The following is a 72,089-nucleotide window of genomic DNA, read 5'->3' on the forward strand; positions in this document are numbered from 1 at the left end:
CAACATCCTTCTTGTTCATCTTGTTGTTTGTTGTGATCTTTACACTCTTTGTACTTCAAGAGCTTGCTCTGATACCAATTGTTATTCCCTTACAATATAACAAGAATTACAGAAGGGGGGTTGAATGTAATTCTTGCTACTTTTTTCAGATTTTAAAACAGTTTTAACTTGTTAAATTTAACAGTGTTTGATTAGCAGTTGTGAGGAATAAAAAGATGATAGAAATCAAAACACTAAGTAATAAAAACAAAAGTTTTTAAAACTTTCTGGTGGATTTGAAAGTATCCACCATATATATATATCAAATGAGAACCCTGTGAAGCTTGAATAGCTCACAACTGCTTACAAGTTTGAACAACTAAACTACAAAGAAATGCTTACAGGATATAGCTTGATATGTTTCTCTGAAAATGTATCTGCTTAGTTAATTGTTCTACTTGCTACACTTGGTTTATATATCACCAAGTTTACATGACAATAAGACAAGATAATAAAACAAAACATATCTAGTCTAACTTCATGCTGCTTCACTACTCTATTCCAGCATCTTTGAATATCTTCACAATTGCATGGAAATGGTAATGCTTCTTTGTTCTCAAATTCCTACTTAACAGGCTACCACATTCCTTTTGCAAACACCCGACGCATGTGACAGTGTTATCACTATCAACAACTATTTGAATTTGATCATCCGTCGGGTTTATGCTTGTCATCCGTCGGGAAGCTTTGTTGATCATCCGTCGGGAGTCTTGTAGATTATCCGTCGGGTGTCTATTTGTCACTTGACTCCATTTTACTTATACAGAATTATAAGACATCTCATATTTACAGTTAATCAACCTATTCTGCATATCAATCTAGTAGTCAACATGACTTACAGAACCCTAAGCAACCTACTTGACTAATACATGTTGTTTACAGAAATGTGCTATAGTTCTTATTATTACATAAGCTACTCACTCGATGGATGTTAATCTGTCATCCGTCGGGACTGTAAAGTTTATCCATCGGGACTATATTATTTCATCTGTCGAGTGCTATAAACTACACTAAGTTAAATCTACTAAGGTGATTTGTTTAACTTATCATCAAGTTCACAACATCTTCCTAACAATCTCCCCCAATTTATGTCTACTGGAATTGTAGCCATAAATTAAGAGAAACTTGATGATAACAAACCACCCTAAAGATACAGATTGAAAAGTATAAGATAAAACTGATAAGTGCTACAATATTTACTGAAAATTGAACAAAGCAAAGTGTACAAAGAGTTGCTGACAACCATTATGAAGGTGCTCTTCTAGTTTGAGCAGATAAATCTATTTCCTTGATTGTCTGAATTTATTTCCAAGCCTCCTGTTGTTCTCTTCCATTTGATTCTGGAGTTGTCTGTGGAATTCAAGTTCATCAGCTTCAGATAAATCCAACATTTCTTGCATTTCCAAAAGAGTCTTATTGCTAGAGATACTCAGTTGGTCATCCGGTCTGAAGAATCTTCTAACTCCCTTATCATCCATGAATTCCATCAGCCAATAAGGCCTCAAATGCACTCTCTTTCCTGTGAAGTGAATAGACAGAGTATTTGGAAGTGCATCTTTGGCTCTATTAATCCTTAGCTCCTCTATTTTCTTTAGGACTATTCTCCTTGCAGTCACATTAAATCCAAAGTTCTTCTTGAAGGATGAATAAACCTTTATCAGTACAGATTGGCTTTCTTGAAGAATCCTGTGAAGTGGCCATGTGATCTCTTTCCCTCCCTTGTAATTGAACACTAGCCTTTGAGGAAGATGTCTGTAAGCATCAATCCCTCTTAATTCTTCCAATTCTTCCAAGTAGAGGTTTATTTCAGAGAACTCCTTGATGTCACAGATGTATAAGAGATCTCCCTTGTTGACTGTGGGTTGAGATTTGGTTAGGGTCTTATATCTAAGAGTCACAGGCTTCAGTTTCTAGATTGCTCTAATCTTTATTTTCTTTGGCTTGTTGAAGATTGGAAAGTTAAGTTCAGGAATTGGCAAACTATCCCAGTCTACTAACTCATCCTTTGGAATTATGGGCTCACCATGAATATTCCTAGTTGGATCGACCACCTTGAATTCTTCAAATACCACTGAGGGTATTTATATAGAATGCCTCAGATATTGATATTTGTATTATGATGTAGAACTATTTATATAGTTACTTGCTGAGCTTATTTGCTCATTTATTTGCTTTAATCTAACCATGGCAGTTAAGCAAGAAGATGGTCAAACTTAGGCGTACCGCTTGCAAGAGCGTTCCTGGCAGTCCCTACCATGTTGTAGGTTTCCAGATGCCAGAGCAGGTAGCTGTGGTGTGTGTGAGCAAGCGTGTTAGTTGGAAGGGCTTTTCAAGTTGGTTCATATACAACGGGTTATCTGTCAGTTCCATGTCGGAATCGAATGAATTTGAATTTAATTATATTTTGGATTGTAATATATTTATTTTGGTTGGTAATTGTAATCTTGTCTCAAACTTAATCCTTTTTAGATCCTGTTATTATTTAATCGGGGTTTATTATATCTGTTGTTGTTATATTAATTTAATAGTGTGTGGGTCCTCATTTCCTAAATCCGAGATTGAGGGCGTCACAGCAATAGTCGACAAAGGTTGTAGATGTGAATTCACCGGCATTATCTAAATGAATTGACTTAATGCAATAATCTGGGAATTGTGCTCATAATTTGATTATTTGGGAAAATAATTTTGCAAAACCATCATTATGAGTTGAGAGAAGACAAATATGAGACCAACTAGTTGAGGCATCGATTAATACCATGAAGTACCTATATGGGTCAGATGATGGGTGTATAGGTCCACATATGTTGCCTTAGATCCTTTCTAGAAAAGTTGGACTTTCAAGCCGAACTTTAGTAGGAGATGGTCGAGTAATCAATTTTCCTAAAGAACATGCTGAACATGGAAGGTCATTTTTGTAAAAACTTTAAAATCTTTAAGAGGATGATTGGTAGAATTCTCTATAATACGATGCATCATAGAGACACCAGGATGACCTAATCTTTCATGCCTGAGTGTAAAAAATTTTGGATCTATGAGTTTGGAAGCAATGACATTGTGTGACTCAATAGTTCTAATTTTCATCACATATAATCCTGAGGAAAGTGAGTGAAACTTTTCTAAGATTTTCTTGTTGCAAGGATTAATAGAACTAATAAGAAGATATTCTCTTTCAGCCTCAGAGGTAGTTTCGATATGAAAATTGTTGAGTCGGATATCTTTAAAACTAAGAAGATTTCTAGTAGACTTACTAGAATATAATGCATTTAGAATGTGTATGTGGGTACCATTAGGTAGGACGACTTGAGCTTCGGTTTTGGTTATATGGGTAAAATATTTTCGGTTCTGTGGAATCGTATGAGTTGTACCACAATCAACAATGCATATATCTTCAGAATCCATTCTGTATATAATTAAGAAAAATAATTTATTTGATATGAACATAACAAACTATATAGTTCAAACAAAATAAAGCACACAATACACATTACTATAATAATTATATGAAACTAATCTCCAGCCTCCCATATGGGAGTTTCGTTAGGTTCATTCGGACCATTGATGCTTATTCCTCCAGTTGTGATTCTCAGGAAATCATCAATGTTATTGTTGGCGAAATTTGTTTCTAGCATTTTCTCTTTGATTTTTGAAAAGATTTGTATAACTTAACAAGATGATTTGGGGCATGAAAATTACATGTCCAGTGCCCATCAATGCCGTACCTATAGCAAACATATTTAGTTTTTCCTCCTCGTGGTGCCTTTCTTTTACTCTGTGATTCAGATTGCCACTTCCGGTGACCAGAGTTGTTATATGAACGAAAATGCCCGTGGCTCCGACCTCGTCCCCGGTACCGACCTTGGCTCCGTCCACCTCTATACCCTTTTCCACATACATTCTGTTGGAATGACATGTTATTTACTTCAGGTAATGGGGCAGATCCTGTTGGATAGGATTGACGATTCTTAATCACCAATGCATGATTATGTTTAGCAACGAGGAAAGTTGATAGAAGATCCCCGAACTTAGTAAATTTGTGCTCCCTGTACATCTCTGCTAAGTTGATATTGTTGGGGTGAAAATTTGTTAGTGTTTTATCATTTTTTCTTTTTCAGTAACTTTCTCACCACACATGATAAGCCTAGAACTTATTTTGAACAAAGCAGAGCTATATGCTCGGACACTCTTAAAATTCTGAAGTCTTAAATTAACCCAATTATCAATGTAAATATTACATAAAATCCTAGTTAATCGGGTACGCTAACAAATACGCAATAATCAATGTATATATCATTATTATCATTGATATTATAAATAGATCTATATATAAAATTACAAATGAATTTTCACCCGCCATACGGACGTCTGCGTTTGCAGGTTATCTCCGATAAATAATAAATTTATGTAAAAAATCCTGCATAAGTTAATTAGGATACAAAAGTTATTATCCGATAAGTATGCAATTTATAAATTAAGGTTCCCACTATACTTCGGTATTAATCAAAATTAAATGACACCGTAAAATAATTTTAATAGGCGGTACTCCGACTATATATATATATATTTAAATTATTAGTAGAGGATATAACCACGTCTACTCCGGTCATATATATATAAATTATATGTAGAGGGTCTCTAACCACGTCTACTCATATATATGCATATTTAAATTAAAATTATACCTTATCAGTTTCGGCAGATTTTCGTGCTGATAATGTGTTAAAACACTGTCTATAGTAACAATAAAGGAGCACAATAAAAGAGCTATTAAAAGAACTACTATATTTTATCGGAGAGAGTAATATGAGGAGGAGGAGAAAGAGTAGAGAAGATTCTCGGGTGCATTTTGCATAGCCAAAGGAGGGAACAAGTACATTAAATGAATTGCAAATTTTCTACTCCTACATATAGCTTACTATTTAAACTTTGAATATAACAATAAATTCATAACACTATATGACTTATAATATTATATGTATTATTTTTACTTCTTTTTTAATTGCAATCCTTATATTGATTTCAACTTAGTAATCCTATTTTTCATATGACTCAATAGTATATTTTAGTCAAATAATAAAATTTTTGAAATCGTATTGTAATTATAATTTTTTTATTTATTATAATTAATAACCTTTATTTATAAGTGAAACACTCTTTTAAGTGGTATTTTAGTTTCAGCTCTTTTTGATTTCATTAACTTTTGAATTTCATTATAACTCTAAGTGTATAATTTTTATTCTTCTTTTACTTCTATATGACTTATAATATTATATATATTATTTTATCGATCATTTTTTAATTACAATTCTTATATTGATTTCAACTTAGTAATCATATTTCTCATATGACTCAATAGTATATTATAATGAAATAATAAATTTTTTGAAATCGTATAATAACTATAATATTTTTATTATAATTATAGCACAAATATCGTACCTATAAGAGAAACCCCTTTTTTAAATGGTCCCAAAACTTATATCACCTCATTTTTGTTCAAGGCAAATGTGGGTTTCACACAATCCATCATATTTATGATAAAACTATATATTAATTTATTTTTAATGAAATATAACTAAATTGTTGAAATCGTATTGTAATTATTTATAATTTTATCTCAGCTCGATAATCGTATTTCTGATATGACACTATATAACTATATAATATTTTTTTAATAGAATAACAAAGTTGTTGAAATTATATTATTATAATCTTTTTTTTATTATAATTATAATGCAAATAATATATTTATCACATGTATATTACAATTTTTTTACTTTTCTTAAAATAATTGTAAATAAAAATAATATTAACAATAGTTGCAATCCCCAGTTTATTCTTACCTTTATTTCACCTCTACATTCATATATTTTGTACATTTCTAAATTAATTTTCAATAAATTAATATCTTTATTAGAATTATTTTATAATTTTAATTTTTTTTAATAATCAACTATACCGTTATAAATAATATATTTAGATAATAATGATGATGTATAATAAGAAAATACACAGACTAACCCACTTTTAAATCTGAATACCCGAAAATACATATCAACAACCTGGAATAGTGGTTAAAGTATGGGCCAACTTATTTGTACTAATATTTTGTTTGAACTTTCTTGTGCGGGCAATTAAAGTTTTGAGTTTGATGAATACTACAACATGCAGGAAAATTATAAAAATATGTATTTTTGATATGTTTATGCCTAGATATATACAAAATATACATTTTTGTGATGTATTACCCACATTCATGTTTAGTGGGTATCTTGGACAATATTTCTTACCTAGATAGTTTAAGTTGGGTAGTCTGAATAAAAATTTAAAATTTTAACATAACACCAATACTATTATGATTTTTTTAAAATTATTTAAATAAATTAATTCGGTCCATACTTCGCACGAATTAACAACTAGTAATAAATACATATAAATTTTATTTTGGAGGGAACACATATTTTCTGATACTCCTTATTAGATACTCCCCGTAATTTATCGAGGAACACATATTTTCTGATACTCCTTATTAGATACTCCCCGTAATTTATCGAGGAAATCGGTATATACGGCTTAGTTACCAATTTTTATAACATGTATTTTATGTTTTAAAATAATATATAAATGATTAGTTTTTTTGACAATATATTATATCCTATATATAACTGGAGTAAGATAGTTTTGGTGGTACAGTTTGGTTGCACGTGTTAAAGTGTAGGTACTGGTTTTTCATTTATTATAATTTACCATTATAACAGCTAATAATTTATATAACAAACAAAATAGATAACTAATTAACAAATTGAACTATAAAAATTTATTCTTAAATGATATAAAATAATAATAAAAGTATTATATTATATATAAATATCTAATACAAGCAACAATTATCTTAATAAAAATAAATATAAGTAATAATTAACAAATAATTTGTTAATCAAGTTTAAGTAGAATCATTTTTTATAAAAATTGAAATATGTTAGTTTGATTTAAAATATTTTTGAATAGATAATTTTATTTTTATCTTATAAAATAAGAAATACATTTAGATTATATTTAAGTATAAATATTACATGTGTTTTATTTGTTTAAAATTTTTTTAGAGTATATCAATCCAATAAAATATAAAAACAAGGAAGAAATACTATAATAATAATAATAATAATAATAATAATAATAATAATAATAATAATAATAATAATAAAACTCTTATAATTTCAAATTGAATGCAAATTTAATAAAATAAATTATATACTATATTTATTTAATTTATTATAATATTCCATTATAATACTTAATAATCTGTATAACAAACACGATAAGTAATTAATTAAAAAATTAAACTATAATTAGACATTCTTAAATGATATCAAATAATATTATATATAATACAAGTAACAATTGAAAATACACCTGGGGTGAATAGGTGATTATGGCTAACTAGGATTACTTTTAAATTATACCCGAAAATAGCTTACTGAGATTATACCAACTGAACTAAAATCTGACAAAGATAGTAAGCTGAGATGACTAAATGCAATGCAGAAAATAATGTGCAGAAAAGTATATAGAACACACAAGAATTTTAGCCAGGTTCGACCCCTAAGCCTCTATGTCTACGTCCTGGTCCCTTACCAACTTGGTAAGAGAATATATTATTGATCAATGAAAGTTACAACTACAAGATACAACAATATATCTCCCTTTATCCAAGCTGCTGATAATGGCTTGCTGAAACCCTGTTTAAGAACATGCTCTCTAAGTACTATACTAACCCGTAGTACAAACTCCTCTAGCAAGTACCACTAAACCCTTATTTCCCTTAGCCAACTTATCCAACAACTAATCAATACAATTTGAACAATACAAATCAGTGATAAAGTTTACAACTCAAACTATAGACTCTCTTCAATAAAATACGTGTATATAATTAGGAGCTCGAGAGTATTTTGAAATCAATAAAGATCAGGAGTTGTATGTGTCCTTGCTTGCAAAGTCGTTAGTCATAAAACTACAAGAAATCACATATATATAACCATACATTAGCGTTTGAAAATAGCCTCAACAAATTACAACGGCTAGAATCCAACTCTACCGTGTAAGTTCGTTGGGATGGTTTTCCAACGTTTATGTATACATTAGATAGAAGAGAAACATAGAAGTCCAACATTCAGAAAATATCTCTTCTATTTAGAGAGTATAAAATGATTTAATCAGAAGATAGAAAATAGAGTTTGAAAAAAAAACTCCTATTCTTTAGGAAAACAAATTGAATAAGTAAAAACATTTTATAATGAGCTCTCTATATATCATGCACGTATATTATATTAGAGAAGTTCTTACAATTGATATATATGAAGATCCTATAATATCTCCATGAAATTCGACTTCCTTGTTGAATCTGGACTGTGCATCTTAGCTTGCTGTTATTCTGAAAATCGTGATCATAGTTTGCTGAAATAGATCATTGTCTTATGACATCTTGCTGTCATGATACTTAAATACCAATGACATTAAGCTGTTATATCCTGCAAACATCCTCAAATAACAACATGATGGCTTGCTGTGTTGTGATCATCAAAACTAAGGAGTTACAATCTCCCCCTTTTTGATGATTACACACATTTAGGAGAATTATAAAACTCCCCCTAAATCTATGCATATCTCAAAATATAAATTAAAACTTAAGACATCACAATCAGCATAATAAACTTCAAAATGCAAAAACAACTTAACAGATTTCAAATACCAGTAACATCAGCATAAACAAGTCTTAAACCAAAACATTCATCAACAAGTTTTACCACACCAAATAAACAGATAAACATTAAATCAAGTACCAGATGCAACAAGTCTTAAAAAAAACACAGATACTTCAACAAAAACTAAATCAAGTTCTTCAGAAACTAAGTACTTAAAAGAAATTAAATTCTCCTAAGTTCTCCCCCTTATATCATCAAAAACAGATTAGTCTTCCTGAGCAGAATTGACAGCTCCATCCTCTTTTGGTGAAAGAAACTCATCTTACTTCTCCTGTTGTTCCAAGTCTTCAGCAGCATCCACAAGATCATCCAAGCCAGTGTCTAAATCTGCATTTGACTGAGAAGCTGAAGGTTTCTGAGCAGACATGAAGTTCAACAAAATATCCTTTAAACCCTTAACCTCTATCTTGAGCTGGTTGATTTGCTCAGTAGTGGCAGCAACATGACCAAACAACAAGGTATTATCATCTTGAATACCTTTTAGCAGCTGCATCATCTCAGCAGTTGGAGTAAAAGTTGAAGGCCCAGCTACAGCAGGAGACTCAGGAACAATGGTAGGCAAAATCCTAACTAACTCTCCATTGTCAATTTGTAAATTTGACTGAGCTAACACTTTAGCATCCAAAATTTCTTTAACACTCACCTTAACAGCACTCTTAAGTTCAATCTTAAAGAAATCAAATACCTTGGTAAGCATTAAACCATAAGGAAGTCCAATCTTTTTCTGATTAACAGCAACAATCATATTCTTTAAAACCAGATTTGACAGATCAAAGCCCTACCAGCTAGAAGCATAGAAACCAGAGTAACATCTTGACAACTAAAGGTTGATTTATTCCCACCCCTAGGACAAACATTAACCCTACAAATTTTAAACAACAAATGTGCCATAGGAGATACTTGAGTAGTGGAAGGGGGCTGAGGGTTTTCTTCAATATTATCAACAGATACTAATAACAACTTAAATTGATCCATCACAGAGAAATCAGGGAATGACACATATCCTTTTCCAGTAAAAATATCAATCTCAGAGGGATTCTCAAACTTGATAATAGAACTTAAAATGAGAGGGTTAAGCCTAATTTTCTTGTCATGCACAATGGTAATACAGTTCCCATACTTATGTTCAATCAAATTAGCATAAAATTCACGAATTAAATCAGGATAGTAGACCTTAGGCATTTCGACGATAAAAGAATCCATACCCAAATTCTGAAACAAAAGTAAGGCTCCGGAGTTTTGAAAAAGCTTACCAATAATCGGGATACCAGGGATAATAGGATGAACATCCAAAGCATTTTCAGTGAATCGTTGTTGGAGAACAGGAGAATCAAACGCCAAAGATTTCTTGAGTTTCTTCGAATCAGGGGTGTGAGAGACTTCTTCATCGCTCTCGTGACCCAAATTGACCACTTTAGTATCCATCTTCGAGGAAGTACGCTTGCCCAGAATACCAGAATTTCTAGCAGCACGAACCATTTTGAGTGGAACTGAACTGGTGATCTTGATTGATCGAAGCGGTGGTAGATAGAGAAAGCTGAGGCGCGGTGTGAAATAAAACCCTAACTCGTGCTCTTTTAATGATATTTAGGGGAGAGTTTAGGATAAAAAATTAAAAACAAATTATACATATCCTAAAATCTAACACTTATCATTAAAACAGTTTAAATCTATCTAAAACACCACATTTAGCATTTTTATCATTTAACAATTAAATCAGCAAATCATGCAAATATTTAAACATAATTAAACAGATAATGACATATATAAAAAATTAATCACAAAAATATCATTTAAATAACCAATCATAGTAAGCTAACATGAAAGATGATAGTAAGCCAACATTACCAAATTTCCAAAGATAGCTTGTCATTATACACTGCACATGCCAAGTTCCCTTCGAATGGTAGAAAATCTTGCTTCGCCAAGGGGTTTTGTAAAGATATCTGCCAATTGATATTCAGTAGGTACAAAAACTAATTCAATCTTACCTTTGGCAGTATTATCTTTCAAGAAATGGTGACGAACATCAATATGCTTTATTCTTGAGTGATTAACCGGATTCTTTGATATGTTGATGGTGCTAGTGTTGTCACAAGAGATTGGAACTTTTCCACACTTGATTCCAAAATCTCGTAGAGTCTGAATCATCCACAAAATTTGAGAAAAACAGCTACCAGCTGCCAAATACTCACCTTCTGCTGTGGATAATGCAATTGAAGTTTGTTTCTTACTTTGCCAAGATACGATACTTTGTCCAAAGTATGTACAAACACCACTTGTGCTCTTTCTATCAGTTTGACAACCTGCATAGTCAGCATCACTATACCCCACAAGATCAAATGTGCTTGTAGTAGGATAAAATAACCCAAGATTAATAGTCCCACTTAAATAACGAAATATTCTTTTAACTGCATTTAAGTGTGATTCCTTAGGTTTAGCTTGAAAACGAGCACAAACACATACACTATACATAATATCTGGCCGAGAAGTAGCAAGATATAAAAGACTACCAATCATACCTCTATACTTCTTGATATCAACATCTTTACCTTTTTCATTTGATGTCAGCTTGCTGTTTTGATTCATTGGAGTAGATTTAGGCTTGACATTGTCAAAACCAAATCTGGTCAGCAAATTCTTGACATATTTTGATTGATGCACATAAATTCCATCTTTAGATTGTTTGATTTGGAGCCCTAAGAAATAATTGAGCTCACCCATCATGCTCATGTCAAATTCACTGCTCATACACTTAGAAAACCACTCACACATAGAATCATTAGTGGATCCAAAGATTATATCATCTACATATATCTGGACAATCAAAATATCATTACCATTTTGCTTAGTAAATAAAGTAGGATCAATTTTACCTCGAATGAAGCCATTTTTGATCAAAAACTTACTAAGCCTCTTGTACCAAGCCCTTGGTGCTTGCTTTAAGCCATATAATGCATTCTTGAGCTTGTAAACATAGTCCGGATGTTGTTCATGTTCAAAACCAGGGGGTTGCTTGACATAAACTTACTCTTCCAGAAATCCATTAAGAAAAGCACTTTTGACGTCCATTTGATATAGCTTGATCTTCTTGTAGCATGCATAAGCAAGAAGCATCCTAATTGATTCCAATCTAGCTACTGGAGCATAAGTTTGATCAAAGTCAATGCCTTCTTGTTGGTTGTACCCTTGTGCCACGAGCCTTGCTTTATTTCGAGTAACAGTACCAAATTCATCCACTTTATTCTTAAAAATCCATTTTGTACCAATGATTGAAGCATCCTTTGGTGGTTTGACCAGTTCCCAAACATCACATCGTTCGAATTGATTGAGTTCTTCTTGCATAGCCGTGATCCAATTTTCGTCTTCAAGTGCTTCTTTGACATTCTTGGGTTCCTCTTGAGCTAAAAATGCAGCATAAGCACAAAAATTTGCAGTGACTTTTCTTGTCTTGAGACCATCAGAAATATCACCAATAACCTGTTCTGGAGGGTGATTCTTCACTGTTCGTGTAGCTTTTGGCAATGAATGCTTTGCAATATCTTCATGTGAGGTCTTCCTTCTCTTAGATGGAGGAGCTAAGTCTTCACCATCATAGATTGGCATTTTATCCTTTGCTCTATTTCCTCTAGGACCATCAAGAGTCATCTTTGTCATCTTTACAATTGCATCATCAACTGGAGTAGAAGTTTCTGCTTGCTGATTTCCTGAGGCAGTTTCAATTTCAGCTTGCTGTTTTCCAGAATCAGTCTCTGTTTCGGCTTGCTGTTTTGGAGTAGCCTTCTCTGTTTCAGCTTGATGTTGTCCAGCTTGACCTGCATCATCTTCCTCGTCTCTTGGAAGATCATTGTTAGGTTCTTGAAAAGTAACATCTATAGATTCCTCAACAATATGCTTAGACAAATTATAAACTCTATAGGTTTTACTATTCATAGAATAACCAAGAAAAATAGCTTCATAAGATTTAGCATCGAATTTACCATCATTACCAATTGTCTTGAGCACAAAACACTTTGAGCCAAAGATTCTGAAGTAACTGATGTTGGGCGTCTTTTTCTTGAGTAATTCATATGGAGTCTTGTCCAAAATAGGTCTTATCAATACTCTATTCAGAACATAACATGTTGTGTTGACTGCTTCTGCCCAAAAACTTCTAGGTAACTTGCTTTCTTGCAACAATGTCCTTGCTGTCTCTGTTGGATTTTTAACGCAGCGGGGGCATGGCAAAACACTTTTACACATATAAAATCCAAATAAAAGCATACAAATCGTGAATAAAAATTCGAGGGATCGAATCTAACCTTTTAAAATAATTCGAAGACAACGATCAGAGATCCTTAGCAGTTGCTCCTCAAGTGTGAAGCACTCCACCGGTATCCACCAAGAAAACGATGTTAAGGAGGAGGAAGAAGGTGGAGAGAATTGGGTTTTCCAAACTTTTTGGGTTTTCGGGTTAGAATAAAATTAGGGTCTATAATAGTGTATTTATAGGCAAAATTTTCAGCTGAAATTTTCCCATAAATATTATTATTATTATCCCATTTATTATTCTTATTAATAATTAAAACACCTTTTAATTATTAATCCTTTTTCTAAACACTTTAGAAATAATTCCCTCTCTTGATTTAATTTCCAAAAAATTAAATCCTTTAATTAATAATATTAAGAACTTTTCTTAATTAATTTATAATCAATTAAATCTCATTTAATCAATTATTAAATTTTCCAATTAAATATTTATTTCATAAATAAATAATTATCAGCCATTATTAATTAATTCCTCCACCATTAAATCATTCTCTTTTTATGGTGTGACCCTGTAGGTTCAATATTAAGCCGGTAGTAGAAATAAATAATAATAAAACTATTTTATCATTATTTATATAAATTCTCTAATTTATTAAATATGATTAATTAATTAATCACATTTATTCTACATCGTGAGGGATACTTCTCAGCATATCGCGACTATCCGGATAATATGAATTCACTGCTTAGAATACCAAGAACCTATTCAGTGAATAGTTACCGTACAATAAACTCCTTCTACCCTACAATGTCCCGATTAAATACAAGGCATGGATCTCGTGTCAAGCCTATCTAATTCAATCACTTGCTTACCATTTACTATGCGTAGTTCTATGCAAATTAGAAACTCCTTTCTAATTTCATTCACTCTGGCCAGAGATTCCTGAACTAGCATAAGTGGATCAGCCTTGAACATTCGCTTCCTTCACTGGAAGGGGTAGATCCTTTATTGATCATACACTATCTTCGTGTATAAATTCCTATACCCAAAAGAGCCCTAATAATTGTCCCTGGAGACTAAGAACTAAACCAAAGCATAGTTCAGTGTACACAAGATGACTATGATGACCTCAAGTCTAAGGATACTTGTACAGCTATCACTACGTGAATAACTGCTGACATGTGAGTGAACTCCATCAGTTATTCAGTTGTGCGAGTCATGTTCAGTGAACTTATTCTATAATAAGCACCTACATACTAGCTATAGTGTCACCACACAAATGTCTATGAGAACAGACATCCTTCATAATGAAGCAAACATAGTATGTACCGATCTTTGCGGATTATTAATTACCAGTTAGTAATCCTATGACCAGGAACTATTTAAGTTTAGAGTTATCATCTTTTTAGGTCTCACTATTATGATCTCATCATAATCCATAAAAAGCTTTACTCTAAACTATGGTATATCTTATTTAAACACTTAAATAGATAAAGCCCGTAATAAAAACAAAACAAGTCTTTTATTAATATCAATGAAATTAAAACAGATTACATAAAAGTTATTCCTAAATCCTTATACATGATTGGACTTAGGACATATTCCTTTCAATCTCCCACTTGTACTAAAACCAATCACTCTGGTATCTAATACCCATCTTGTCTTTATGACGATCAAAGTGACTTTCATAAAGTAGCTTTGTGAGTGGGTCTGCTATGTTGTTATGTGTGTCAACTCTAATTCAATAGAATACAAGAAATGTTACCGCGCTCCCACTAACCCTTTTGTAGACGCATGGTTCATCTACGTTTTTTGATAAAATCAAACTCTTTGATTGTCTCATCAAAACGAATGTTCCATCTTTCGAGAAGCTTGCTTTAAACCACATATGGTTTGCAGCAGCTTACACACTAGGTTTTAATTTCCCTTGGAAAGAAAACCATCTGGCTATTTTCCAGATCACATAGTCGTAGTAAGCAGCATTCGCAAGCAAAATCCGAACTGATTTTAACAGGGCTACAGGTAAAAGGTTTCATCAAAGTCAATCCATTTCCTTTGTTTGAATCCTTTTCCCAAAAGCCTGGCCTTAAAGGTCTCCACCTGGCCATCTGCTATAATCTATCTTTTGTATACCGTATACATAGATTCCATTCTGGATTTTATGGCACTATGCCATTTCTCTGAGTCAACACTACTCATAGCCTCAATATAGGTCACAGGGTCGTCATCATTAATGATTGACAACTCATTGTCATTCTCAATGACAAGGCCATATTACCTCTCAGGTTGGCGAGACACTCTCCCTGACCTATGAATGAGCTGTTCCATAAAAGGTTGTTCAGTCAGAACAGGTGTTTCCACTCGATCTGTAGTAGTTTGTGCTTCTTGAACTTCATCAAGTTCAATTTTGCTCCCACTGTTTCCTTCAAGGATAAACTCCTTTTCCAAGAAGGTAGCATGTCTGGAGACAAACACCCGATGATCGGTGCAAAAGTAATACCCTAAAGTCTCTTTAGGATATCCCACAAAACTACATTTTCCGGATCGATATTCCAGCTTATCTGGGTCAACTTTCTTGACATAAGCTGGACATCCCCAAATCTTAACGTGTTTAAGACTCGGCTTCCTTTCTTTCCATATCTCATATGGAGTTTGAGGAACAGATTTGGAAAGCACCTTATTCAGTAAATATGCTGAGGTTTCCAATGCATAACCCCATAGGAATACTGGAAGATTTGCATAGCTCATCATGGACCGAACTATGTCTAACAAAGTTTGATTTCTCCTTTCAGATACCAATCTGGAGGAGTCCACTGGGAGACTATACCATTTACTTTGAGATAATCTAGAAACACTCCATTAAAGTATTCACCACCTCGATCTAATCGAAGAATTATAATACTATGTTTGGTTTGTTTCTCCACTTCATACTTATACTCTTTGAACTTTTCAAAGGCTTCAGACTTGTGTTTCATCAAACACATATCCGAATCTAGATCTATTATCCATGAAAGTAATGAAGTATGAAAATCCACCCATGGCTTGCGTAGACATTGGTCCACATACATCCGTGTGTACCATTCCTAGCAAATTTGCAGCCCTCTCTCCATGTCTACTAAATGGAGACTGCAGTGCCACAACGAAGTGAGATTTTCATCATCCCTTTTCATTTATTAGTTTGTTCAATCTGAAGTAAATTATGTCACATATATACAGACCATTATTTAAAGCACCACGTCCCTAAAGAATATTATCTCTAAGAATAGAACATTCATTATTCTCAATAATAAATGAAAATCCATCCAAGTCTAACATGGGAATAGAAATAATATTCCTCACAATCGAGGGAACAAAATAACAATTATTTCAAACAATAGTCTTGCTCGTAGGCCTATGTAAATGAAATGATTCTACATCTTCAGCAGCAACTCTTGCTCCATTTCCATCAGTAGAATCACCTCATCTTCCTCAAGAGTCCTACTTCTCCTTGGTCCCTGCAACAATTGCAGATTTGAGAACCACAGGCGGTATCTAATACCCAAGTAGAAATTTGATTTAATGACATATTCACTTCTATCATGAACATACCTGAATCAGAAGCGATAGTCTCACTACCCTTCTTCTTCTTCAATTCTGCAAGGTAAACCTTGCAGTTCCTCTTCCAGTGCCCCACCTTGTTACAGTGAAAGCAAACAACTTTGCTCTTGGGGTCTTCAGCTTTTGGTGGAACCGGCGTTTTCTCACCTACTTTCTTCTTCTTGGAAGGGTTCCTCTTCCTTTTCTTAGGATTGAAACCTTCACCAATTAGAAGAACAGAACTCTTCTTAGGGGGAAAATTCGATTCCGCAGTCTTCAACATGTTGTGGAGTTCAGGCAGGCTGACATCCAACTTATTCATGTGAAAGTTCACAACAAACTGCGAGAACGAACTCGGAAGCGATTACAAGACCAAGTCTTGGCTCAGCTCCCCATCCATGGCAAAACCAAGTTGTCCAAGACGTTCAATCAAATTGATCATCTTAAGTACATGGTCATTCACAGATGATCCCTCAGACATCCTACAACCGAACAGCTCCTTCGATATCTCATATCGAGCTGTCCTCCCTGCCACATCATACAACTCTTGTAGATGCATGAGGATAGTGTGAGCATCCATATGCTCATGTTGCTTCTGTAGCTCAATGTTCATGGAAGCTAGCATGATGCATTGAGCAACATTTGCATCATCTATCCACTTATGATACACAACATGTTCATCATTATGTGCATCACTAGCAGGTTCAGTAGAGTTAGGTGAGTCAATCACGTATTCCAGGTTCTCAATCCTGAGAACAATTCTCAAGTTTCGAAGCCAGTCAGCATAATTAGGACCAGTCAATTTATGAGCATCTAGTATGCTCCTGAGTGATAGTGCAGAAGACATAATGTATATTGTAAATCTGTAAATGATAAACACATAACAACACTTAGAAAATATTCAATTTCATTTTAAAAACACTATATGAATCGGGTCTTTATTCATAAGCGGCTCCCACTAGTTTTCCTAATTTATTCAACCCTCTACGTGAAAAATTAAGCATTCATAATGCTAGTGGGAATAGGGATCCTACATTCCATTACACAACCCCGGCTGTGGCACGAAACGCCATGTAATGTTTAATAGGCAGACAACTCTTGTCAATTACATCTTATGTTATTCCCTAATCAAACTTTAGCCTCTTGAATAATTGAGTCACGGCTGTGGCACGACAAACTCAATATTCTAAGTCAAGTCTAACCCAACATTCCGTACAATTGAATCAGTCCCCAAAGGCCCACGGCTGTGGCACGTAACGACCTTTAGATTCTTATTCAATGTACACATCTCTATGTAATAGACAAGTATTTCTTATTTCGAAATCAAAGCCCTCGGCTGTGGCACGAAACGACAATGATTCAAAAATAAGAACTACTTTCTACCATGTTGGAAGGCTATGACCGACACAAGCCCGTTGTATCATTGGCCAATTACTACTTGATATTATTTAATTTTAGAGGGATTATATTACGTTACAATCATAATCATAATATAAAGAAATTCTTCCTTTTAAATTAAATATTTCAAATCAATAATCAATAATCAGATGATTCCCAGATCGGGTGGAGCATTGTCAAGAGGCGTCACTTAATAACCCTTTCTTACAGATAGAAATCTGTTGTTGACAGAATCATCCTTTTTCTCATATCGAAAATTCATATTCAATTACGTGTTTCATAAACACAAGAATCTCATGATTGTATTCATAATATTATTATTAAGGTTATGAAACAATTTCACTATACTAGGTTGTCTAACAAACGCCTTATGTTTATTTAAGTTCACCTAAATCTATCATCGCATGATAAACTAAGCATATATCATATCTATCAACATGAATAAACATCAAGGTAGGCATGTTACATCATCTAGCATATTAGTCTAAGCATTATACATCTCTATGTATCACATGAAACATTTAAAATCAATTCAAACGATCAAAAACAGCTTTAAAACACTTCATAGAATATAAACAGTTCAAAACTTTTATATAAACTAAAATTGATTACTCCATTAGTTCCGTCTCGAAAAAACGAATCCAACGGTATATTGCACGCCTAAAACGGAGTTACGAAACTCCCAGAAAATCAATTTTAAAATCAACAGACGGGCTGTAACGCATTACAGGAACGCGTTACAAGCCCTGTAACGCATTCCGGTGATGCGTTACATCCGTTTTAAGCCATTAAAGGGTGTAACGCATTCCGTGAATGCGCCACAGGTGTGTAACGCATTCCCGGAATGCGTGACAGCCCTAATTTTTATTTTTTTTTTGTTTTTCCTGCAGCAGCCGCCGTTTTCCTCGGTTGATGTGCTGCCGTACTCTTCTTTGCTTCCGTGCCATCAGACAGACAAGACAACAGCAGTACATATGCAGATGTACAGATATATACTTTATATACAAACTAACAATTTATATATATATGATTATTTAATTACAAATTTAATTGCAAGAACTTCAAAAATTCATAATAAAAAATCTATACATCATAAAATTATGAAAAAAATACCCAGACGATCTACAACACTTGTAGAACCCAGATCAACATTCAAAATTATTCTGAGAAACTATTTCTCATCAGACAAAATTAATCCATGATATAACTTGTAAAAATTATAATTAATTCATACAAGCACATAAAATTCTGAAATTTTTACCACAGAACTATATACATACAACCTATGCTCTGATACCAATGTTGGATTTTTAATGCAGCGGGGGCATGGCAAAACACTTTTATACATACAAAATCCAAATAAAAGCATATAAATCGTGAATAAAAATTCGAGGGATCGAATCTAACCTTTTAAAATAATTCGGAGACAACGATCAGAGATCCTTAGCAGTTGCTCCTCAAGTGTGAAGCACTCCACCGGTATCCACCAAGAAAACGATGTTAAGGAGGAGGAAGAAGGTGGAGAGAATTGGGTTTTCCAAACTTTTTGGGTTTTCGGGTTAGAATAAAATTAGGGTCTATAATAGTGTATTTATAGGCAAAATTTTCAGCTAAAATTTTCCCATAAATATTATTATTATTATCCCATTTATTATTCTTATTAATAATTAAAACACCTTTTAATTATTAATCCTTTTTCTAAACACTTTAGAAATAATTCTCTCTCTTGATTTAATTTCCAAAAAATTAAATCCTTTAATTAATAATATTAAGAACTTTTCTTAATTAATTTATAATCAATTAAATCTCATTTAATCAATTATTAAATTTGCCAATTAAATATTTATTTCATAAATAAATAATTATCAGCCATTATTAATTAATTCCTCCACCATTAAATCATTCTCTTTTTATGGTGTGACCCTGTAGGTTCAATATTAAGCCGGTAGTAGAAATAAATAATAATAAAACTATTTTATCATTATTTATATAAATTCTCTAATTTATTAAATATGATTAATTAATTAATCACATTTATTCTACATCGTGAGGGATACTTCTCAGCATATCGCGACTATCCGGATAATATGAATTCACTGCTTAGAATACCAAGAACCTATTCAGTGAATAGTTACCGTACAATAAACTCCTTCTACCCTACAATGTCCCGATTAAATACAAGGCATGGATCTCGTGTCAAGCCTATCTAATTCAATCACTTGCTTACCATTTACTATGCGTAGTTCTATGCAAATTAAAAACTCCTTTCTAATTTCATTCACTCTGGCCAGAGATTCCTGAACTAGCATAAGTGGATCAGCCTTGAACATTCGCTTCCTTCACTGGAAGGGGTAGATCCTTTATTGATCATACACTATCTTCGTGTACAAATTCCTATACCCAGAAGAGCCCTAATAATTGTCCCTGGAGACTAAGAACTAAACCAAAGCATAGTTCAGTGTACACAAGATGACTATGATGACCTCAAGTCTAAGGATACTTGTACAACTATCACTATGTGAACAACTGCTGACACGTGAGTGAACTCCATCAGTTGTTCAGCTGTGCGAGTCATGTTCAGTGAACTTATTCTATAATAAGCACCTAGATACTAGCTATAGTGTCACCACACAAATGTCTATGAGAACAGACATCCTTCATAATAAAGCAAACATAGTATGTACCGATCTTTGCGGATTATTAATTACCAGTTAGTAATCCTATGACCAGGAACTATTTAAGTTTAGAGTTATCATCTTTTTAGGTCTCACTATTATGATCTCATCATAATCCATAAAAAGCTTTACTCTAAACTATGGTATATCTTATTTAAACACTTAAATAGATAAAACCCGTAATAAAAATAAAACAAGTCTTTTATTAATATCAATGAAATCAAAACAGATTACATAAAAGTTATTCCTAAATCCTTATACATGATTGGACTTAGGACATATTCCTTTCAGTCTCTTGTAGTGACCTATTCTTGCGTTCCACCACACCATTTTGTTGTGGAGTCCTTGGAACCGAGAATTCATGTGATATTCCTCTTTCTTCACAATAAGTAACAAAGTCTTTTTAGAATTCACCACCTCGATCACTCCTTATTCCTACAAGCTTTGTATTGAGCTTATTCTCAAGTAATTTAATTAGTTTCTCAAACTCATTAAAAGCAGCATCTTTAGTTCTAAGAAACAATACCCATATAAAACGAGAATAATCATCAACAATTACAAAACCATATTGCTTACCTCCTATACTTTAATAAGCTTCTGGACCAAATAAGTCTAAATGTAAAAGTTCTAAGGGTTTAGAAGTAGATACCATTTTCTTTGCTTTGTGAGTACTTCTAATTTGCTTGCCTAATTGGCATGCCGAACACACCTCAGTCTTAACATACTTGATTTTGGGTAAACCTCTGACTAGCTTCTTCTTTGAAAACTTGTTAAGCAAGTCCATGTCAGCATGACCCAATCTTCTATGCCAAACATAAGGATCAGTGTCTATTACAGCAAGACAGCAAGCTATTTTCTGCAACTCAAAGTCCAAAATATATATATTTCCTTCCCTTCTAGCAACTAGGGGTACTTTGTTAGTATCAATAGTAATAATACACTTATCAATACCAAAGTTAACAGTATGACCATCATCATATAACTGACTTATGCTAAGCAGATTATATTTTAGGCCTTTAACATATTGAACTTTATCAATTGAAATGTGTTTATTACCTATTTTACCTTTTCCAAGGATTTGAAGAGTTTTGCTATCGCCAATAGTCACTCTTCCACCCTTTTTCATCTGAAGACTCAAGAATTGTGCTTTGTCTCCACTCATATGTCTAGTACATCCGCTTTCTAAAATACATTGAGTTGATTTGACTCGAGTGGCAAGACACATCTACAAAATAAATAAAACAACTCAACCTTTTGGTACCCAAAGTTTGTTGGGTTCGACATGGTTAGCAGATAAAACATATAAAACATGTAAATCAGATTTCTTTATCCATTTTTGGATAAATCTAGGTGATTTAACTCTGCCAGCCTGATGATAGTAAGTTGTCTTTGTTCTGCCATTCTGACCATAGTAAGCTGTTTTCTGTTTGTTTCCTCCATGGTATAATGTATGTCCATTCTGAACTCTGCAATGCTTTTCAAGATGCCCTTTCTTTCCACATCTGTTACATATCTTCCAAGGCATAGCATAATCATAGGGTATGCCATGTTTTCCTTCATATCTTAGAGCTTTGTCCTTCTTGTTGGCATTCATTCCAAGTCCTTCTCTGACCAATGGAATATTTGTGTTGTTCATCATTGATTTGAGACTCTCTTCTCCTTGAACAAAAGCTCCCATGCCCCTTTTCAGATCCTCAACTTCCTTTGTGAGCAGATCAATCTTTTCAGCTTGTTGACTTATGATTTCAGCTTGCTGAGATGGTTCTTCTGCTTGATTTGAAGGTGTTGCGTCTATTGATTCTCTGAGTTTGAACAGCTCCAAACATTCATCCCTTGCTTCAATCTCCTTCTTTAACTATGTGATCTCCATCAATTGAGTTTTGTTTCTTTTGAGGAGAATTTTGTTGAAGTTTTCCACATGACTAACTTTAGCTTGAAGATCCTTGATTTCAGCCTCTTTGTCAGCTTGTGTAGGTACCTTCTTGTCAATCCAAGTATCCACTTTGCTCATCAAATCTTGAACCATAGTCTTGAGATAATTATTCTTCTCTTTTAGCTTGCTATTTTCAGCTTTAAGAGAATAATATTCTCCCATAGATACATTCTCACATTCCTACATAGTTAGTGGTTCCAAAATAATATTTTCAGAAGATAAATTATATTTACAAGAGTTTACCTCACTCTGATCTTCTTCTGAATCACTTTCTAGGTAGCCACTTTCTGAATTTCCTCGAACAGAATCTTCATCAAGTCCAACTAGGGCAAGATTAATCATGTCTCCACCTGAATCATCACTGGAAAATGAGTCATCATCACTCCAAGTCATTAGAGCTTTAGCTTTCTTCTTATCCTTGAAGACAGTTTGTTGTTTTGACTTCAGTTTGTAGCAATCCCGCTTATAATGGCCTGGCTTTCCACATTCAAAGCATGTCTGATCTTTAGAATCCTTGTTGACCCTTTTGTTGTTGGAAAATCTGCCTTTATCTTTCTTCAGCTTGTTCTTCTTCTCGATCATCTTTCTGATCTTCCTGAATATTAAAGCTAGTTCTTCGTCTGACTCATCTTCAGATTCCAGTAAGCTATCCTTAGTGTGAAGAGTTAACTGCTTCATTTGAGCAACTGGAGCTTGCATAGAACTTGATTGGCTTTCCTTGATTTTGCTTTCAAATTATTCCAATTCTGCAAAAACAGCCAATTGATCCATAGTATCTATAGTTGGAGAGGATTCTAGAGCTGTTACCTTTAGTTCATAGATAAATGGCACAGTACTAAGTATCTTCATGTTAATTTCCTCTTGAGGAATATGTTTGCCAAGTTGCTTTAAGACATTCAGATTTGTCCGGAATCTAGCTTGACTTTCTCGAATAGTTTCTCCATCTCGAAGCTTGAAATTTCCAAACTCATGCATTAGTTTGCTCAATTTCACCTTCTTTAAGCTCTTGGATCCTTCATGATACAATTCCAGAGTATCCCATATCTCTTTAGCTGATTTGCATGAAGAGACTTTATCACATTCACTAGGACATAACCTATTCATGAGAGAATTTCTAGCCTTTCCATTGAAGCTGTATTTGATTAGTTCAGCTTCTGTGAGATCATCAACGTCTTTCACTTTGCCTTCTTTGTCCTTGAACTCAAAAGGACCCTTCTGAACAACTCTCAAAGCCAGTGGCTCCCTGGATAGATACACTTACATGCGACCTTTCCACCAGTTATAGTTTTTTGTACCAAGCAAGAGAGGTGCTCGGTAATCTGAGGTTCCTTCGGGATATTTGTCAGCCATTTCGATCGAATACTATTCCTGTTACAGAAAGATTAGTATACCAACGCTCTGATACCAACTGAAAATACACCTGGGGGGGTGAATAGGTGATTATGGCTAACTAGGATTACTTTTAAATTTTACCCGAAAATAGCTTACTGAGATTATACCAACTGAACTAAAATCTGACAAAGATAGTAAGCTGAGATGACTAAATGCAATGCAGAAAATAATGTGAAGAAAAGTAAATAGAACACATAAGAATTTTAGCCAGGTTCGACCCCTAAACCCCAATGGTCTACGTCCTGGTCCCTTACCAACTTGGTAAGAGAATATATTATTGATCAATGAAGGTTACAACTACAAGATACAACAATATATCTCTCTTTATCCCAGCTGTTGATAATGGCTTGCTGAAACCCTGTTTAAGAACCTGCTCTCTAAGCACTATACTACCCCGTAGTACAAACTCCTCTAGCAAGTACCACTAAACCCTTGTTTCCCTTAGCCAACTTATCCAGCAACTAATCAATACAATTTGAACAATACAAATCAGTGATAAAGTTTACAACTCAAACTATAGACTCTCTTCAATAAAATACGTGTATATAATTAGGAGCTCGAGAGTATTTTGAAATCAATAAAGATCAAGAGTTGTATGTGTTCTTGCTTGCAAAGTCGTTAGTCATAAAACTGCAAGAAATCACATATATATAACCATACATTAGCGTTTGAAAACAGCCTCAACAAATTACAACGGCTAGAATCCAATTCTACCGTGTAAGATCGTTGGGATGGTTTTCCAACGTTCATGTATACGTTAGATAGAAGAGAAACATAGAAGTCCAACGTTCAGAAAATATCTCTTCTATTTAGAGAGTATAAAACGATTTAGTTAGAAGATAGAAAATAGAGTTTGAAAAAAAAATAAACTCCTATTCTTTAGGAAAATAAATTGAATAAGTAAAAACGTTTTATAAATGAGCTCTCTCTATATATCATGCACGTATATTATATTAGAGAAGTCCTTACAACTGATATATATGAAGATCCTATAATATCTCCATGAAATTCGACTTCCTTGTTGAATCTGAACTGTGCATCTTAGCTTGCTGTTATTATGAAAATCGTGATAATAGCTTGCTGAAATAGATCACTGTCTTATGACATCTTGCTGTCATGATACTTAAACACCAATGACATTAAGCTGTAATATCCTGCAAACATCCTCAAATAACAACATGATGGCTTGCTGTGTTATGATCATCAAAACTAAGGAGTTACAACAATTATTTTAATAAAAATAAATCTAATTAAGAATTAACAAATTATTTGTTAATCACGTTAAAGTCGATCATTTAAAAAAAATAATTTGAATGGTTAAGTTTGAATAAAAAAATTGTAAAAAGATAATTTCAATTTTTATCATATTAAATAAGAAACACATTTAGATTATTATATCCCATTGCATGTGCTAATGTGTAGTTACAATAAGGGTGGGTTTTTCATTTATTATAATATACTATTATAATAGCTAATAATTTGTATAACAAACAAAATATATAACTAATTAATAAATTGAACTATAAATATATATTATTAAATGATATAAAATAATAATAAAAGTATTATATTATATATAAATATTTAATACAAGCTACAATTATCTTAATAAAAATTAATATAAGTAACAGTTAAAAAATCATCTGTTAATCAAGTTAAAACAAAATCATTTTTTTTATAAAAAAATGAAATATGTTAGTTTGATTAAAAATATTTTCGAATTTTTAAAAGGGAAAAATTACAGACTGTCTTTTAAAAAATTTATAGTACATAATTTTATAAAACATAAAAAATAGGAAGAACTATAATAATACTCATAAATTAATATTCTAATTCAAAATTGAAAAACAAACTATTTAAATAAATTTAAAAGTACTGTGACAAAAAAAATGTAAAGTATTTTTTTAAAAAGTCAATACTAGAACCGAAAAATTATGAAATATTGTCACCAACACGGCAAAATGCAAACACTGACCAATTGTCCTTTAAAAAATTTAGAGTACATCAATCCAATAAAACATAAAAACGAAGAAGAAATATAATAATAATAATAAAATTATTACAATTTAAAGTTAAAATACAAATCTAATAAAATATATTATATATTATATGTATTTCATATATTCTAATATTCAATTATAATACTTAATAATCTGTATAACAAACACAATACGTAATTAATTAAGAAATTAAACTATAATTACATATTCTTAAATGATATAAAATTATATTTAAAATATTTTACATATAATACAAGTAACATACAAGTAACGACTATCTTAATAAAAATAAATCTAAGTAAGAATTAACAAGGTATTTATTAATCGGTTTAAATTAGATCATTTTTTTAAAAAATGGAATGTATAAGTTTGTCTTTGAAAAAATTTAGAACACATAAATCTTATAAAATTCAAAGAAAAAAGACAGTTTGTCTTTTAAAAAATTTATAGCACATGAATACTATAAAACATAAAGATTAGGAAAAAATATAATAAATTTTTTTATTACAATTCAAAATTGAAATAGCAATCTAATTAAATATATTTAAAAGTACTATTACAATTAAGTGTAAATTATTTTTTTCAAAATTATTACTAAAACCGGCAAATTATAAAATATTATTACAAACGCAAACGCAGTAAGATACAAATTCAAACAACTTTCTAATTTTTATCAAATTTTACAAGATTAATAATATATATATAAATAAAAAAATAATTACGTAAACACATTATATGATATGATTAAAATATTCTATTTATAAATTTATAATGTGAAAAAAAAAATTAAACAATGAAAAAAAAATTATACTAACATATATGTTATATCTAGGTCATCAATATTAAATATTAGAATACAATAATAACTTAATATATAAGTATAAAAAGTACAATTTTTTAAAAAATACATTATTCATGAAAACATAAAATTTATTTAGGAAATAAAATTATTTTATTAAAAATTAGTTAAATAAAGAATAAAAATTTCAAAAAATAAATTATAGAAAGAAATAATCATCTCGTGCTACAAAGCTAGTAAATTATTAGTTGATCAGCACCATTATGTTAATTAACACCAAACCCGTACACCTAAATCACTGATCACATAAAACTATTCGTTTAAAGTGAGTCATGATTCCAACTAAACCATCAACAGACTTTCAAATTTTTCAATACACAACCCACCTATAATTTGAGATTAGCAACAATTGGCCAAAATGGTTGACTGACTAGTATGATTAGGACAGGTAAACTGTCAAGCTTATGGGTAAGTAAAAGATAAAAGGAGAGGGACTTAATTGTAATTTTACTTTCTTTCAGGCAGTATTTTGAAAAATTGAACCTTCATGTGGTTCAAAGGTGAACGTGCTTGGACAATGTATACAGAATTACAATTTGCATACAAGTTGATATACTAAAATGTAATAATAATGTAATATGCAACTTAAGACTGGAACATGTACAACGATTGCCTAACTGCAATTTATTTTAGTTTTAACACCGACACACACAAGGATTATATAGCGATCATGTGTGTAGTTATGTTACTATTAAGAAATAGACAACAAGATATACGCTGCTTTAACCTTTTGAGTAATACTTGGTATTCGGTTTTGTGGTAAATCCTAGTCCATCATTTTACATAATATCGATAATTCAAAACCTTGTTAAAAATAAGGGTGTACCAATATATTTGACTAAGAAAAAGCCGTTTTTCAAAAAAAAAATATAGCACTAAAAAGAACCTCACAACAAAGGAAAGATAGATGTTTTTGCACTTTTGTTTCATAAAGGTGATGCTAAAGTGGTAAGAAACACAATATAACAAAACTGTTGTGTTAATCATGCTAGTAATTTTAACAATTTTATAAAATTTCTAATTATGTAAATGAAGGGCATGATGCTTATGCAAATAAATAAAATCTTTCACTTTACCTTAAAACTATTTTTATTTTCTCCCAATTCTCTAGGCAGATGGAGAAAGGATACATGAAAAGGTCAAGTAATATAAAAGATTAATATGGTATTGAGTCCTTGTTACGCTTTTGGCAAAAAAAAAATGGTCATGTAAGCTGGGAATATTTGAGCATTATATCAAAACATGACACACATACCAAGTGTGTGTATTAAAATGAACCAATACCGGAAGTATTGAACATATGAGACGCCCATACATATATGCCAAGTCCACCCTTGTTCATCACAAACTAATCTACCCCCCTCTCTTCTTCCATCACACCACATAATCTATATCTCTCTTCTCCCATCACACTAAACACACACAGTCTTTGTTTGGCAATGAAATCCCAACCCACCGAAAATCCCTACGGTCTAAGAAATACACATAAAATCCCGAATGTAATAATATTACTAGCCGCAACCCTCCTACTCCTCACACTTGTTCCTCTATACTACCCTTTCCAACCGTCCTCCTCCACTTTATCCAAATCCTCACCGGAATCTCATATTCCGACCACTCATTCCGACGTCGATTCCATCAGAATAACCGAACATGAAAAATGTGACATTTTCTCCGGAGAATGGATTCCGAATCCCGATGCGCCGTACTATACAAACAAAACATGTTGGGCCATTCACGAACATCAAAATTGCATGAAATATGGGAGGCCCGATTCGGAGTTCATGAAGTGGAGATGGAAGCCGGATAGTTGTGACCTTCCGATATTTAATCCTTATCAGTTTCTTGAAATTGTTAGAGGCAAATCTTTGGCTTTCGTCGGAGATTCCGTCGGAAGGAATCAAATGCAGTCTTTGATGTGTATGCTGTCACGGGTACGTACCATGTATTATTATTTCTTACTATCATTTCTGTCGAATTTCACGCAACCATGCATACATTAACATGTATTAATTTACTGTTCATCATACACAAGTATGACAGATGAGCCAATGACTAGTCAATAAGATTAGGTTAACTCTACTATAGTTAGTAATGTCAGCATGTAGTAGTTGTGTTCTATTCTAAGATTAGGTGAATTATGAAGCGAAAAGACTAATTATATTATATATTATTCTATTGATAGCTACAGCTACAAATTTTATTGCACTGATTGTTGAGTTGATGTACACTTGAATGATTAGACCACTAGAGTTTTCTTATGTTCAAATATGATTTTACAGATTGAGATGATTGTACTTGGTTTTCATGAACAAACTCTTAAAAAAAAAAATTATTAAAAAAATATTCATAGATTCATCAATTTACTTGTTTTTAACAAAGTTCGAATTATCGGACCTTCGGTAAGAAGAGGGAGCGAGAGATGTGGTTGATCTGAGAATAGTGTTTTTGGAATTTGCCATCTTCCATAAATGATTATATATAATATGAATGGTATGAGGTTGCAAACTGATTAGGTCCACGGTTTATGATGAAAGCAACGTGAAGAAGATATATACATGAAATTTTTGTGAACTTTATTTAAGAGGTGACTGTAGAACATTTAAAATAGAGCTAGGATATTGAAGTATGAGCTAGTGAGCTAGACCACCTCCCCCTTGTACACGTCTTCAAGTTGTGGTTCAGCGGCAATTAAGCTGCTGCTAAAGTCAACATTTACTTCCTCACCAGCACTTCAATTTTTTAGGACAAACCCAGTCAGAGATTTGTACCAAGTCGCCCGCGCTCCAGCAACTACTGTTTCTATCTGGCAAATCATGTAAAGATGTAGTAATAATGTAAATTACAAAAACACCAAATATTGACATATTAGAAATATCATAAATATCGATGAAGTAATAAAATTTATCTGACAACTCAACACTAAGTTAATATAAACCTACGGTGTTCGGATTATTTTATAATTAAATCGCATAATGATGAGATCTGTTAATAAAATATGAGAATGAATGAAAAATTTTGATGATGAGAAAGTAAGCGCAAAGTAGATGATGGTAGGAACTTAAGCACTTTATCCGTCCAGCTAGATTTTAACATTGGAATAGGATTGTAAAGATGAAAGTTTTGACAATCAGATGGGACGGAGAGCTATTTTAGATGAAGCAATTACAAGGACTACTATGCATTGTATATCTATTATAAAAAAATTTGATTCTACTGATTTTACCAGTTGAGAATGACATAATATATCACACTTAGGTACTACTGCTGTGGGAGATTTGAATGTTCTTCGAATTGTATGAGATTTTGAATGCTCTGCAAATGGTTGTTTTATTTTGAATTTTTATGTCAAACCTTAGCTTTGAACTGAACCTTATGTAATTTATTAATATATAAAACTTCTTTTTTGCTTGCTACTCCCTATTTACTTCACAAGATTATATAATATAATTAAACAATCTAAGTAACATGATAATTAAAAAAAAATGTGTGAGAAGGGAGTAATATACATATGTAGCACATTGTCTAACTTTGTTGGCAATCGGAAATCAGATTCTCCGATTCCTATCATTGAGGGGATGAAAAGGATTCTATCAAAGACATGCACATGCAGGAATTATAATTAATAGAAAAAGGAAGTGGTAGGGTGTTTGCCCCTTTTACGTACAAAAATGAATAGGCTGGAATAGACGAACCAAATCAAACTAATAATTCATCTGGTTTGTTTTCTTACTATTATTATTGATCAATTTGGCTATCATCTATGTGGCATGTCTATTACTGTTGAATGTCATTGTTAAGAGTTCAAACACTTGAAAAGAATGCCTGAATGTTTTTACATGCAACCACTTGCGAGTTTTGTGCAATAATTAAGATCTTTAGATCATGTCTTCTCTCTTTGACTTGCATATGGCTAGGTATTTTGGGATGTTATATAAGATTTTTTCAGTTACAAGACCAGATCTGCTTTTCCTGGCGTTTTGTTGGATTAACATGGCTCTTAATTAGCTATTTTAAAAGGAGCATTGTAACTTATTTATAACTCCATGAGGATAATCGTTTTAATGTTATTATTGATTAAGTACAGAAGGCAATAGAAATCTGTTTGAGTCAGGAATATAATAATAAAGTAGTAATTTTATTTTGGGAATCCTTGCAAGCCTGGCAAGTGGGCTCCTTGCTCGGCTTATCCCTCAACATACAGCCTTCTTTCCTACAGTTGGTCTTCACCTTGCCTGCTACAGCTGTGAGCTTGTGACCATATGCACTCATATGCTTAACAGTTTCAACATTTGTTGACAATGATTCCAGGGGGCGAATATGTTCATGCGATTGTGTACATAATTCAAGAATATTTGTGACAGTAATGCGTTAGATTTTCAGCACAACATCTCATGAACAAATAGTACATAATTTTACAGTTGATTTGGATTTTGGACACATTTAGATTTGTTAGTCGGAGTATATTAGATCGAAACAATGCAAATTTACTGTTTTTATATTCTCAGTGTTTCTAAAGACACCTGCTGGGAGTGAAGTTTGTTTTGTGGATTTTTTTTGCATGATATTTACTAAGAAAGCAAATGCATTAAGTGTTGTAACTTGTAACAAGATTTAAATTGTATTAGAATGTTATTTTTCAGGTTGTGTATCCTGTAGATGATTCATATACACCAGATGAAAATTTTAAAAGGTGGAAGTATGTTGATTACAATTTCACCCTTGCAACATTTTGGTCGCCTTTCTTAGTCAAAGCTGATCAAGCAAGCGCCGATGGACCAACTCACACGGGTCTCTTCAACCTATATCTTGATGAATTTGATGAAAAATGGACGTCTGGGATTCAAGATTTCGATTATGTCATCATCAATGCAGGTCACTGGTTCAGTCGACCGGGGGTATACTTTGAAAAGAAGAAAATAATCGGTTGTCGATTCTGTCAGCTTGATAATGTTACTGACCATCCAATGACTTACGGATATCGAAAAGCCTTTCGAACGGCTTTTAAAGCAATAAATAGTTTACAAAACTTTAAGGGTGTCACATTTCTAAGAACTTTCGCACCAATGCATTTTGAAGGTGGGGAGTGGAATGCTGGGGGAAATTGTAATAGGCAAAAACCTTATAGGAGCAGCCAGGTAAGTTTGGAAGGATTGAACTTGGAACTGTATATGACACAGCTGGAGGAATATAAGGCGGCAGAGAAAGTGGCGAAACAAAACGGTAAAAAATTCAGGCTGTTAGATTTAACACCAGCAATGTTGTTGAGACCGGACGGACATCCTAGTAGATATGGTCATTGGCCTAATGAAAATGTTACATTGTATAACGATTGCGTGCATTGGTGCCTGCCGGGACCAATCGATACATGGAGTGATTTCTTGCTTCAGATGTTTAAAACTGAAAACTGGAGATCATACAGGGAAAACTTACCACAAAAACAGAGAAAAGATAGGATCAAATAGGCTTGCGTTTCTTGGAAATATTCCATTCTTTTGTATCACTTGATTTTTATTTACCCCCCTCATAATTCAGAGCCCTTGAAAGGAGGCTCTTTTACTTGAATTGTATTGTTGCATAAAAGTTGTGTAGGGGGGCCAAGTAATATATCATTGTTGTATTAAATACAGAGATGAGGACAACATATTATCAAGGGGTCAACAGGAGAATGTACTATATAAACTGTTTGATCTGCTGTTTGTATGCTTTTGTTTACTTCATCTGTGGTCTTTTATTACCCAAACCAATAATGGAATTCAAAATTTACGCCTGTACGATTGGACTTGGTTGGATGCAAAGTTAAAATTAAAAATGATAAGTAAGCATACGCTGCATTGTTTGAGAATTTAGGAGGATAAATAATTATATTATCACCCATCGATAAAATTCAACCTCTTTAAGTGCGACAAGCGCTAGATGCCTGCATGATTGGGGTTGAACTCTAAAACTGTGACAATATACTCCATTGTTTTATAATTTAGGAGGATAAATAATAGTTGGAAAGGGTGGAATTGGGATAACGAATAAGAGGGCCAAAATGAAAATGGAGATGAAAGCCGACATAGAGTGGGGACATGGAGAATCGTGGACAAAAGAGATGGGGTTCCAATGTATTCGACGTGTTCTTTGTGTTTGGCTGCTTACAGGGGCAGCCTTATCCTCAGCCTCAGGCCCTCTACGTAGATAAAGTTACTTGAAATCTTCTCGTTTGAGTGGTCGTTTTCTTCACCAGCTCCCAAAGTGTTGCTCATATTTGTAATTTTTTTCTCACATACTTGGTTACGCTCGGAACACGGTAGGAAGTAGGCACTATAAGAGGGAGAGCAACCAAAGTTTAAATTTTTTTTTTTTTATAACATGCGACTGACGCTCAGTTTATGCGCAACGATGAGTCTCTAAAATTTTAATTTTAACCGGTTGATCTATTTGAGGTGAATGTTAAAATTCAGATAAATTTACGAAATTTAATAACTCTAATATAATTTTGCTTTCACCGCTTATTCTAAAAGAATATAATGTACACAAATATATTTATTTTTTTAAACACACATTTTTTTAATTTTTAATTTTCAATTTTCTCTTCGTATAAAAATATATTCTACTTTTTTCATTTTGAGCTCCTAAAATGAGAGTGTCATTATTAAAAAAATTCAAGCCCATTCCACCATAAAAACGTAATTGGATTTCGACATTTTATTAATGTAATCGTTGCTGTATAATGTAATAAATTCAATGACATGTACAAGAAATCTAACAAGATGTAAAGGCAATATGCCACAGTATGAATGTGTGGCATCTGCACATTATAATCAAATGGTGGAGTATTATCAATCGCATTGATTCGCAATTATATATTTTAGGAGGACTGGTCCACACAAGTCAATTTTGCCAGTGCAGTGATTGAGAAGATGAAGATCAATCCAAATTCTGCTTTCAAATATGACATCTTGCCCACTGATTATATAAATTATAATAATAATGATTAATCCAAGTAACCTCCAAATTAATGTGTAACTAATCTACCATCTCCTGTAATCACTTCTTTGACAGGAGCCATGAAATTCAAACTCACGATCAAGATGGTAATTCAAGTTAATGGAGATGGTGTGTAACTAACTATTTGCAAATTAACAAGTGAAAGCTTACATTAAAAGTTCGTGGAAGATGCTCTTTAAGAATGGTTAAGAAACAGACAAAGTTGCCATCTATTTCGAAAAGAAAGAAGGTTAAAGATGAGACAATGATGAAGGTAGTTTGATTTGACTCCCCCCTTGCTACAATCTAGTGGAGTCTTAATCACAATTATTTACTCACAATTACATGTTAAGTAAACTTAACATCCTTTAACTCTGTGCTTTAGCAAAAACTTTTTCGAATACCACAAATTGTAACTTTAACATAAACATAAAAGTTGTGTATATTTATAATTTCCGAATCTTATTTTTTGAGAATCATACCGAATATATTTTATTTGATTGCGTCACATCCTCATTGTACAGAGAAATCACAATTTATACCGGCAGAGTCAATATTTTCTTTATCAAGCAATGTAAGTGTTGTATTAGTGAAGCTGATCATAAACTAGCAACTACTATATCAATAATTGTCTGCATAATACTATCAAAGTAGATAACTAATCAACTTCATAATGATGAACAATCAGAAAAGGCATCTCAATTCTTTCCCAAGAATAAATCTAAAGTAGCTTTAGATTACTTTCTCCTGGCACTACAACTACCGATTTACTTTATTTTGTGCAATGCCACCATATTGCAAATAATTACTATAATAATAATGATAATAATAATAATAAGAATAATTATATTTTCATAGTTTAACTATTAATATTTAATAGTTCAAATTTTCGAGATGTTTTTAAATTGTTTGAATTATATTTCTTCATGTATTTATCTCATTTTTTTTTGCTAATTAAGCTTATATATCTTATAAATGAGTACATATTTAACAAATTTTGAAGTGAATAAGAATCAAAATCAGGATCTAAAATAATAAAAAATAAGCTCTTAATTACTTGAGTTATCCTATCGCCCTCGTTGAATTTGATTTTGGTTACATGTGTGATTGTTCTCCGATTTCGCTTAATCTAAAAGAACATGTAAGATATATCTCTAAGCTGGCAATCCATACATAGAAATATAGAAGGAATAATGAAACTCCGTTGTCTCCGACCGAACATATTTTTGTTGTTTTTTACAAATGATATTAGAAAACTAATGCATTGTTTGGGTTCGTCCATCCCCATTGAGCTGTTAAAAGGAGCAAACGCATCTTCATCAAACACTAGTCCACGATACTTGCTTCTGTTTCAGTGCATGTTCTTTTAGTCAATTATGATACACTGCCAACCACTCTGTGTATTATGCAATATATAAACACAACTTGTTTATCTATAATATTAAGATGCATCTTGTTTGTGGTTTAAACACTACAATCACCAATGCTAAACACTTTGTTCAACTTCAAGGATTGTCAATTAAAAAACTATTTGGATTGTCGGTTTACATTAAGGCTTGCTAGCTTGTGAAAATCAACTTATACATTATAATTGACTTATAATTTATTGTCTAACAATTTTTGACTTGATCATACTTGAAGTTAAAGGTTCGGAGTGCATGACAGACATACGTACGTTTATTAAGTATGATATGAGTTGTTTTATTAATTTTGTTACGTGAATACAAAAAATATACATATCACCTATTAAGTGCGTTTTGAAATATATTGCTAAAGTGACTCCTAAATAAAATGTTACAATACACTATATATGTATTGGTTTAAAGTTACCAAGCACTCTTAAAATTACAGATTTCGAAAATTATAATTAATTGGTTAATTTACCGATTTATGATTCATCGAATGATTTTTTATTTATTTATTGGCAATTTAGCAAATCGGTCAATATTTTTGACCGAATTATCAGCAATTTATCAGTAATTTCTGAAAAATGAACCGATTTCCGATAGCAGGAGCACTCCTGACATTTTTGTTAAAAAAACTTGTAGCTTCACAAAAAAAATCAGTTATATCATCTATACAGATAATAACTTCTACTCATGAGCCATATGTCGATAAATTGAAGTAAGTTTTTATTTATCGGGGTAAGCCGAACAAGACAGATGCAAATGAAAATGACATTAGTTATATTCATAGCTAAAGCAATATTGATTTCCATATCCAAGCTTTCTGAAAGTCGCTTTAGGAACAGCAATACAGATTATCCATCAAATTATTTTGGAAATTATCTTAATTCTAAGCATTGTCGGTTTCAACAGGGCCTTAACAAAAAAGATTAGGGGATACAGAGGAATATTATTAACAACACTTATGTCCTGTTACTGCTCAGCAAACTTGTCAGCATTCAGTTCAAAGATACTAATATATTTAACTCTAGGGGTCGTTATGTAACAATAGTTTATCCAATCCAAGGAATATGTAAAAAATGAGTTCCATATGTTGTACCACTATTATCTGTTAAGTACATCCAGTTTGGCCACATGTATCCAGCTCATATGCCTACCATTTATTTAGGATAAATTGCCGTGACTAACTTTACTCAATTTTATATTTTAGTAGGCGAAATTTGAAATTTAAATTTATAATATAATGATCAAATATTTTTTTAATTCTTCTATAAGGGTGGCAAGTGCCGCTGTTAAAGAAAACTGTAATTTTTTTCTTATTAAAGTGGCCCTTAGCCACATTTTTAAAATATAAAATAATGTTTCATCATTATATTGTAAATTTAAAATTTTGTCCATCAAAATTTAAAAGTGGGTAAATTCGGCCATTTCTCTCTGGTTAACTCCATTATATTTATACACTACCTAATATTTGGGAGCAGCGGTGAGAATTTTAATTTTTTATTTTGTCATGTAATGACAAGGCAAATTTAGGCTCACAAAGTAGCAGCAAGGGCAAATGAAGTATAAAGAAAAGTTTGGAACATTTTCCATTGAGACCACTTGACATTACTTCACATATGTATAGTTAGAAGGCCTTCAATCAAAAAACTTTCAGCCTTTCTAATTAATTTTCAGAATGAAGGGCTATGCTATTGAGCTTCCCAACTCCAGGAAGTTCATATTACCAATCCTGTCAGTATTTTTTCTTACCATAATACCGCTTTATTTACGAAACAGTCCTCTGTCTCCCCTGCATGCTCTAGAAATGTTCAATAATGGCTCAAGAAGCGGGGAAATTGAGCATGTCTGTAATGTGTTTCGAGGAGATTGGGTTCTAGGTTCTGAGGGGCCTTACTATACGGATGAAACTAAGTGTGAAATTGATCAAAGACAGAACTGTATGAAGTTTGGCAGACCAGACACAGAGTTCATGAAGTGGAGATGGAAGCCAGATGAATGTGAGTTACCTCGTTTCAATGCATCCCAGTTCTTGGAGGTTGTCACAGGAAAGACTATGGCATTCGTCGGAGACTCCGTGGGACGAAACCAAATGCAGTCACTGGTGTGCCTCTTAGCCACTGTAAGTTCTCAATTACACTACTGCAATCTGAATTTCATTTGCTTCACTTCCTAATCTGCATTCCACAAATAATTTGTTACAACTACTAAATCACTAGTTAAAGAATACTTAACATGGTCAGAATTTCTATTCACATGGAGTAAATAAAAGAACTACAACATTTTCTCTCTGTAATTAGGTAAATAGGTAATTAGGTACTAATAGACACATGAAATGCCCTATATGCCTGCTATGCATAGAAATGAATTGGTGTACAGTTTTTGTTTAAAGCTGATGTGGTGTTTATCATAATACATAATCATGCAAGTTCAGAGCTCTAGAAATATAAAAAATATGTGAACCTAACAGAAGCAGAATAAAGATCAAACAGTCAATGTGGTCCTACTTAGCAAGAATATTATATACACATGGAACAACAACTATATGACAACAATGACAGCCATTAACACCAACAATGAATCCAAACAAATGAGATACAACCAACTTCTAGTTACCCACAAGTTTTTTTCCTGTCCTTCCAATAATTATATTAATCAACAACTTCTGTAATTACTATAAAGTCCCTGCTCTCTTTTCAGCCTTGTTGTGCACCTGCACAATAGCACGATGATGGTACAGAAACTAGAAAGGCATTCTTGATTAGTTTAACTGTTAACATAGGTTTCATAACCATAATGGTAGGTAAGAAACATGAATGAACATAACATTAGCTCATGGCTGCTGCTTACATTTTCTACTAGTCTTTGATATACATAAATCTAGTTTATTATATGTTGAAAAAAATAAAAAGATATATTTGTACATTTCAGGCAGCAAATCCTATTGATGTCTCCAGTGTAAATGATACGAGATTTAGACGGTGGTTGTACCCATCTCACAACTTCACATTAGTAGCACTTTGGTCCCCTCTGCTTGTTAAATTTCGGAACGCTGACACAAGTGGTTTCTCTAGGAACAATATCTTAAATCTCTATCTAGATGAGGCAGATGAGACCTGGACCGATCATGTAGATGATTTGGATTTTGTCATATTCTCCGCTGGGCAATGGTTCTTTCGACCATTCATTTACTATGAGAATAACACAATTGTTGGTTGCTTCAAGTGCGAAAGACAGAACATAACAGAGGTCCCTCATTACTACGGATACAAAATGGCCTTTCGGACAGCCTTTCGGGCTCTCCTGAGAAATGACAGATACAAAGGAACCACATTCCTGAGGACATATTCACCGTCACATTTTGAGAATGGAGATTGGAATAAAGGAGGGAACTGTATAAGAACAAATCCATTTACGAAACAAGAGATGAAGCTGGACGGCTATAATTTAGCATCCTACATGACTCAAGTCGACGAGTTTAGGATAGCAGAGAAGGAAGCGGAAATCAGAGGCCTGAAATTTAGAATGCTGGATACAACTGAAGCAATGGTGTTAAGACCAGATGGACATCCAAATTACTATGGTCACTCACCACAAGAGAATAGGACCCTGGCAGACTGTGTCCATTGGTGCTTGCCAGGTCCGATTGATACATGGAATGAATTCTTGCTACAGATGTTGAAAGCTGAAGGAATCGGAAATATCAAGATTAAGCTTCAGACAGAAAAAAACTAGTCCATAACATATACATATTTTTGTTTGCATAAAGTACATTCTAGATCCTATCATTCAATATATGTGTACATATACATATGTAATTTACACAACGGAAATGTATTCACCACTGTATTATCACCCAACAAAATAATATATAGCCTACTCAGTTCATTACAGAACTCTTACAGCTACTACTGAGTCCACAAGGCAGAGCAAACCAGTCTCATCTAAGCAAGCTTCAACTAAGTCTCTCACAAGTTAGTCATAAGCTGAGCTGGAAAAAATTAGTTAGAATCCAGCTGTCCATCAACTGTATATTCAATTACTTCCTTACTGTATATATACACTACTCTAAGCTCTATTGTAAGGTTGAGAAGATTGAATAATAGTTTAAGATTGTCTTCTTCATTTTTGTTACATTCAGCTATATCATTCTGCAATTTAAAAAACTGTCATGCCATAGAAATATAGAGCTACGTTGAAACCACAAACTATGCACGAGGATCACAAGACAACATTAACTTTTTTCTCATTAAAATTTAGCTGAAATTATTGTTTACGGGATGATTGGTAAAAAACAAATAAACCCACAACAAGATTGGCATACAATCAAGTTTTAGGGATCACCCTCCAGTCATTATATATTAAAAACACTGTCAAGAACTAATATACAACATTTGCCAACTAAAGAAAAATAGAAGAAAGCTAGACAAGGAAATATAGCAGCAAACAAGGAAAAGCAAGTTCTGTATTCATCAAGATAAGATCATTCAGTAATACAACATGATGTATATAAAGACAATGCCGCTAACATAATTAAGCCACCCAGCCCATTATATTACTGGACCCAGACCTACAATACTAAGCCCAACAACTAAAACTGACCCAACAAAAATGACCACGTCATTCTCTGATCAAAACTTCAATCTTTCTGCCGGATCAACATGATTGCTAAGTGCAGTAAAAATTTACTTCATGCAGTAATAGAAAATTACAACTTAGACCTCTCTTTGTTTTTTGTGCAAGGAAGGATTTTAATGCCCCTCTTCTTGATGTTCATTAAATTTTAATTTCATGTGCTTTTATCATACGGTGCAAATAAAATAATTTATTATAAATTGTTATTTCTTTCTGTATATTTTGTTTTGCTTTTTATTTTATATTATTTGACACTTTTTAAGGAATATTTGACACTTTAAACATACATGTAACCTGACTGCATAGTTTTAATTATTATTTTTTAATTTAAAATTTTAATTCACACAAAAATAAATTTTGATTATACAGTTAAATTTTCTTAATGTGTGTGTCAAAAATCAAAATTTTTATTTAAGTTTCTTAAATATTTGTAAGCTGATATGATTTTAAAGTATTATCTTGTCTTATTTATTTCCGAATTAGCAAAACTCGAATAAAGTTGAGCTTGTATATTTTATAATTTCAAATTAAATTATTTAAGAAAAAAAAGATCCTCAAGTAGGGATGTAAATGAGTCAAACTGTTTGTAAGATACTCGAACTCGACTCGTAAAATTCGAATTCAGCACGGTAATAACCGAGCCATACTTGAGTTTCATATTATTCAGCTCGTAAAATTCGTGAGTTTATCGAGTCCCTTTTATTTTTAATTATTTTACTATAAATATATTTTTATATAAATATTTGATCGAATCGAATTCGAACCGAACCGGTCATATTTCGAGTTTTGTCAATATTTGGTTAAATAGATTTGAGCTTTTGAGTCAAAATCGAGCTTATCGAAATTTTTTGAGCAAAACTTTAAATTTGACATTAAAGATCCGATCAAACTTTTCAAATAAGTTATTTTATTAAAAGTTTATCTCACGTGCACTCACATTATAAATTATGTATGTCTCATTTAAATTACGTAAGTACGTACTTATATTATTATGCGCTTGGGGTTTATACGTTTTGATAGATCATTTTTAAAAAATATTTTATATTAAAGCTTCATTTTAATAGGCATATTTTCAAATATTTTATCTATTCAAATAAATGCTACCAGTATAATTGTAAATTTAAAATTAGGTGAAATTAAGTTGATAATTAAATACACGACTAAGAAGTCTCAACAAAAGTGTAATCAGCGATTTTGGTAGCAATAACATCGAATCATTCATTTGATGGTCAAAAACAACATTTAATAAGAGATGAAGCCATTTAATAAGTATGAGGGTGTAGTAGTAATTTTCGATTATTGCATGAAGTAAAATTTGACTGCATTTAACATCACCCCAGATTAATTAGAGACCTAATTCCCAATTAGTGACAATTTCCCCACCGCTTGAAACGATCCTTGTCCCCAAGGATTAAAATTTGAAAATTTCTTCTAGATTTCCTCCCAATACTCCCATGTTGCTTCATCTGCCTCTCCATTTGTCCATTGAATCAATATTTTGTTCACAAGTTTGTTCAATTTCTTCACTAGCACTCGATCCAACACTGCCAAAGGTTCTCTCTTAATCTCTCCTATTTCATTTGTGCCTGGTAGATCGGTTTGTATTATCTTTTGTGTACCAACTCTTTTCTTTAATTGTGACACATGGAGTACATCATGTATTTTGGAGCCAGCAGGTAAGTTGAGTTGATAAGCCACATTACACATCTTCTTGTCGACCTTATAAGGACCATAGTATTTAACAGTTAGTTTCTGGTTTCTCCCCATGACCACTGAAGTTTGTCTGTATGGTTGAAGTTAAGAAACACCTTATCGTTTACTTTAAATTTACGTTCAGTCCTCTTCTTATTTGCATACCAAGCCATCCTCTCCTGAGTTTTGATCAAGTTGTCTTTTAGAAGTTGTTGTATCACACTTCTATCTTACACAAACTGTTTGACCCCCAGATTTGTTGCCCTTGCTTGATGATAGTTAACAGACGGAGGCTCTTGACAATACAGGGCCTTGAAAGGGGACATCCCAATTGCTGAATGATGACTTATGTTGTACCACAGTTCTGCCATGGGCAGCCAACCCATAGGATGAGGTTTTGACCCACTAAGCACCTCAAATACATTTCTAAGCATTGGTTTACGCTCTCTGTTTGACCATCTATTTGAGGGTGGTAAACTTAGCTTAACTTGACTTGGGTACCCATGACTTTGAAAAGTTCCTTTCAAAAGGAGCTCATAAATATCACGTCCCTACCTGAAATTATTGCGTTAGGAGGCCCATGTAGTTTGACCACATTGTCCAGGACTAGATGTGCAACTCCAGTGGCAGAGTAGGGGTGGCTTAAATCCATAAAATGACTGTACGTAGTCAGCTTATCCTCTATTACTAGTGTTAGATCCCGAATTATCGTAGAAGGGGGGGTTGAATACAATAATCACTAAATTAAAAAATTCTTTCGAATCTTTTGTGGATATAAGATTTAGTGCTCGGTTAGTGGTTTCGTATTCTTGAGGTGAATAGTGTTTGGGAATATAAAATGAGAAACACAAGATATACGGGGAAATATATATTCATATATAAATCCGCGAGGGGTGTTGCTACACTCCGGCAAATAAATTAATCGGATACAATCTAAGAACAATAAAGTTCCTAGCTACTACAAAGATCAACAAATTAAATCCTATACAATGATCTAGCTTTTGTTTGTCTAAGGATTTAATTACCGTGTAACGTTTATAATGCCCCTAAGAATATACAAGAGTTAAATCGGGCATTATAACGTTACTCCGGTGAGAAGATTAACGAATATGAATTTGCTTGAGCTTCTCTGTATTTTCTTTACTGCTCTTTTATCACCTCTCGTTTTTTTGGAGAAGAAGATAAAAACTTAGAACATTCACTTTGATCTGCTGTTGTAGTGTAGGCTTTATATTCAAAATGAATTACGTGGTCATTTGTTTACCACATAAATCAAGTGAATAAAATCAATGAATTTTGTTTCTGAGAGTTACTTGTGATCTTGGAAGCTTAGGAGATTTTGCCCTAGTCATTTTCAGCATAACAAGTTACTTGTTACCTCATTTACCAAGGAGAGGAGGTTTCCCTTAGAAAAATTTCCTTGCATGAGTTACTTGCTACCATAACCTCCCTGTAGGAGTTACTTGCGACCTCCTTTACCAAGGAGAGGAGTTTTCCTTAGAAAAATTTCCTTGCTTGAGTTACTTGCTACCATAACCTCCCTGTAGGAGTTACTTGCGACCTCCTTTACCAAGGAGAGGAGTTTTACCTTAAAAAAATCTCCTTGCAAGAGTTACTTGCTACCATGACCTCCCTGTAGGAGTTACTTGCGACCTCCTTTACCAAGGAGAGGATTTTTACCTTTGAAAAATCTCCTTGCAAGAGTTACTTGCGACCAAGGTAGCTAGGAGGAGTTACTTGCGACCCTTCTCCCTAGTAGAGTGTTTTTGCCTTAGAAAAATTCCTGATTTGCAAGTTACTTGCGACCAAGGGTTGCATACATGCACTTAGAATTTTCTTTCTTCTCCTGTTTCTTCCCTGAGATTCGTACCAAGTCAAGATCAGTTCCTATACTGAAATATTGAACTGTATTTCCAGGATATTGCTTCTGACATCCAATACACTGATCAGGGTGACTCCTACTACAAGGTAGTGATCACTTTGACTTAGTTTCTGTAGATCGCTTTAACCCTTAAACTGTCCCGTCTTCAAGTTTTCTCTCCGAGTTTTCGTATAAACCATATAACCTTCATCTTCAGATACGAATTCTCACTTAACAATCTTCCTAATGATAATACTCAGATTTCTTTCACAAATCACTGACGTCTAGTGCAACTGGTCTGGTTCATAGACGACTAGTTTCGATTCAGGTATTCGTATTATATCCTTGATTACATTGTTAAACTTGTAACAACTTCATCGCTTCAGACACTGACTGTCAATAAACAAATATATTTCACTGGAATCCTTCTGATACTTAGACAACATCTTCATTGCTACTACAATCTTGAATGCTTCATTTACTGTTCTTCACTGACGCTTGAACATATAAATGAACTCCTTTTAGTAAGTATAACTTCAAGACTGCAGCTGTCTTCTTTAACCTCTTTCTATACCATGTCTTCAATTCTTCAGATTCATATGCTTCATACACTGTCTATCTTCAATCAATGCCAATACACTGAAATCTTCTGGTGACACTTATACTCTGAATCTTCAACATTTCCGAAATCCTGAAAGTCTTTAACCTTTATTCTTCAGTGAGGCATGAACATATTAATGAGCTTCTTTCAATGACCTGTAAACAGACTTCAAGCTTTCTTCTAATCTTCTGATTCTTTGTATTTTCCTTGTCTTTATTTCTTTTGATTTTTTGTGTAGTCAAAGTATTATTAACCTGTCCTGTTCTAGTATTGTTCTTATGTTGAGTTATCAAGTAACTGTTCATACAGCTACGCAGTCTCATCAACAACTAGAATGATACTCTTACCATGAGATTTGGGTAATCCCTCAATGAAGTCCATAGAAATGGTTAAGCCTCTTCGGGGATAGGTAGAGGTTGCAATAGACCCGGGGAACCGATGTGTTCGACCTTGCATCTCTAACAAGTATCACAAGATTTTATGTATTCCTGAACTTCTTCTTTGATTTTTGGCCAGTAGAAATTATTCTGGATCCTCTTTGTAGTAAGTAGAATACCCGAGTGGCCTCCTTCATTGCTACTATAGGAATTTTCAATAATTTTCTTCCTCTGTAAGTTCCCAGTACCCACATACCACTTCCCATCTTTCTTGAGTTCCCCATCCACCAGTTGGAATCCTTGTCCATTGTTACCAGTTACTAACAATGACACCAGTATCTCTTGAGCTTGTGTATCATTCTCCCATCTCTCCTTCAATTCTTGTTTCCATAGAGGTACCATTGTATGTAGGGCATTGCAACTAGTTTTACCTTCAACACACCTAGAAAGAGCATCTGCAACTAAGTTATCTTTACCCCTCTTGTACATCACTGAGTAGTCATAGCCCAACAACTTAGGTAATCACTTATGTTATAACATAGTTGTTAGTTTTTGCTCTAGCAAATGTTTTAAAGCCTCATGATCCGTTTTGATTATGAAGTGATGCCCCAACAAACAGTACCTCCATTTCTGTACAACCATGATCACAACCATCAATTCCTTCTCATAGGTGGATAGGCCTAGGTGTTTTTTGGCTAAGGATTTATTGAGGTATGCTATAGGCTTGCCTTCTTGCATTAAAACTGCACCCACACCTTGATAACAAACATCAGTTTCCAATGTGAATACCTTAGTGATATCAGGAATTGTCAAAACTGGAGTAATGGTCATTGCTTCTTTCAACTTTTTAAAAACAGCGTTTGCCTCATCATTCCATACGAAAGCTCATTTTTTAAGTAGTTGAGTAAAGGGCCTGCTTATTAATCTATAGTGGGCTGCAAACCTTGTGTAATACCCTGTCAAACCCTAGAACCCCCTCAGTGATTTGAGTTTCTTAGGGATTGGCCAGTGTTCCACAACCTCTATCTTGGTCTGGTTAGCTTCAACCCCCTTCTCTGATATAACATGCCCCAGATATTCCACATTCTTCTTAGCAATTTCATACTTAGATTTTTTAACAGATAGCTTGTTCTTCCTTAATAACTCCAACACAGTCCTTAGATGCACTTTGTGAAACTCCAAAGAAGGATTTGAAGGGTTTCGAGCACATAAACGGAACGGAAATGATGCAAAATTAAATTAAAACCGGAATAAAATCAAAATCCACCAAATGATCCATGTGAAAAATAGATATTTAATTTGTAGATCAGATTGTTTACCTTAAGAAGTTTAACAAATTGGTTAACCACTGGAGATCTAAAGCTTCTTCGATCACCACACATCTGGCTCTCACGATCTACGCTCTATCGGTATCCACACAAATGATTGAACGCAAGGATCAGATGTGTACTAGCATAAAATCGTCTCTTCTTACTCTCTCTTCGTCTTCTCTCTTGGTGGCTAGGGTTTTAGTAAAAGTCCTGCACACAAAATCAGCCACACAATAGATAATATATAGAGAGTAGAAAAATGAATTATAACTTTTAACTAATTAGAAGTTATTATTAATTTGAATTCCTAATTGTATAATAATTAAGTCTCACTTCATTTTTAACAACTGAATTTAAAAATTAATATTATAGCCCGTTTGGAAAACTGGATTTCATTTGAAATTCTGGATTTGATCAAATAAGCTGTTTGGGAATTTGGATTTGGAATTCATTTGAAACCCAAGACATTCAAATATTAGTATAAAAATGAGAATTTGAAATGACAACTCAAATTCGGTCATTTATAATCCCTCATTTGAAATGAAATGCAAGTTTTTAAACACCCTCTTAGTAAATTCGAATATCATTATTTATTCAATTAATTAAGTCATACTTAATTAATATTACAAATAATTCGAATTAGTTTAATTTAGTTTAAATCCAATTTGAATTAAATAATTCTTCAAGCATTCTTTGTGTGTGACCCTATAGGTTAATATTACATTGGCAACAAATTTTAAATCTAATTTAAAATCGTAAACAATGAGCGACATCTAGTAATACATCATTGCTACCAAAGTAATAATAATTGAATCAGTGATCGATTAAACCTTTATGAATAATGTACAATGTAATATAATCCCTTTAACCACATATTATAGATTAAACTAGAGCCATGCAATGTGTCATCCTCATCATAGTTTAATCCAGGTTTTCTTGATCAATGAGTAGACTATCATATCAAATCAATATTTGAGCATGGCCACACAATTCATAGTCTAGCTCACACAAGAGGCCAATAATATCACTCCTAAAATAGGAGGGTTAAATCTCATCTAGATCATTCATATTTATCATAGGATTCATAATATACCCAATGTCCACTTTTATCATTACCTGGTCAAGGATAACTTTTAATGAAATCAAAGTATATTAATTCTCATACAGAAATATAATGACTTCAGATCTAAGGACCATTACATCATTACCGCGTGAGAATAACTTGTGACATTATAAACATGTAGTATCTCACAACGGGTCAATCTAGCACCATGTATCTAATACATGTGCCTGTGTTTTGACTTTAGTATCACCATACCTATGATCAATGAGATGTGATCATCAATCAACAAACATACTAGTCTTAATGCATTATTATTTTCCCCTATAATAATACTCGACTAGGGATATTTAGGAATATTGATATTATTCTCATAATCTCATTTCTAAATCACGTACTTAGAGATATAAAATTGCATATCATATTTCAAGGATATTTATTAATCTAACATTTATATCGCAGTAAATTAAGAATTAATAAATTATAAAAGGAATAAATGATAGAACAAAAATATTAATAATCCGAATGTCTTAAACTAAAACATCATAGTGTTGTCTTTAGGGCACAAACACTAACAATCTCCCACTTGCACTAGAGCCAATCACCCATGAATCTAATACTCATGGAACTAGTATGACCATCGTGCTTCTGTTACGACAAAGCCTTAGTCATTAGGTCTGCAACATTATCATTACTATGCACTTTACATTTATATCTCATTGATCATTAACTCATTAATAAGGTGATATCGCCTAAGGACATGCTTAAACAGTCTCCTTGGATGTTTCGAAAGTATCAATATATTCGGCTTCCATTATAAAATCATCAATATTCTTATTGTGAACTATTCCAGCTAACATCACTCATATTTAGACAAAATACAAAACAAACATAAACACGTAATCATCCTTGTCTTTCCAAAATTAGGTTTAGAAACTAGCATCAGTGTAACCCTTTACAACTAGTTCCCTATCTTCTCCATACACCAAAAAAAAATCTTTATTCCTCTTTAAGTACTTAAGAATATTCTTGAAAACTATCCAGTGACCCTCACCTGGATTAGACTGGTATCGGCTCGTCATGCTCAAAGTATAGGAAATATCATGATAAATACATATCATTGTACACATTATAGATCCAATTGCTGAAGCATATGGTACTTTCTCAAATGACCCTTATTATCTAATGATTTAGGGGATAATTATCTTTTGAGATCACTATCCCATGAGACATCGAAACATATCCTTTCTTTGTCTCCTGCATCCTAAAATAATACAATACTTTATTAATGTATGTACTTCGACTAGGTCGATTAATCTCTTTAATCTATCTCTATAGATCTTGATCCCTAATATATAGGTAGCAACCTAAGTCTTTCATCGAGAAACTATTTCTCAACCAAGTCTTAAAAGCCTGTAGAGAAGGTATGTCATTCTCTATTTGTTATATGTCATCTACATATAATACTAGGAATGTCATATGGATCCCACTAACTTTCTTGCAAACACATGGTTCATCTTCGTTTTGAATAAATCCAAACTCTTTGACTGTTTCTTCAAAATGAATATCCATCTCCTTGAGGCTTGCTTCAATCTATAAATAGATAGAAGCAACTTATAGACCATCTTAGAAAATTTTGAATCGACAAAACCCTCGGGTTATATCATAAATACATCCTCTTCAAGGCTCCCATTTAAGAAAACAGTTTTGACATCCATTTTCCAGATCTTATCATCAAAGTAAACAACTATTGCTAGAAAAATCCTTATGGACTTGACCATAACAACTGGTGAAAAGGTCTCTTCATAGTCTATACCATGAATTTGCTTGAAACCTTTTTCCACTAGTCGTGCTTTATAGGTCTGTACTTTACCATCCATGTCGGGTTTCTTCTTGAAACCCCACTTGCACCCTATAGGTTTTAGCCCTTTCGGTGGATCAACTAAAGTCAATACTTTATTTTGATACATGGATTCCATTTCAAATTTCATGGAGTCCATCCATCTCTTAGAGTCAGGACTGTTCATTGAATCTTAGTAGGCGAGAGGCTCATCATTATCCGTAAGCATCACATCACCATCTTGAGTAAAGAGAATTCCATAATTTCTCTCGGGCTTATAGTGAATCTTACTAGATCTACAAACAACATGTGTTTCCTGAACAAGATTACTTTCACTATTTTGATGTACATCCTAATATTGTTCCAACTCTAGTTCAATGTTATCATGTGGTTCTCGGTCTTCATCGAGATGTATTGTCCTCCCACTAATTTTCTTAGAAAGTAGTTATCCCTCAATAAATACAGCAACCCGAGTAACTAACACTTTATTCTCGGAAGGATTATAAAAAATATACCCTTTAGTCTCACTTGGGTATCCCACAAAATAACATCTATGTAATTTTGGTCCAAACTTGTCAGAGGCTAAACGTTTCACAAACGCTTCACGTCCCCAAATTTTCATAAATGACATGTTATGACGTTTCTCAGTCCATATCTCATATGGAGTCTTTTGAACTGATTTTTTCGGAACTCAGTTAAGTGTATATGTAGCCGTTTTAAGAGCATAATCCTAGAAGCTGATTGGAAGATCCGCTTAACTCATCATCGATCGCACCATGTCCAACAAGGTACGGTTTCTCATCTAGGAATCTCTATTCCATTGAGGTGTTCCAGAAGGAGTAAGTTGTGATTAAGTATTCTCCTCCACGATCTGATCGTAAAACTTTTATACTTTCCCATGTTTACTTTTCTACTTCGGCCTTATATTATTTTGAACATTTTAAAATAATCAGATTTGTTCTTCATAAGAACCACATATCCATATCTACTGATATCATCAGTAAATTTTATGAAGTAGTACACGCCACCCCTTACCATCGTACGTATTCGACCACATACATCATTATGTATAAGGTCCTAATCTTTTGGTGGCCCTTTCACCTGATCAGGTAAAAGAAACTTTAGTGATTTTACCAATGAGACAAATTTTGCATCTTTTGTATGATCAAAATTAAACTTATCAAAGTATCCATCTGTATGTAACTCAGAAATGCATTTCTCATTAATGTGGCTTAAACGACAATGCTAGGGGTATTGTTTGGTTTGAGTAATCTTAGAACATATAAATTATTAACTAATTATGCAACATTACAAGTCTTATCATTGAAATAGAATAAACAACTATTCTTTATTTAAATAAAATGAAAAATCTTTCTTGTCCTGACAAGAAATTGATATAGTGTATCCGCTAAAGGCGGGCATGTATTAACAATTTGCCAAGTTCTTAACTTCGCCTTATGGGAAAAATTAGGTACCGAGTTACTCCAACTAGAGCAACAACCTTTGCTCCAATTCTGACCCGATACATGAAGATTGACCAGTGATTATCTTCTTCTTTAGATCATTAAAATAAGCTTGAAAGTTTAACTTCCAATCATCCGGTTATTTCCACAGAAGCGACAATCATCTCCTTTAGCAACACCACTATCAGGCTTCAAAAGCCCTTGGGGATTGGACTTTAGTTTGGCACCGAATAAGATCGAATCTTCACCTTGCCTGTTCACTATCCTCTCCCACTTGAATTCCATGTGTACACCATCAATATGGAAGTAATTCATGCCTTTACTCTGTTATTTTCAATAGTTCTAAACATGCGTAACAACTCAGTAGGTGTTTTTTCTATCTTATTCTTTTTTCATAACAAACTGAGAATAAAATTTGTTCAAAGATTGCTTGATCAAATCAAGCTGAGTCTCTAGATCAATTTTGAAACCCAAAATATTAAGGTATATATACTTTTCATCTTTTAAATATGTGGTCCAACCTGATATCATTCTCCCATTAATGCAGAATTATAGTGCCTTATTATTTTCAAATCTTTCTGACGAGCCTATCCTTCAAACATCCTTTAAAGGTTCTCAATCACATCACAAGCACCATTATGCTCTTTTTACTTCTAAAACTCGACACTCATAAATGCAAGCATGAGACATGAAACATCGGTTGCATAATAAATTTTCTTAAGGTAAGCATTTTGTTCAGCACATCTTTCATTCTCAGCTAAAAGAAATAAGGGAGGGGTTTGAGTGACATCCTTGAACATGAGGACAATCCTCAAGTTCCCATGTCAGTCGAGGAAATTACTTCATGTCAACTTGTCCTTCTCAAGGACTATTACATAGAGAAGTTATTTGTGTTATTTATCATTTGATATCTACAATATTAAAGTACATAAAATAAATTAGTCTAAAGATGATCATTAAATTATGTTCAAGTGATTATTTATATATATTCACAATATATATCTCCCACTATTTTAATCAAATTAATAGTCCTAACTATTGATTCGGAAAGAATATCTTCTATATCTTTTCTAGTGAGCCAAGATCCATATTTCACCATGCGTTAGGTCAGCTTTGGATTTTCTCCTAAAATATGATTAATTAGGTAGACAATATTTGTCAATTATGTCATCTATATAACTCTTGGATAGCTTGGTGGAACAACATGTATTCGTATTTATATAATAAATCTCGCCAAACTCTATGCCTCTAAGTTCATAATCCTATTGTGGTAACTTAGTTATGTCAAACCCAATAGTCAAAAGTATCAATATACTTAACTCATCTCCCACGATAGATGGGAGTACTTCGCTTTGGTGAACCCACTCCTTATCGATCTATGGGTTAACGCATTGGACTCATTGGAAGGCATCTGATCAACTTAATATTAACTTTAGGGTTTTGTTAATTTTAAAACGATTATGATCCCATCATAAAGAGATTCTCATTTTTTCCTTGAATAAATTACTTCAAATCAGTATTCATCAATGGTTTGATTTCCAGGTAGTGAGGGAGTCATAACGGTCTCGCTTAAAACCCACAACCTTACAAGTTCAATGAACTCGCTTTTGACAAAATCGCCCCATATTAGAAATAAAGAAGATTAGTATGTTATTTTGTGTTTCATAAACACGAGAATCTCATAATCGTTTGTTCATTTTAAAATCTGAATCGTTACAAATTTTATCTTGTTTAGAAATTATGGCATGTATGTCGTATCTAATACATACATCCTTAATCTAATTAAGCATGCATCATTAAACTATTCTACACATACATTCATCATATGAGCATATATATGTAAAGTGCAATAAATTAAACGTGGTTGATTATGTATTTATTATAATGACTCGTATATTTCTGTAATATTTAAATATGTGATTATTGTGTAGATAATTAATAAAGAAGTTATAGTATTTATGGTCTCTGTGTTTAATTATTATTGTTTATATGTGATTGCTGGTTTGCGTGATGTGTTTTTATTAGCTGGTGCACAAGGTTATTTTTGTTTCAATTTTAAAAAGTGATTTTATGACAATTCTATTTCCGAAATTATTTGGGTTGTCTCCAAAATTGTTTTTATGATTTTATAATCTTGCTAATTATTTTAGGGATTTTACAAAATTTACAAATCAATATTCTGTTATTTATTTATTCTTCAATGATTTTATGAATTCATTTAAATTGTAAAATCCATATTTATTTCTTGGATTCTTCAAAAATTATGAAACTAATATTTTATTATGTTTACAATATTCTGAGAATTTTAAAATTATTTTGGAGATTTTCCGGATTAAATTCACTCGCATATTATTTCATTTAATTGTTAATTGCGGGTATAATGTGCGATTTAAAAATGATTTAAAAATTATGGAATTATTATTTTACTGGTATTTTTTTTTTATCCAGGAAATTTTAAAATATGTTTGGCCTTTCCTGGAATATTTTGCTCGTAAAAGTTATTCGTTAAAATTCACTTTCGGGATAAAACTGGGCCTAGAAGCAGAGGAAGGACACGTGTTAGCAGTTGGCAATTGTCCTGATACGTGGCTAGAGGAGGAGAAAAAAAAATAATAACACCCCCCCTTTCCCCTTGTTCTTCGCCGATTCCTCACCAACTCTCTTATCTCTCTGTCGAACTCTCCTTATTTCTCCGAGTCTCTCTCTTTCTTCTTCCTCTTCTCCGTCTTCTTCCTCCTCTCTCTATTCGTCTCTTGCCCTGTAGTTCCGTCGTTGTTTTCCGGTGTGTTTTCGGCTGCTCAGTCCCTGTCTCTCCGATTTATATATATATATTTGTATGTGCGTATATATATGTATGTTTTGTGTGTGTATTCAGTTTGCATGTGTGTGTGTGTACTGGGTTCGGATGTGTCTCTGTTTTCCCTGATTCTGGCCGCTGTTCTTTTCATTTTCTGGTTGATTGTTGCAGTTGTGGTTGTGGCGCATGTTGGCGCGCGTGTTGCACAGTTTGGGATTTAATTATTTTCTGGTTTTGTGCAGCAATTTTGACTAATATTCGTGATATTACTAATAATTCATGCGTAAATTATTTTCGAAGAATCGGTGAAATTATTTAGAAACCCGTATATTTTCGGGCACCAAAAATTTTGCCGCCGCGCGCGATGAATTTTTACGAGCACGCGGTGGACGGTGATGACCCTGTTCTGAGTCCTAAATATTTTAATAAATAAAATTTGTATAAATTGTTTTCGGGACTAAAAATTTAGATATGAGGCGATTCAAATTGATTTTTTTGGGATTTGACGTCGATTGATGTTTCGACGGGTAGACCTATAAATAGAGGAGTCGCTGTCCAAATTTTTCTAAAAATTACCTTAAATTATAAATCGAGTATATATATCTCGTTTGATACAAATTAACCCCTGATTGTTATGTGCACTATTATTGCGTATATGTTATTGTTATTAATATGCATGCGAGTCGGGAATTATGTCGTTGGGTAATTAATTAGTGAGGAAAAGTCAAGCATAATCGGTTGTTTAACCTAGGTTGTTTTGATTTTGTAGGTTCGAGTCAAAGGACCCAGTAGTGGAAGTCAATTAGAGTTAAGCCAGAGTTAGTGAAAAGCTTCGCAAGACAAGTACCCCTGAACTAATCTTTTACAGTTCAGTATGAATAGTTGTTGATTTAAATTATGTACTGGAACAGAATGTTTTAAGTTACGTATTCCCCGTATTTAAATATGTTTTACTGAATGAGGTTTTGGGGAAAAAGTAACTTCTGAAAATGCCTATCTCTAGATTGTGATTAAAATTAAAAAGGGATTTTTAGAATGTGTGCTGTAATCGTTTAAACAGAGATAAGTGTAAATGATTTTGAAAACTGGATAAAAATGAATCAGATAATGGATGGTCAGTGGCGTAAGAGGTTCGTTATTAGGTAACGGCCCAACATGGTTACGTAAGAGGCTAAGTCGGATGCGCGCACTGGTAGGCCGCTTAGTCCAGCATGACAGAGACCTAGCTAGTCTCTGAGTTCCGGAACAAAATTTGTGGTGGGATAGACTGATCAGCTGTCCCTAGAATTCATCCTCTTTTATATATCTGATAAAGGTTTAATGGTTCCTGAAACGGAACAAATGGGTTATAGTCCCCGTAACGGGACAGGTGATTTATGGGTCCAGCAGTGGATAGTGGTTTTGGAAAGGAAATAGCATGCTAAAATTGAACTCTGGTATTTTTACACAGCACACTACAGATGATGTTATTTTGCAAAGCATGCTAGTTTTGATATCTAGTTTTTACCTATTTTACAGATTTTTCGTATATCAGTTTAATATCTGTTCCTATACTGTTTTATACATCCTGTTACTGGCTATTCATATAGAGGTACTGTTGAGCAATGGATTGCTCACCCTTACAGCTTGTTTTGTATTTATTTGTTGCAGATGTCTAGAAGACCAGGTCAGCTTAGAGTGTCAGCCTCCGGTCCCGGCTCCTCTGAGGTAGTTTGTATCAGGCCCTGAGGTCTGATGAGTTGCTGTAATAAGTGAGGGTGTCTGGTTTTGAATAAGTTAGTGTGTGTGTTATAACCTAAATAATACTTGAACCTGTCTCGGCTCCTGGTTGGGGTCGTGTATTATAATAAAGTATATTTGGTAGTTTTTGTTATAATTTATCATATTTTTGGTGGCGTCAGCCCCTGACCACGGGGTTGAGGCCGTCACAGTTGGTATCAGAGCTACAGGTTCAAGTCCCTAATTTAGGTTAAGAGATGAGTCAGTAAGGTGTAGGAAGTATGTCCTATAGTGTGAGTCAGCAACTCATGTCGAGGAGCAACCTTAAGTGTCAGTCGAGGGTTCCGACGGCGTTACCCTGGCATCTATTAATACTTTAATAGACTTGCCCTAACCTTGTTATGTCTTTCCTGTATATGGTTATGATTGGCAGTGGCCTATAGTGATCTCCGGTTCTCCTTCTCGGGGAAATCCGTCAGACTCAGATGATTCAGATTCTGAGCGGACCTTGGATGTTGTAGCCGAGGAGACTCCCATGCCTCCTCCTCCTATTCCTCCAGTTGTATCAGGAGGTGTGTCAGGACCTAGTATCCGTCCTCGCTGGGTACGAAGGTCAGTGTCGGCTATTAGGGATTTCCCTCCAGGATGTGGTCCCAGTTCCTCCATCTCGAGACCACCTGTTCCACCCTCTGTTCCTTCAGGTGCATCCTCCCCGATCCCTTACCATGTTTACCAAGCGGTGAACCAGTATTTGATCAGAGAGCAGAGCCCAGGGTTAGCAGCTCAGCTTGACCAGATTCCGGTCGGGCCTTTCCAGGGTATTCCTGCCCCTTCCCCAGATGTGCAGGAGAGAGTTCGATCCTTGACTCAGGCTGCAGTAGAGAGAGCTCGGATCATTGACCGTTTCATTAGCTCCGAGTTTAGAGCTATGCAGTACCAGGATCTCGTGAACTAGTTGGTATTTGAGTTAGGATCCATTGGTGGCAGTGGCAGTGGCTAGACCAGACTTGCTGCAGTGAGATACAGAGCTCGGAGTTAGTTGTAGGAGTTCTGTAGATGCTTTTCTTATGTATATTTTCTATGTATTGTAGCTTGTATTAGGCGAGGCTGCTATGATAGCCTATTTTGTTGTGTACTTAGTATATTATGAGTGTTGTACTGTAGTTGTTAGATGGATTTTTACTGTTGTTGTACTATTATTTTCTGATGTTACGGTTGTCGGTTTTATTTTGTTGTACTTTTGTTATTGCTGTTTTTGTTATTGTGGTATTTGTTGCTGGATTTGTTGAATTTAGTTATGCATCATGGGTGGACCCCAAATAAACAAGGAAGGGAATATTTAATTGTGACCGCATTCTCCTGATGCATGAAGCTGTTGCTACCCGGGGGCACAATTTTCATATAAAACCTTTTTGTTGTGTTTCAGGAGAATGTCTCCCAGGAAAAATTTCCCGTCCAATTCCTCCAGCAGGAACTCTGAAGGGGGCCCAGTCATGGATGGATTACTAGATTTGCTACGCCAACAGTCTAATCAGATGGCTCAGCAGCAGCAAGAATAATTCCAGCAGCAGCAACAATAATTCCTGCAACATCAACAACAACAACAATTTATACAACAACAACATCAGCAAATCCAACAACAGTTACAGCTTCAACAACAACCCCGGCCAAGAGAGTTGAACCAGACTGTTAGTTTCAAGTCTTTCCAGTCAGTTAAACCCCCAGAGTTTGAGGGCGAGGTAGACCCGATTGCTGCTAGAATTTGGCTTAAAGAAATGGAGAAAGCCTTCACCCTTATTCAGGTGAGTGATGATTCTAAGTCAGATAATGCAAGTTATTTTCTTAAAGGTGAAGCAAGTTTTTGGTGGGAATTTGCGCGTGCCTTAGAAGGAGAAGGCCCTGTTTCTTGGGCCAGGTTTACGGAGTTGTTTCTAGAAAAGTATTTTCCAGATTGTTTGCAGAGTCAGTTGGAAGTAGAGTTTTTGGAATTGAAGCAAGGAGAAAAGAGCATGGCTGAGTATGAGGCCAAGTTTACGGAGTTGGCTCGACTAGCCCCTGGATATGTAAACACTCAGATTCAGAAAGCTAGGAGATTTCAGCAAGGACTAAAGCCGGAAGTTCGTAGTGGAGTGGTGGCCCTACAACTTAAGACGTATACCTCTGTAGTTCAAGCCGCCCTGGTAATTGAGAGTGATCAGAAGTTGGCCTCCAAGGAAAGGGGTGATCAGAAGAGAAAGTTTGAAGGTGGTACAGGTAATGCAGACCAGGAGGAGTCTAGTCAGAAGTTTCCAAGGAAGTTTGGCCGGAATAAGAATAGGAGATTTAGAAGGCAAAGCATGGCTCAGACAAATTCCGGTGTCACCTCAGTTGCCTCTGCCCCAGTCCAGTCAACCAGGCCAGTCGTGGATTGTAAATTATGTGGTAAGAAGCATAGTGGTCAGTTCCAGAAGGATGTCCAGTGTTTTAAATGCGATAAAAAGGGTCATTATGCGTCAGAATGTAACCCAGGAAACATCGGAGTCACCTGCTTTAAGTGTGGTAAGGTTGGGCACATCTCTAGAAACTGCAGGACGGCTACTCAAGGCAGTGTAGGAGGTAATGAATCTCAAGGACCAGCAACTAGCACAGCAAGAGCCAGAACCTTTAAAATGACCAAAAGATCTAATGCTCAAGATTCAGATGTGGTTGCAGGTACGCTTTCTCTAAATTCCGTGCCTGTTAAGGTTTTATTTGATTCGGGAGCGTCTAAGTCTTTTATATCTAAAGAATGTGTAAGTAAAATGGATTTGATGTTGAAGGATCTAAATGAGCCCTTGTCTATAGAGGTAGCTAATCAGGATAAAGTTTCAGTAAACCAGTTTTGTCCTAGATGTCAAATAAAAATTTGTGGGCATTTCTTTTCGGTGGATTTAATACCCTTTCAGTTAGGAGAGTTTGATGTAATTCTTGGAATGGATTGGTTATCTCAGCATAAGGTAAATATTGATTGTAAGAGAAAGAAAGTTTTGCTATATTCAGAAGACGATAAAAGAATAGTTTATCAAGGACAGAAGCAGGATAAGAAATTTCTTTCTATATTGGAAGCAAAGAGGTTATTGAGACAAGGATGTGAAGCGTATTTAGCCCATGTTGTGGACACTGAGAAGAGGGTACCTGGATTGGACGAAATTCCAGTAGTTAATGAATTTTCAGATGTGTTTCCAGACGAGTTACCAGGATTACCACCAGATCGGGAGATTGAGTTTTCTATTGATTTAATTCCGGGAGCGGAACCAGTTTCAAAGGCACCTTACCGTATGGCCCCATTAGAAATGAAAGAACTAGCTAAACAACTTCAGGAACTTTTGGATAAAGGGGTAAATAGACCAAGTGTATCCTAGTGGGGCGCGCCAGTGTTGTTTGTGAAAAAGAAGGATGGAAGCATGAGATTGTGTATTGACTATCGAGAATTGAATAAGTTAACCATCAAGAATAAATATCCCCTACCTAGGATTGATGATTTATTTGATCAACTGAAGGGAACATGTTGTTTTTCCAAGATCGACCTAAGATCGGGCTATCATCAGTTGAAGAGCAAGCCTGAAGATATACCGAAGACTGCTTTTCGAACCAGGTATGGCCATTACGAGTTTCTAATGATGTCATTCGGGTTGACTAATGCGCCAGCGGCTTTTATGGATCTAATGAACCGGGTGTATAAAGAGTACCCGGATAAGTTTATTATTGTATTTATTGATGACATCCTCATTTACTCAAAAACCAAAGACGACCATGCCGAACATCTAAGAATTGCATTACAAAGGTTGAGAGAAAAACGATTATATGCTAAGTTCTCAAAGTGTGAATTTTGGTTGGAGGAAGTCCAGTTTTTAGGTCATATAGTTGGTAAGGAGGGTATTAAGGTAGACCCTGCAAAGATTGAAGCGGTATCCAGATGGGAGCAACCGAAGACCCCGACGGAAATTAGAAGTTTTCTTGGATTAGCAGGCTATTACCGAAGATTCGTGAAGGACTTTGCTAAGATTGCAACCCCATTGACCAAACTGACCCAAAAGAATGAGAGATTTGTTTGGACGGGGAAATGTGAAGAAAGCTTCCAGGAGCTAAAGAAAAGACTAGTGACAGCACCAGTGTTAGCATTACCAGATGAAACCGGGAATTTCGTAATTTACAGTGAAGCTTCTCTTAAAGGATTAGGCTGTGTGCTAATACAACATGATAAGGTTATTGCGTATGCGTCTAGGCAGTTAAAGCCCCATGAGCAGAAATATCCAGTTCATGATCTTGAGTTGGTGGCTATAGTGTTTGCTTTGAAGTTATGGCGTCATTACTTGTACGGAGAGAAATGTGATATCTACACGGATCATAAAAGCTTAAAATACATATTCACCCAAAAGGACTTAAACATGAGACAAAGGAGATGGTTGGAGTTGATTAAGGACTATGACTGTTCAATTAATTATCACCCAGGTAAGGCTAATGTGGTAGATGATGCCCTAAGTAGAAAAGAGAAATTAAATATGGCCCGTATCGCGGATGAATTAGCCCGAGACTTAGAAAAGATGGGAATCGAAATTCAAGTATCAGGTGAAGATCTGGAAACGCTATATGAGATTACTTTCCAGCCAACATTAATGGAGAATATTAAAAGATGTCAAGAAGGAGTTATGGAACGAGAATTGGAAGATCTGACAGGAGAAGAATTATGTACTCAAAAGGATAACCGCGGTCTATATAAGTTTTCCTCTCGCATCTGGATTCCTAATGTAGCAGAACTGAAGAATGAAATATTGCATGAAGTGCACAATTCTACGTTTTCTATTCACCCTGGTAGCACGAAGATGTACCAAGATTTAAAGAAACACTTCTGGTGGCCAGGAATGAAGAAAGAGATTACGGAGTGGGTTAGCAAGTGTCACGTGTGTCAGAGGGTGAAAGCAGAGCACCAAAGGCCCAGTGGATTATTGCAGCCTCTGGAGATTCCACAGTGGAAATGGGAAGAAATTGCAATGGATTTTGTGGTAGGCTTGCCGAGGACAAGATCAAATCACGATGTCATTTGGGTGATCATTGATAGATTGACCAAGTCAGCGCATTTCCTCCCGATTAATGAAAAGTATTCTCTGGAAAAGCTAGTTAAAATATATTTAGATGAGATAGTTGCCAAGCATGGGGTACCTGTGTCTATAGTATCAGATCGAGATCCAAGATTTAATTCAAGGTTTTGGACAAAGTTTCAAGAGTGTTTAGGAACTAAGTTAAATATGAGCACCGCTTATCATCCTCAAACCGATGGCCAAAGTGAAAGAACAATTTAGATGATCGAAGATATGTTAAGGGTATGTGCTTTGGATTTCAAGGGAAGTTGGGACGATCATTTACCGTTAATAGAATTTTCTTATAATAATAGCTACCACGCCAGCATTGGAATGCCACCATACGAAGCTTTATATGGACGAAAGTGTAGATCACCTCTGTATTGGGATGAGGTAGGAGAAAAGAAAATGTTAGGACCTGAATTAGTACAACAAGCCAAGGAAGCAGCGGGGTTAATTCGAAAAAGATTGGTAGCCGCTCAGAATAGATAGAAAAAGAATGCAGATTTACATCGAAAGGACATAAGTTTTGAAATAGGATCATTGGTATTACTAAAAGTTTCACCATGGAAGGGATTGGTTCGATTCGGTCAGAAAGGTAAACTGAGTCCGAGATATATAGGACCATTCGAAGTTTTGAAGCAAATAGGAAAAGTTGCATACAAAATAGCTTTACCCCCGCAGTGGCAGCATATTTATAACATATTTCATGTGTCCATGTTGAAGCCGTACATTCCTGCCTCGAATCAAGTAATTGAATACGAACCGATCGAGCTTCAATCGGATTTATCCTATGTGGAGCAGCCAATCCAGATATTAGACCGTAAGGAGCGTGTACTTAGGAATAAATCTATCCCTATAGTAAAAATACTTTGGAGAAACCCTAGGGTAGAAGAGTCTACCTGGGAGCTAGAATCAGATATGCTTGACAAATATCCTCACTTATTTAATTAGTAGAGATTCTGAGGACATAATCTTTTTAAGGGGGAAGATATAACGACTCGTATATTTCTGTAATATTTAAATATGTGATTATTGTGTAGATAATTAATAAAGAAGTTATAGTATTTATGGTCTTTGTGTTTAATTATTATTATTTATATGTGATTGCTGGTTTGCGTGATGTGTTTTTATTAGCTGGTGCATAAGGTTATTTTTGTTTCACTTTTAAAAAGTGATTTTATGACAATTCTATTTCCAAAATTATTTGGGTTATCTCCAAAATTGTTTTTATGATTTTATAATCTTGCTAATTATTTTAGGGATTTTACAAAATTTACAAATCAATATTCTGTTATTTATTTATTCTTCAATGATTTTCTGAATTCATTTAAATTGTAAAATCCATATTTAATTCTTGGATTCTTCAAAAATTATGAAACTAATATTTTATTATGTTTACAATATTCTGAGAATTTTAAAATTATTTTGGAGATTTTCAGGATTAAATTCACCCGCATATTGTTTCGTTTAATTGTTAATTGCGGGTATAATGTGCGATTTAAAAATGATTTAAAAATTATGGAATTATTATTTTACTGGTATTTTTTTTGTATCCAGGAAATTTTAAAATATGTTTGGCATTTTTTCTCGGAATATTTTGCTCGCAAAAGTTATTCGTTAAAATTCACTTTCGGGATAAAACCGGGCCTAGAAGCAGGGGCAGGACACGTGTTAGCAATTGGCAATTGTCTTGATACGTGGCTAGAGGAGGAGAAAAGAAAAAAAAATATATAATATCACCCCCTTCCCCCTGTTCTTCGCCGGTTCCTCACCATCTCTCTTATCTCTCTGTCAAACTCTCCTTATTTCTCCGATTCTCTCTCTTTCTTCTTCCTTTTCTCCGTCTTCTTCCTCCCCTCTCTGTTCGTCTCTTGCCCTGTTGTTCTGTCGTTGTTTTCCGGCTGCTCAGTCCCTGTCTCTCAGATTTATATATATATATATTCGTATGTGCGTATATATATGTATGTGTGTGTATTCAGTTTGCATGTGTGTGTGTATTGGGTTCGGATGTGTCCCTATTTTCCCTGATTCTAGCCGCTGTTCTTTTGGTTTTCTGGTTGATTGTTGCAGTTGTGGTTGTGGTGCGTGTTGGCGCGCGTGTTGTGCAGTTTGGGATTTAATTATTTTCTGGTTTTGTGCAGGAATTTTGACTAATATTCGTGATATTACTAATAATTCGTGCGTAAATTATTTTCGAAGCATCAGTGAAATTATTTGGAAACCCGTATATTTTCGGGCACCAATAATTTTGCCGCCGCGCGCGATGAATTTTTACGAGCGCGCGGTGGATGGTGATGACTCTGTTCTGAGTCCTAAATATTTTAATAAATAAAATTTGTATAAATTGTTTTCGGGACTAAAAATTTAGTTATGAGGCGATTCGAATTGATTTTGTTGGGATTTGACGTCAATTGATGTTTCGACGGGTAGACCTATAAACAGAGGAGTCGCTGTCCAAATTTTTCTAAAAATTACCTTAAATTATAAATCGAGTATATATATCTCGTTTAATACAAATTAACCCCTGATTGTTATATGCACTATTATTGCGTATATGTTATTGTTATTAATACGCATGCGAGTCGGGAATTATGCCGTTGGGTAATTAATTAGTGAGGAAAAGTCAAGCATAATCCGTTGTTTAACCTAGGTTGTTTTGATTTGGTATGTTCGAGTCAAAGGACCTAGTAGTGGAAGTCAATTAGAGTTAAGCCAAAGTTAGTGCAAAGCTTCGCAAGGCAAGTACCCCTGAACTAATCTTTTACAGTTCAGTATATATGAATAGTTGTTGATTTAAATTATGTACTGGAACAGAACGTTTTAAGTTTCCCCGTATTTAAATATGTTTTACTGAATGAGGTTTTGGGGAAAAAGTAACTTCTGAAAATGCCTATCTCTAGATTGTGATTAAAATTAAAAAAGGATTTTTAGAATGTGTGCTGTAATCGTTTAAACAGAGATAGGTGTAAATGATTTTGAAAACTGGATAAAAATGAATTAGATATTGGATGGTCAGTGGCGTAAGAGGTCCGTTATTATGTAACGGCCCAGCATGGTTGCGTAAGAGGCTAAGTCGGATGCGCGCACTGGTAGGCCGCTTAGTCCAGCATGACGGAGACCTAGCTAGTCTCTGAGTTCCGGAACAAAATTTGTGGTGGGATAGACTGATCAACTGTCCCTAGAATTCATCCTCTTTTATATATCTGATAAAGGTTTAATGGTTCCCGAAACGGAACAAATGGGTTATAGTCCCCGTAACAGGACAGGTGATTTATGGGTCCAGCAATGGATAGTGGTTTTGGAAAGGAAATAGCATGCTAAAATTGAACTCTGGTACTTTTACACAGCACACGACATATGATGTTATTTTGCAAAGCATGCTAGTTTTGATATCCAGTTTATACCTGTTTTACAGATTTTTCGTATATCAGTTTAATATATGTTCCTATACTGTTTTATACATCCTGTTACTGGCTATTCATATAGAGGTACTGTTGAGCAATGGATTGCTCACCCTTGCAGCTTGTTTTGTATTTATTTGTTGCAGATGTCTAGAAGACCAGGTCAGCGTAGAGTGTCAGCCTTCGGTACCGGCTCCTCTGAGGTAGTTTGTATCAGGCCCTGAGGTCTGATGAGTTGCTGTAATAAGTGAGGGTGTCTGGTTTTGAATAAGTTAGTGTGTGTGTTGTAACCTAAATAATACTTGAACCTGTCTCGGCTCCTGGTTGGGGTCGTGTATTATAATAAAGTATATTTGGTAGTTTTTGTTATAATTTATCATATTTTTGGTGATGTCATCCCCTGACCCCGGGGTTGAGGCCGTTACATTTATCCTATATGATCTTCATCAAGCTAATGACAAAGATCTAGGTCAATTTAAGGTGGTAAATAAATACAAGCTAACTATAACATGTCTTATTTCTTGGATTGTCTCTTCCTTGTATTGCTTTCTTGGATGGCCTCCATGTGGGATTACCTTTCCTTGATCTTTAAATCTTCATGTCTTTATGTGCATGACAAGAATGAAATATAAAAACTAATCTAATGAACTTACAAGAAGAACTCGAGTTACATTCGAGATTTAATAATTACAAGATCAAACGACATGCAAGCCGTATTTAAAAAAACACAACCATTACCCTAAGGTCATAAGCCATAACCATCCATCATGCTCTATTAACACATATGAACATGTTCGAACACATAATATAATCTTAACATATCATACCCATCATGATCTAATTATAAAAAGCAAATATGGCAAAAATCAGAAAATTTGAAATTAAATCTAATAACATTAAATCGCAGATTACAGGGTCTAAACGACGTCAAACACCTTACAGACGTGTCGGACACCAGACCCACATTTTACTTTCCAAAAAGGTACTTGCTCGCGGGAATCGGACACCAAACCCAGATTCAGCAAATCTGCTGCATTCGATTCAGAATCGTATCAAATACGATTCAGAATCGTATCAAATACGATTCATATTATAAGAACAAACATGAATCACGTATATATCAGTATATATACAGATTATATAATCATCATATGATTATACAACTCACATGAATATCATATATTAAATATATATACATGCATATATATATATATATAAACATAACAGCATGTAAAACATACAAAATCGCATACATAACAGTCATGGCAGATTGTATACATGCTATCATCATAAAACCAGTAAACACATAAATGAATTAAACACTTTTCGCAAGTAGCTCTGATGCCATTGAAAGGTTTCAAGTATATAAACAGAACGGAAATGATGTAAAATTAAATTAAAACCAGAATAAAATCGAAACCCACCGCATGACCCATGCGAAAAATAGATATTTAATTTGTAGATCAGATTGTTTACCTTAAGAAGCTTTACAAATTAGTTGACTAATGGAGATCCGAAGCTTCTTCAATCACCACGCATCCCGCTCTCGCGATCTACGCTCTATCAGTATCCACACGAATGCTTGAACGCAAGGATCAGATGTGTACTAGCACAAAATCATCTCTTCTTACTCTCTCTCTCTCCGTCTTCTCTCTTGGTGGCTAGGGTTTTAGTAAAAGTCTTCCATACAAAATCATCTACACAAGAGATATTATATAGAGGGTAGAAAAATGATTTATAACTCCTAACTAATTAGAAGTTATTATTAATTCAAAATTCCTATTTGTATAATAATTAATTCTCACTTGATTATTTAACAACTGAATTTCATAATTAATATTAGTAAATTCGAATATCATTATTTTTTCAATTAGTTAAGTCATACTTAATTAATATTATAAATAATTCGAATTACTTTAGTTTAATTTAAATCCAATTTAAATTAAATATTCCTTCAAGCATTCTTTGTGTGTGGCCATGTAGGTTATTATTATGTTGGAAATGAATTTTAAATCTAATTTAAAATCGTAAACAATGAGCAGCATCTAGTAATACATCATTGATACCCAAGTAATAATAATTGAATCGGTGATCGATTAAACCTTTCATGAATAATGTACAATGTAATATAATCCCTTTAACCACATATGATAAATTAAACTAGAGGCATGTAATGTGTTATTCTTATCATAGTTTAATCCAAGTTTTCTTGATCAGTGAGTAGACTATCATATCAAATCAATATTTGAGTGTGGCCACGCATTTCATAGTCTAGCTCACACAAGAGGCCAATAATATCACTCCTAAAATAGGAGGGTTAAATCTCATCTAAATCATTCATATTTCTCATAATATACCCAATGTCCACTTTTATAATTACCCGATCAAGGATAACTTTTAATGGATTCAAAGTATATTAATTCTCGTATAGAAATATAATTACTTAAGGTCTAAGGACCATTACATCATTATCACTATGAGAATAACTTATGACATTATAAACATGTAGTATCTTACAACGGGTCAATCCAACACCATGTATCTAATACATGTGCCTGTGTTTTGACTTTAATATCACCTTACCTATGATCAATGAGATGTGATCATCAGTCAAAAAATATACTAGTCTTAATGCATTATGATTGTCCCCTATAATAATACTCGATTAGGGACCTTTAGGAATATTGATACTATTCTCATAATCTCATTTCTAAGTCACGTACTTAGAGGTATATAATTACATATTATATTTCAAGGACATTGATTAATCTAATATTTATATCGCAGTAAATTAAGAATTAATAAATTATAAAAGGAATGTTCAATAGAACATAAATATTAATAAGCCAAATGTCTTAAACTAAAACATCATAATATTGTCTCTAATGCACAAACACTAACAAGACTATATATCAAAATATCATCAAAAAATACAAGAACAAAGTTCCTCAAGCAAGTAACAAATACCTCATGCATTAGGTGTTGAAATGTGGTAGGAGCATTGCTTAAGCCAAAGGGCATAACCATAAACTCATAGTGCCCTTGGTGTGTTCTGAAAGAAGTTTTAGTTATATTCTCAGGATGCACTCTAATCTAGTGATACCCACTTCTCAGATCAACTTTAGTATATAACTTGCTGCCTTTCAATTCTGATAACAGCTCTTCTATCACCAGTATTGGAAACTTATTTTTTATAGTAAAAGAGTTTAGTGCTCTGTAGTCTATGCATAATCTCCAGGAACTGTCTTTTTTCTTTACCAATAGAATATGTGATGCATAAGGAGAGAAACTGTGTCTCACTATCCCACTATCAACCATTTCCTTAACTATTTTCTCAATCTCTCTCTTATGTACATAAGGGCATTTATATGGATTTTTGTTCAAGGGAGTACTCCCCACCATCAATGAAATCCCGCGATCTTAATTTCTAATTGGAGGTAGCCCCCTAGGTTCTTTAAAAACATCATTAAATTCTTTCAGTATGTCTTCAACCTCCTCATGAGCTTCATCCCCTTCTTTTACATTTTCCACTGCCATCACTTGAATCAAGTAACAAGTGTCACTTTTATTGACTTCTATTCTTTGAAACCACCTTGACCTTGGGGCAATTTTCATCTTGCCTTGGTTCATCTTTTCCCTTGCCATAAAAAACTAATATTATTCCCCTTGAAGTCAAAAACAACATGGCTAACCATCTTCATCCATTCCACCCCCGGAATGATATCATAACCACCAATTTTAGCAAGTGTTTTCGCCCTAACAAGTTTTTGGCGCCGCAGTCAGGGACTCGGTGTTGATTTTTAGTTTATGTGGTTGACATCGGTGGTCGTTAAAGTTCAGTGACTCGGATTCTTGTACTTTCACGGTTTAATTGTTTGTATTTCAGGTACTCATTATAATGGGAGATCCAGCAGCATCAACGAAAGCGTTGATGGATTTTTCTCAACCCAAGATCAATGACATTCAATCTAGCATTGTCAAGCCAATGATCGCAGCTAATACCTTTGAAATCAAGCTCGACACGATTCATTGAACTGATGGCTTCTAATTAATATCAGTATCCAACCCAGAGATTGCCACAGGGCAAGGTAGCAGGAGTTCTTGAAGTGGATACAGCTACGGCTATCACTGCTCAACTAAAGGCGTTGTCTATGAAGATCGATTCTCTGGCTAACTATGGTGTTAATTAGATAACCAGAGTTTGTGAGTTGTGTGCAGGTTCGCATGTGACGGAGCAATGTGCTATATCTAGTGAATCAGCTCAGTTTGTGAGCAACTTTCAGAGATCGCAGTAACTAGTTCCAGACATTTATCATCCTGACAACTAGAATCATCCTAGCTTCAGCTGGAGCAACAATCAGAATGCGATGCAACAGCCGTTCCAGCAGTTTGGAAACAAGAAATTCAATCCTCCCGGTTTTCAGCAATCATTGACACCAATACAACAACTCCAACTTCAACAATAAATTCATGGAGGTGCAGTCAATCTTCGAATGAAAAATCTGAATTGGAGGAGTTAAGGCTTATGTGCAAAAACCAGGCTCTTATATGCCACAGCCAGGCATTTCTATCAAGACTCTAGAGAATCAAATTGGGCAAATTTCTAACGCCTTATTGAATCCACCACCAGGAATGCTTCCTAGTGATACAGAAGCCAATCTAGGCAAAAACCATCACCTTGAGGTCTGGAAAGGTTGCAAGCCCCCAAATTCAGTAAGACAAAGAGTCTGAAATTTTTGTCCAGATTTCAAATGCATCTGTACCTTTGCCAATTAAAGAAAAAGAGACTGTAGCTGAAAAAGTTATGTTTAAGGATGCAGAGGTGGAACCGAAGAAGAAAGATGTTGAAAGCAATCCTCCTGAGGGTAATATAGGGGAAAACAGGTACATTCTCCACCTCATTTTCCTAAAAGTTTAAAGAAGCAGAAGTTGGATAATCAATTTACTAAGTTCTTGGAAGTTTTCATGAAACTTCACATCAACATACCTTTCGTTAAAGCTCTTGAACAGATGCCTAGCTATGCGAAGTTTATGAAAGGCATTCTCTCTCAGAAAGTGAAGCTCGATGACTTAGAGACCGTTGCTCTTACGGGAGAATGCAGTGATATGCTGCAACAGAACTTTCCTCTGAAGCTTAAAGATCCTGGAAGCTTCACCATTCTTTGCACCATCGGAAACTTGTCGTTTGACAAGTGTTTATGTGATTTGGGAGCTAGCATCAATTTGATGTCCTTGTCTATCTTCAAAAAGCTTGGTCTACCTGATTCGAAATCGACATACATGTCATTGCAACTAGTTGATCGTTCCATTGCTTTTCCATGAGGAATAGTGGAGGATGTTTTGGTTAAGGTGAATAAACTCATCTTTCCTGCTGACTTTATAATTCTCGATTTTGAGGAGGATAAAAAGATTCCCATAATCTTGGGAAGACCATTCTTGGCTACTGGCCGGACTATGATCGATGTGCAAAAAGGAGAGCTTACGATGAAGGTTCAAGATTAGAAGGTTACTTTTAATGTGTTCAAAGCAATAAAGTTACCCACAGTTAAAGAGGAGTGCTTTAAAGTAGAGTGGGTCGACTCTGTAGTGAATTCAGAACTTGAGCAATTGCCAAAGTCAGATACCCTAGAGAGATCCTTAATAGGGGAATCAGTTATTAAAGAGGAAGAAGGAGCAGAGTAACTGCATGTTTTGAATGCATATCTGTGGAAGAGGAAGTTGGATATTCCATTCGATACTCTTGGATTAGCAGAGCTGAAAATTTCTCAGGAGCGTCTCGAGCCATCTATTGAAGAAGCTCCCATACTTGGGCTCAAACTGCTGATAGATTATTTGAGTTATGCATTCTTAGGTACACCCCCTGACAAGGAGTTGGAATATATCTATGATAATCTAAAGGATGACTGAACAGTTCCTCCCGTGCTTACAAAGGGTCCTTCTCATGCACCACAGATAGTTGATAGGTTTGGTCTCGGTGATGCACAGTATAGAAGGTTGAGTCAACGTATTGAGGCCATGCATGACATCCACCGACTTTTGGCTGAAGATTTGACACATCCTCTCGGTACTTTTTTCCGAGACACTGGTGTCGAGGTTGATTGACCACCTGATCCTCCACCTGAAGAGGGTGATCCTCCGGACAACTAGGCTTGCCTGAATTCCTTATTATTACCTTCAATGCGGACATTGAAAATTTTAAGTTTGGGGGTGATAATGTAAGGATTAGCGTGTGTCTGTCCATATAGTTCATATAGATTCATATTGCACGTTTAGTTGTAGTTCATTCATATTTTTGCATGATTGTTCATATATTATATATTTGTTTGCATGTTCGTTGGTGTTTTATGTGAGTTCATATAGTTGTACTTGCATGCATATAACATGATCCCTTTAGATGAGCTGTTTCTATTTGTTTAGTTGATGTTGAATTGAATGTGGTGATGAAGAACAGAGAGTTAATTAAGTTCTAATGAATTGATTTGCATTCCAGGAAAAAAAAATTCACTAAGTCTTATAGATTGCTGTAGAGCTAGATCATGATCATACTTGTTTATTTGTTGAATTCAATCACTTGGTTATATTTAGAATTTTTGCTATTCTCGTAATGACAAAAGAACACTGAATTTTAAACTGGAGAAAAACTGGGATTTCATTTCCAGTTGTTGTAAGGCTTGTTAATCCCAAAGTATCGTAGAAGGGGGGTTGAATACGATACCTACAATCTTTTTAGATTTGTTTCAAGTTCTTCGTTAAAAGTATATAATGAAAAATAACACAAAACAATTCGAGGAATATATTGTTTTATTAATATAAACCTTGAGGTTGCTACAATCTAATCAAAGTATTGATTAGCTACAATAAATTAAGCAGCATAACATTCTGTTTACAAGAATAATAACTGTGAAGCTTTAATGGAGCTCACATAAACTTTCTATTTTTTCTGAAGAAGATAACTAACTAAATGAATTACATTCAATTGCTGCTTTGTAGACTTTCAAAATTCAATGACAGGTGTCCAATTATTGTCCACACAATTCATTAATTTTGCTACAAACAATTCTGTGAATAACTCATCTATGGCGATAGCTCTGTGGCGACAAGCTTTGCCCTGTGCTTCCTCTGTGGCGACAGCTCTATGGTGACAACTCTGTGGCGACAACTCTGTGTTGACAACTCTATGGCGACAGAGTTGCCTTAGATTATTTTCTCTGTGGTTACAACTTCTGTGTTGACAGAGTTACCTTAGAGCAGTTTCTCCGTGGTTACAGCTTCTGTGGCGACAGCTCTGTGGAGACAGAGTTGCCTTAGTTTATTTTCTCCGTGGTTACAACTTCTGTGGCGACAGGGTTATCTTAGAGCAGTTTCTCTGTGGTTACAGCTTCTGTGGCGACAGGTAGAGAGAGCTGTCATGACTTGGAATATTTTGGATATGTGTCAAACCATTCTTCAATGTATCAATCATTTTCCTTCTATTTAATTGAATCAAAATACTTCTTAAATGCTGATGTTTGGTGCACTGGTCTGGTTCACAAATAACTAGTACTGAGAGCATCCTGATTTAATTTGCCTTGTGATTCTGAGTTGATACATACTGATGTTTATCCATTGCTTCTTTCACTGAACCCTTGAACTTGTAACACTAGAAGTCAATACATGCAACTGATACTTAAAGCCTCTTGATGTCTTATTCTTCATGGCTGCTAGAACATAGTAATGAACTTCTTCCCATGATCTGTAGGAGGACCTAATGAATCAATCACATCATTTGGTTCTTTGTGTTTATCATGTCTTCATCTGAAGGGTTCCTGTGCTTCACAGTTTAATAATGTTTATCTGTTTCTGTTTTCATGTTGAGTTATAAATCCTCGATTACATGCTACATGACATTATGCTTTACAATCTCCCCCTATTTGATTGTTAGAGTTCGACAAGCAAAGCCTTAAGGATAACTCAACTGATAATAAGAAAAAGTACGAACTATAAAACATATAAAGATATTAAATACATTCTGGATTACATATTCATTTCCAGATTTCTTAAGATACAAATTACAAAGAAGTGTTCCTCTAGTCTGAACATATTCAATTTTTATTCTTTGTCTTTGTCTTCTTCTGCTTCCTGCTTCCTTCTTCTTCTTGAGGCTGAACGGATTTTCTCTTAGAGACTTTCTTCTTATGAGGAGATTCCTTTAGCTCATTCAATCTAGCTTGAACACAATCACGAGCATCTATTTCAAGTGCATTGACTGGAGGTGGATTGTTTAGCTCATGAAGCATTATCTCAAGATACTTGACTTTAGAACATTTAGAAACCGGATCAAACAATAGAGAGGATTTTCTGGACATTACGAAGATAGTTATCCTCTTTGGATGTCCTCTTAGTCTTCTAGTGTCATTGATCGACTCTTCTTCCATTATTTCATCAAGAATCTTTATGATAGGGATCAGAGCAACCTTGTCATCTTTACAAGTAGATAGTTTTACATCCGTCAAGGCTTGCTGAATTAAGCTTGATTCACTTGTCCTGAAGTCTTTGATTCTGATTCTGCATTTGTTGATTCTAAAGACTAACTCTCCTTCACTGTCAATGCTGATTATGGGTTCATTGTCTTTGAGAAGATTAATTTCTGCTTCTCCATTAATGAACACCATCTAATGATATTCTCTTCTGATTGCCCTCATATCCTTCTCCGTGTCTCTGATCATATTGTCATTGAGCCTATAAGCGTATAGAACTTCAGCAGCTTTGACATCTGCTTCAGATCTCTTGACACCTGGAGCTGTCAGCTTAGCTCTTTTGCTCCTTAGTTGACTTTCCAGAAAGGTAAGTTGTAGATATCGAATGCTTCTTATGTGTTGGTCAGACATGGTGATATTCTGCAATCTACCACCCGCAACAAGTTTGATCACGAATGGATACATAAATGCTTGAGGAGATATATCCATCATCATTCTCCAAAGTCTGTCTTTAAAG

At 34.2% G+C, this 72,089-nt stretch overlaps 3 protein-coding genes across 3 annotated transcripts; 2 read left to right on the forward strand and 1 right to left on the reverse strand.

The window, feature by feature from the left end:
- Window positions 1-28,097: 28,097 nt before the first annotated feature.
- Window positions 28,098-32,583, forward strand: LOC141718739 (protein trichome birefringence-like 19). The gene is made up of 2 exons (XM_074521123.1): window positions 28,098-28,814; window positions 31,524-32,583. Exons 1-2 carry the CDS (start codon window positions 28,320-28,322, stop codon window positions 32,343-32,345), a joined length of 1,317 nt encoding a protein of 438 aa, XP_074377224.1. The 5' UTR covers window positions 28,098-28,319; the 3' UTR covers window positions 32,346-32,583.
- Window positions 32,584-36,721: 4,138 nt separating this feature from the next.
- On the forward strand, window positions 36,722-39,386 carry LOC141718742 (protein trichome birefringence-like 19). The gene is made up of 2 exons (XM_074521124.1): window positions 36,722-37,383; window positions 38,193-39,386. Exons 1-2 carry the CDS (start codon window positions 36,940-36,942, stop codon window positions 38,994-38,996), a joined length of 1,248 nt encoding a protein of 415 aa, XP_074377225.1. The 5' UTR covers window positions 36,722-36,939; the 3' UTR covers window positions 38,997-39,386.
- A 1,941-nt stretch (window positions 39,387-41,327) lies between these two features.
- Window positions 41,328-41,663, reverse strand: LOC141718824 (uncharacterized). Its single transcript, XM_074521203.1, has one exon. The coding sequence runs from the start codon at window positions 41,661-41,663 to the stop codon at window positions 41,328-41,330; it is 336 nt and encodes a 111-aa protein (XP_074377304.1).
- Between the last annotated feature and the right edge of the window lie 30,426 nt (window positions 41,664-72,089).

Source organism: Apium graveolens, chromosome 4, assembly GCF_009905375.1.
Source record: "Apium graveolens cultivar Ventura chromosome 4, ASM990537v1, whole genome shotgun sequence".
Classification (NCBI taxonomy): Eukaryota; Viridiplantae; Streptophyta; class Magnoliopsida; order Apiales; family Apiaceae; genus Apium; species Apium graveolens.

Coding starts and splice junctions, on each gene's coding strand:
- LOC141718739 (XM_074521123.1), top strand. CDS start 28,320: ATGAAATCCCAACCCACCGAAAATCCCTACGGTCTAAGAAATACACAT. Junction 28,815..31,523: donor TGATGTGTATGCTGTCACGG/GTACGTACCATG, acceptor GTTATTTTTCAG/GTTGTGTATCCTGTAGATGA.
- LOC141718742 (XM_074521124.1), top strand. CDS start 36,940: ATGAAGGGCTATGCTATTGAGCTTCCCAACTCCAGGAAGTTCATATTA. Junction 37,384..38,192: donor TGGTGTGCCTCTTAGCCACT/GTAAGTTCTCAA, acceptor TGTACATTTCAG/GCAGCAAATCCTATTGATGT.
- LOC141718824 (XM_074521203.1), bottom strand. CDS start 41,663: ATGGGGAGAAACCAGAAACTAACTGTTAAATACTATGGTCCTTATAAG.